The 72,089-nt window shown below is 45.2% G+C and overlaps 1 protein-coding gene and 1 pseudogene across 2 annotated transcripts in view; one reads left to right on the forward strand and one right to left on the reverse strand.

The window, feature by feature from the left end:
* Positions 1-31,695: 31,695 nt before the first annotated feature.
* Positions 31,696-41,125, reverse strand: NCR2 (natural cytotoxicity triggering receptor 2). The gene is given in 6 exon segments (XM_078001080.1): positions 31,696-33,478; positions 34,240-34,362; positions 34,472-34,596; positions 35,623-35,633; positions 40,291-40,632; positions 40,790-41,125. Coding segments are annotated over 6 exon segments (990 nt in total). The 5' UTR covers positions 40,842-41,125; the 3' UTR covers positions 31,696-33,141.
* Positions 41,126-69,234: 28,109 nt separating this feature from the next.
* Positions 69,235-72,089, forward strand: part of LOC144340357 (large ribosomal subunit protein eL32 pseudogene) — a 20,780-nt pseudogene continuing 17,925 nt past the window's right edge. Inside the window, exon 1 of the transcript XR_013416401.1 lies at positions 69,235-71,253. The product of XR_013416401.1 is annotated as a large ribosomal subunit protein eL32 pseudogene (transcript). The remainder of the gene's footprint in view (positions 71,254-72,089) is intronic.

A 72,089-nucleotide genomic window follows, 5' to 3' on the forward strand; every position in this document is an offset into this window, starting at 1 on the left:
CACCACTCCGTCCCAACTTTTCTCATCTCACACCCCCTTCCCCAGGCCTGGAGGCCCTCGCCAGGTAAATGAGACCTAGGAGCGAGATAAAAGAGGGGTTGCTTTTCTTTGCAAACTCTTCTAGCTTCCCCCCCAACCCCCACCTCGTCCCTCCCAACCAGCTGCCTTCCCGCCCCGGCTCCCGCTCCGGGCTGGGGCGCCAACTAAATCTGATCAAAATGCAATTGCCAAGTCGTTAAGGTATTTGAATTAAAAAAAAAAAAAAAAAAAAAAAACTCCCGAGAAAGAAAGTATTTGATGGCTAATAATCTCATTTCAATATAATGGGACCTTCTTCTGCAGAGAGCAAGACAGGTTAAGAGATATAATTATGACTTTGCAAACTCTCTCCCAAGCGCGTGAGACGCGCTGACAGGTCTGCGAGCGGCTGCGCCTGGCTCCGCTCGCTCCAAGGGGAGACGCTTTGTCTGCAGGGCCCGTTAAAGAGACACGGTCCCTTTTCCCCCCCTCGGCCTACACTGCAATTTAACTGTCAGCCGCATTCTCGCCCCGGGATCGGTGTCTGAGTCCCACGTGAGGGTGGGGGTTGGGGTGGAAGAGGGGGACCGGACTTGGAGGAGGGGGATAGGAGGACAGCGAGGGGCTGACCTGCCAAACACTGTCCAGGGAACCTGGAACTGGGCTTTCAAATCTGTTCCCTCGGGAACTCTTTGAGGTCCTGTCTACACAGCAGGGTCCAGGAGGAGCAGTGATGGGGAGCGAGGGGTTGGGAGTAGTGGGGAATGACTTAGGCAGCGCAGATTAATCACTCGTCTCCAAAGTGGCGCTTTTTGAAGGACCCAAGAGGAAAGGATTCCTTCCTGCCATAATTGCTGGGTTTCAGCTGGCAAAAAGGGACGGATTTAGGAAGCTGGGAAGAGATGGTGGCGGTGGTGTTCATGTTTACTTTTTTTCTACTTTTAAAGAAAACTTCTTTTTAAAAGAACTACAATGGGGAAAAAATCCCCATATGACGCCCGGGTAGGGAATCTTTGAGGAAAGTGCTTACATCTTGCCCCTTCACGAAAGTGCGATAAGGGAATCTCTAATGCGGTGTATACGTGTGTGCAGCGGGAGGAGTGGAGGTCAGTGAGCGGCTCGGCACACTGAACTGGTATTGATTGCAGCTCGGGTTGACAGACTGCGGGAAAGTCAGGGCCTGGAGCTCCAGAGATGTTGGAGCCCCGGCAGCAGAAGAGGTGCGCAGCGCCGCGGCGCAGAGGGACCGGGAAAGCGCACTGGGAAGTCTAGGCGAGTACGCACGTGTGTGAGCATCACTCCAGGAAGAGCGCTCGGCTCCCAACCCCGCGAAATAATTGGGAGCTGGAAAGCTCAGGCAGGGACGCAGGGAGACTGCACTTAAGCCGTCAGACACGCTTATCCGGCGAAAAGGAGCTGGGGATAAAGAGGGCAGGAAGCCCGCGGGGTCCGCGTCTTCGCCTGTCCCCGACTCTCTCGAAACCAATGGGAGCTTTACGCCTGGCACATCCCACCGCCTTCGGTGCGGCCCAGTGTTGCAATGCAGGAATTCGGAGGAAGCGAGTGCGCCGCCACTCCTCCCAACACTCTGGGCACCGAGGCTCTAGCACCCTCATCCCCAGTGGTGGCCTGGAGGACGCTGGCCACGTGGCCTAGAAGGGGGTGAGGCCATGGAAAATCCCGAGGCCTCTGCAACTGGCTAGGCGCCCCCTACCACCCCTCCCCCTGCCACGCGGCGTAGCTACCCCTTCTCGAGCGGTGAGGCCCCCATGCCGAGGTCCCAGGATTTCTTCGCCCTGCGCCCGGGACTGTTCCTGACTCCTTCCCGCTTTGCGCACCCACGTGCAGCCACCGCGATTCTCTCGAGTCATTCGCGCAGCCGTACAAACGAGGGTGGCGCTGTCGCGTCCTGCGTGGACAGCTCGCCGGGCTGCGTTTCCTCAAAGTGAAGTTTGGACGCGAATGGGGTCAACTGCACCCTCCGGTCGGCTCCCTCTGCTGGTCCGGGACGCAGGCTTCTCTGCCGCGGAAGATCCAGGGAAAACTAGCTCCCGCAAGGGGAGCAGGGCTCGCCTGGTCTGCCAGGTGGACACCCCCGCTCAACATAAGCTACCCCTTCACGCTCTGTGGGCCCACGGTGGCCACACCGCGCCGGGTCAGCTCAGGCCTTCCGCAGTGGCTCCCGTTGTTGCCCGGCCGCTTCCTGCAGGGTGAGCAGGGGTAGTATCTGGAAGCAGCCCCCCACACCCGATCCACTAGGGAATAGTTCGCTAAGGCAGATTTCTGTCGTTCCCAATGCATTTTTTTTTTTCTTGGTGTTGAGTGATCCCAGCGCGCCGTCGCTGCAGGGAAGCGTTGCTCGCAGGAGCCCGGCAACTGCTAGGGCGCAGGAGGGCTGGGGATCTCAGGGTGGTGGTTCGGGATAGGGCCGAGAGCGCTGTGGGGAGGGAGCAGAGAAGGGCGCCGAGGACCGCTGGCCGGGGTCCCGGCCCGGTGGGGGGCGCTGGGGGATGGCGGGCGCAGGCCCGGCGCGCCGCCGGCGGGGTCAGGGGCGAAGGGGCAGGCTGAGGGCAGCGCGCAGGGAGTCGGCGCGGCGGCTCGGGTTACCGCGGCCCGACCCTGCCACCCGCAGCTCCCGCGCGGGGGCTGGGGCGGTCTCCGGCCGTACCCCGCTGTTTGCATTTCTCTGGCAGGCGGCAGAGCTTGGGTTGAAAGGAATTGCCTTCATTTGGAACGTTGTTTATTTTTCTTAACTAGCCAGCGCCGACGGACGACCCCGCGAGCACGGCGGCCAGACCTGGCCGAGCCAGCTCTTGGAAGGGGTCAGGACTAGGGGCGGCCGAGCGAGGTGGTGCTGCGAGCGCCTGCATTGGGAATGTGCCCAGGTCCCCCCGCGGCCGGGATGGGGGAATGGTCGTGCGGGCCCGAGGACTTTCTACCACGTAGGAAAACAGACGTTCTCCTGCCGGAATTATCATACCTTAGCTTTGACCTTGCCTGAGCCGGGGCAGCGAAGTGGTTAAGCTCTTTGGGTTTGGTGTTTGGTCGCCTTTGGGTTTCAGTTTCTCCTCCTCGGTTTTTAGCTCCACTACCTTGGTCAAGTCACCTTTGTGACTCAGTTTCCTCGACTCTCAAATGGGTATAGTATGGTGCTTTGCTCCTTGGGTTGCTATCAGGATTAGATGAGACAATGCACCCTAGCGCAGGAGATGGAACTTGCAAGAGCTTAGGAGAGGTCAACTCATTTTGTGGGGGCTGTGGCGCAGGGTAGGTGGGGTGGGGGGTAGCCAGCAAGCGTGGGGACCACAGAGAAGGGGCTTGAGCTGGAAACCTATGACTCCCAAGCTCTGGGGAAGGTGCGGGCTGGGGAGAGTTCTGAGCGTTTTGACATGAAATGAATAAAATGCAAATGATATTCAAAGCAAGATGCTAATGAGGATCTATTCTTTGAGCGTCCACAGCCCCGGCAGTGCCCATAATAGTGGCGGGGCTGGTGTGAACTCGAGGGTGGGCAGGGACCTGCAGTGTCTCGAGAGTGAGTGAGAGTGTGTGTGTGTGTGTGTGTGTCAGCGCGCGCCTCCTCCGGAATGTGCGTAGCCGGCTCCGGGTGTGCTCGCGCCGACATGAAAATGAGGTCAGGGAAGGTCGTTCCACTCTGCAGCATAAATCAAGGAGGAAAGGAGAATGGATGTGAGAGACAGTCCCCGGAGACCGCCCCGAGAGAGGCAGAGCGAGGGAAGAAGGAGGAGAGAAAAGTTCTGCGTAGAATAGGCGAGAAGCGGGCCCAGGCGCTCTCCCTCCCAAGCGCTTCCCGCCCCATGGCTGAGCCGCTGCAACACTGAGTCCTTAAGCCCCATCCTCTTTCCCCATCTCCTAAACCTTTAACACTATTTTCTTTCTTTGCCCCCAAACTTAAATATTCCTCCTCTAAGCGCTCTTTGTGTGAACAGTGAAGCTCCTGCCCCCAGCCTCCCCGGGAACGTGTAAGTGCCCACGCGCACACGCCAGTCGCACGCGCAATCGCACACTTGTTACACGCGTGCTCGAGCCGGGGCTCGCGGGGGCGTCCTGCGGGGATCAGAATAAAATGTTCCAGAGGGGGCTGCTTTCCGCTGTCCCCCTGCCCGGCTACTGCGGCCCCGCCGCGTGCTTTCTCCACGCAGTCCGCATCTGTGGCCTCCCCAACACTCTGCTACCGTCGTCCCCGGGGCCCTTCCTGCTCTTCGCCCTCCGCCGGCCGCCCAGGGAACGCGCAGCTCCAAGACAGTACTTCCCTGTGCGCTGTCCTGAGACTCGGCTGGGGATATCCGGAGGCTCAGGCTGCACTAGGCCGGAACACAGGCACAAGTCCGGGGCGATCGCGCTCTGGGGAAGCAGGGCCAGCGTCCCAGAGCCCAGGGTGAGAGAGGGAGAGGGATGTCGCTCTACCTCCCCAGCATCTTCAAGACACCAGAATACTAGGACCAGAGGGAAGGATGCGGGGAGCAGGGCTGGGGAAGAGAGAGCAGTGCACAGAGGAGGCTGTCCCATCTGTGTGTGTGTGTGTGTGTGTGTGTGTGTGTGTGTGTGTGTGTGAGGAGGGAGGGGAGAGTCCTGCTGCCACTCCAAGAATTGGGGGAAAGCAATGAAGAGATGAGCTGTGCCTACGGTCGGTGCTCTGGGCCCAGATCAGACTTATCTGCTGCCTTATTCTCTTCACCACAATGAATAACAGCAACAAGATGATGCCGAATGCCACACAGTAGGCACAAAATAAGCGCACAATATATATCGAATTAAATTTACCAACAGCTGTCACTATCACGATCCTTCCAGAGCCTCCATAGTTTGTAGATTAATATAGTCATTCACTCATTCCACAAATATTTAGCAAGTGCCTATTAAATGACTGAGCAACAGGAAGACAAGATCCCATCCCTAAGGGCGCTTATACATTCCTGGGTCAGAAACACAGGAAACAGATAAACAAAGTCAGGCAACATGGTGTCAGGTAGGGCAGCCCTTTGTGCTGTGAAGGAAAGATGAAGTGGGTCAGGGAGGAACTTGGGGAGAGACAGAGACCCAGAAGAGCATGAGTCATGCAGACTTCTGAAAGGGCAGGGTCCCCGCAGAGGGAACTGCAAATGCAGTGGCCCAAGATGTGGAAAGTGCCTGGAATGGAGCTCAAAAAGGAGGAGAGACGGTGGAGGTGAAAGGGAGGGTCAATGGAAAGTCAGGAAGGTCAGATTCTGTAGTGTTTTGTAGGCCATAATGGGGGACAGAGTGTCTTGGATTATATACTAGGTGTGATGGGAAGCCAATGGATTTTTTTTTTTTTTTTTTTTTTTTTTTTTAGATGGAGTCTCACTCTATTGCCCAGGCTGGAGTGCAGTGGTGCAATCTCGGCTCACTACAGCCACCACCTCTGGAGTTCAAGCGATTATCCTGCCTCAGCCTCCTGAGTAGTTGGGATTACAGGCACCTGCCACCACACCTGGCATTTTTTTTCTTTTTTAAATTTTAGTAAAGACGGGTTTCACCATCTTGGCCAAGCTGGTTTCAAACTCCTGACCTCAAGTGATTCTCCCGTCTCAGCCTACCAAAGTGCTGGTATTACAGGCATGAGCCACCGTGCCGGGCTGGTGTATATATATATATATATTTAAAGATAATGATTTGGGGCAGGTGTGGTGGTTCATGCCTGTGAACCCAGCACTTTGGGAGGCTGAGGTGGGAGGATCAGCGGCCTGGGCAATCTAAGGAAATCTCATCTTTACAAAAACTAAAAAGTTAGCAGGCATGGTGGTGCGCATCTGTAGTACTAGCTATACTGAGGAGGCTCAGGTGGGAGGATCGCTTGAGCCCAGGAGGTCAAGGCTGCAGTGAGCTGTGATCCTACCACTGCATTCAGCCTGGGCAACGGTGAAACTCTGTCAAAAAAAATGCAATTTATGTTTTAAAAATGATAAACAAAGACTAGAGAATTTAATTTATCCATGGGTTTCAGGTTTGAGTATATATATATATATTTTTTATTTTTGAGACGGAGGCTTGCTCTGTCGCCCAGGCTGGAGTGCAGTGGCACAATCTCGGCTTCCTGCAACTTCCACCTCCTAGCTTCAAGCGCGTCTCCTGCCTCAGCCTCCCGAGTAGCTGGGACTACAGGCACCCACCACCACGCTTGACTAATTTTTGCATTTTTAGCAGAGACAGGATTTCACCATGTTGTCCAGGCTGGTCTTTAACTCCTGACCTCACGTGATCCGCCCGCCTCGGCCTCCCAAAGTGCTGGGATTACAGGCGTGAGCCACCGCGCGGCCCAGGTTTGAGTGTTTCTTAATCAATGATCTCCAAATGTTTCCCAGTCCAATGTGTTAAATATGAACGCTTAGGCAAGATTGTTCCGGAAGGCCCGGGAAATACTTGACCGGTTTATGCCCCTCCCACCCCTACTTTTGAGGAAGGTGCCCCGAATGGGATATGGATAGGGTCCCGGAATTGGCCACCTCCGGATTCGGAATCTGAGCAAGGACTCCGGGACCCCCAGCCTCAGGACCTCCGGCGTTTCCACTCCCTGGCTTCCCGCCCCACCTGTTGCCTTTGCTATGCCTACCCTGGTTCTTTTTCGGGCTGTAGAGACAGCATAGGCAACTCCAGCGCAAGAAGGCAACATCCGGTGTCTCTCCGACGCTCCAATTCCGCTGTTCCTCAGGATGAGGAATTCTCTTCTTTCACGCAGTGAGTCTAGCTGTGGGCAAAGCAGGCGCCGTGGTCCCACACCGCCTCCTGGTGGCTATGAAGGATACTGCATCCGGGGTTGATGAAGATGTAGAACTGTTCCAGAACCGAAAGGGGGCGCAGGAAAAGGCTTACGGATCGCCTGGCAGGTGCCAGGTGTTTTGCACGGCGTCGTCTCGCTTACTTTATCAGTAGAGTAACTCCAGAAGAGAGAACTGTCATTTCCCATACTATCCAGATAAGGAAACTGGGGCCAAGAGAGGCAATGCACTTCGTTGAAGAACATGCAGGTAGTAAAATTGCAGAGTCATTCTCTCACATTCACACCATCTCTTGGTGCACAGAGTGTGAGAAGAGTAAAATACTGGCCTCCATCCTAGGCCAGGAGCTCTTTCTCTCCTTGGCCCTGAAGAATCATCTAGAAAATACCTTTAGCTGATGCACTGAGCTCCCAAATTAGTCTCTGGGAATGTTCCAAGGTCCTTTTTCATTCTCCCTTTGAGCTCATTTCAGATGGATTCATGAGCCTGCAGGTGGAGACCGGTTCAGGGACAGCTGGGCAACTCTGTCATGCATGTTGCATGGACAGGGAGTTAGGGGTCTCTGTTCTTTCTCTGCGATTCAGGCTCCGTGAGCAATCTCATCCATGAAGGTGAAGAACAAGGTACTTTGTTCTGAGTGGGGCACTCCTGCGACCTCAGATACTCAGACAACACAAAAGTAAAACATGGAGTGGGTGGCCACACTGAGTCGACCTCAGTTCTTACTTATCTTTAATCCCAAGGTCAGGAGACCTCTGCTTGGCATAGGGCTCTTTCTTTTGTATTTCATTTTAATTAATTAATTAATTTAGAGAAGTACAGTGACACAATCATGGCTCATTGAAGCCTCCAACTCCTGGGCTCAAGTGATGGTCCCACTTCATCCTTCTAAGCAGGGCTACAGGTGTGCACCGCCACACCCAGCTAATATTCCAAATCTTTGTAGAGATGGACTCTCACTACGTTGCTTGGTCTGGTCTCGAATCCTAATTCCTGACCTCAAGTAATTCTCCAGTCTCAGCCTCCCAAAGTGCTAGGATTAGAGGCATGAGCCACTGAGCCCAGCCGGGCTCCCTCTTTATCAGTCATTGGAAATGCTCAAGCTGCTTTTGCACCTGCAGTGGTCAGGCTGGAGAAAGGCCTTTGGGCAGAGCCCCTCCCCTTCTCCTGCCTGAGATTTCACCTGCGCCAGTGCAGAGGTAAGAACCATTCTCCATCCTCTGCTGCTCCCTAGTGGGCTGGGATGCAGCTGTCGCTGGGCTCCTTCCCACTAGGCTGCAGCCACTTTCTGCCTTTTCTCCTTCCTTCTCCAGAGGGAGGCTCCTTCTAGAGACAAACAGGTGTCCTGGAAGAGAGATGTGAAACTTCTGAAAAGATTTGGCTGCAGAACATCCTTGAGCTGTGTCCACATAACCCCAGGGTCATTGCCCCCACCAAACCCTGAGTGCCTGTGAGGAGCTAGAGGAGCCCCCATTTAGCGAGATGGGCTCACATTTTAAAAGTGAAAAAGACGGACACAAAATGACTTCGACGATCATTTTTTAAAGCTGTTAACTTTAAATAATTATAGATTCGTAGTGTCCCAATCCATTTTGTGCTGCTGTAAAGGAATACCTGAGCCTGGATACTTTATAAAGAAAAAAGGTTTATTTGACTCACAATTCTGCTGGCTGGAAGATTGGGCATCTGGTGAAAGCCTTAGGCTGCTTCCATTCACCGCAGAAGGCAAAGGGGAGCCAGTGTTTCCAGAGATCACATGGTGAGAGGGGAAGCAAGACAGGGGGAGGCTCTGGACTCTTTTTAACAATCGGCGCTCTCAGGGACTAATAGAGTAAGTACTCACTCCTCCAAGGGCATCATGTATTCATGAAGAATCCGTGAACCAATGGACCCCCATGACCCAAACGCCTTCCAATAGGTTCCAACTCCCAACATGATCACACTGGGGATTAAATTTCAACACGAGATTTGGAGGAAACAAACATTGAAACTATAGCACATAGGAAGTTCAAGGGTAGTACAGAGAGGTCCCAGGTACCTTTCACCCACGTGTGGACTCTTGTAGCCCCCACAGTAATCAAGACACAGAACCATTCCATCACCCCAAAGATCTCTTCCCTGCCATCCCTTGGTGGTCATGCCCAGTCCTCCCTCTATCAACATTCTTAGCCCCAGGACACCATTAATGTGTTTCCCATCTCTGTGATTTTGTCATTTTGAGAATGTGATATAGATGAAATCACACAGTATGTGATTTTTTTTTTTTTTTTTTTGAGATGGAGTTTTGCTCTTGTTGCCCAGGATGGAGTGCAATGGCTTGATCTCGGCTCACTGCCACCTCTGCCTCCCGGGTTCAAGCGATTCTCCTGTCTCAGCCTCCCGAGTAACTGGGATTACAGGCACATGCCACCACACCCAGCTAAGTTTTGTATTTTTAGTAGAGATGGATTTCACCATGTTGGCCATGCTGGTTTCAATCTCTTGACCTCATGATCCGCCCCCCCTTGGACTCCTATAGTGCTGGGATTACAGGCATGAGCCGCTGCGCCCGGCCTCGTATGTCATCTTTTGAGACTTTTTCATGCAGCATGAATTCCTTAAGATCCATTCAGGTTATTGCATGTATCAATAGTTCATTCCTTTTTATTGCCGTGTAGTGGTCTATGAATGTACTGCAGTTTAACTGTTTATCTGTTGAGAGACATCTAGGTTGTTTCCAGATTTTGGCTGTTATAAATAAAGCTGCTACGAACACTCATTTACAGGTTTTTACATGTATGTAAGTTTTTATTTCTCTGGGATAAATGCCCAGGAGAGCAATTGCTGTTTCTTATGGTAAGCGTAAGTTTAGTTTGTTTTTTTAAAGTAACTGCCAAACTCACGGATGTAAAGAAAAGGAAACTCTTATACACTGTTGGTGGGAATGTAAATTGGTATAGTCATTAAGGAAAGCAGTATGGAGGTGCCTCAAAGAGTTAAAGATAGAATTACCGTGTGATCCAGCAATATCTCTTTGTGGTATATACCCACAGGAAATGAAATCAGTGTGTTGAGGAGGTATCTACATCTCGATGCTCATTACAACACTGTCATAGCCAAGATATGGAATCAATCTAAGTATCCACCGACAGATGACTGGATAAAGAAAATGTACATATACACAATGGAATCATATTTACCCTTTAAAAAGAAGGAAATCCTGTTATTTGCAACAGCATGAATAAACCTGGAGGACATTATTTTAAATGAAATAAGCCAGGCACAGAAAGACAAATACTGCATGATCTCACTTACATGTCAAATGTAAAAAAGCCAAATTCATAGAAGCAGAAGAGAATGGTGGTTATCAGGGGTGGGGAGTGGGGAGAAATGGGAAGGTGTTGGTCAAAGCATACAAAGTTTATTAGGTAGGATGAATAAATTCCAGAAATCTAATGTACAGAAGGGGAACTATAGTTAAAAATACTCTTTTATACTTGAAATTTGCCAAGAGAGTAGCTTTTAAGTGTTCTCATCACACACATATGAAAATGGTAACTATGTAAGGTAATGAAAATGTTCATTAACTAGATCATAGTAATCAATTTTACTATGTATATCAAACTAACATGTTATACACCTTTTTTATTAAAAAATTTTTATTAATAAAAGAATTTTTATTAAAAATAAATTATTAAGCTATTTTCCAGAGTGGCTTACTATGTACTCTCACATAGTGTGTGAGTGATCCAGTTGCTCTTCATCACCACCAGCATTTGGTCTCATCACTATTTTTTATTTTAGCCATTCTGACAGATATGTACTGATATCTCATCATGGTTCTACTTTGCATTTCCCTAATGGCTAGTAGTATGGAATGTCTTTCCATGTACTTATTTGCCATTGGTGAAATGTCTTTTCATGTCTTTTGCCTATTTTCTTTTTTTTTTTTTGAGACGGAGTCTCGCTCTGTCTCCCAGGCTGGAGTGCAGTGGCGCCATCTCAGCTCACTGCAAGCTCCGCCTCCCGGGTTCCCGCCATTCTCCTGCCTCAGCCTCCCGAGTAGCTGGGACAACAGGCGCCCGCCAACACGCCCGGCTAATTTTTTGTATTTTTAGTAGAGACGGGGTTTCACCGTGTTAGCCAGGATGGTGTCGATCTCCTGACCTCATGATCCGCCCGTCTCAGCCTCCCAAAGTGCTGGGATTACAGGCTTGACCCACCGCGCCCGCCTTTTTTCTATTTTCTAACTGGATTATTTTTTTTTTCACAGTTGGGTTTTGAGAGTCCTTTATATATAGGGAAGATGAGTCCTTTGTAAGATGTGCATTGTGCAAATATTTTCTCCCAGTCTATAGCTTCTCCTTTCATCCTCTTAATAGGGACTTTTGCAGAGTAAAAGTTTTTAATTTTGATTAAGTCCAATTTATTGATTTTTTTTCCTTTGATGGATCTGCCTTTGGTGTTGTGTCTAAGAGCTTGTCACTAAGCACTAGGACCCAAAGCTTTTCTCCTATGTTACCTTCTAAACTTTAATAGTTTATGTTTTACATTTAAATCTATATTCCATTTCGAGTTAATTTTAATATAAGGTGTGAGGTTTAAATCATATATATTTTTTCTTATGGATATCCAATTGCTCCAACATTGTTGAAAAGGTTATCCTTCCTCCATTGAATTGCTTTTGCATGTTTGCCAAAAATGAGTTGGTCACACTTGTGTGGGTCTATTTCTGGGTTCTCTACTCTGTTCCATTTCCCTCCATCAATACCACCCAGCTTTGATTCCTGCTGCTATGTGTTATAGGTCTAGAAACTGGGTAGATTGATACCTCTCACTCTAATTCTCCTTTTTCAGAATTGTTTTATCTTTTCTTTGATCTTTTTCCTCTGCCTTTCCGTGTAAGTTAAATAATAATCTTGTCTATGTCTGCAAACAAATCTTGCAGGGATTTGATAGGAATTTCATCAAACCTGGCCAGGCACAGTGGCTCACACCTGTAATCCCAGCACTTTGGGAGCTGAGGCGAGTGGATCACTTGAGGTCAGGAGTTCAAGACCAGCCTGACCAATGAGATGAAACCCTGTCTCTACTAAAAATACAAAAAAATTAGTCGGGCATGGTGGTGCATGCCTGTAGTCCCAGCTACTCAGAAGGCTGAGGCAGGAGAATCACTTGAATCCGGGAGGTGGAGGTTGCAATGAGTCGTGATCATGCCACTGTACTCCAGCCTGGGGCCACAGAGTGAGACTCCATCTCAAAAAAAAAAAAAAAAAAAAAAAAAAAAAAAGGGAATTGCATCAAACCTGTGTATCAATTTGGGGAGAACTGACATCTTTACTATGTTGTCTTCCAATCCATGAGTGCTCCATTTATTTAAATCTTCTTTCTTTCATTAGCATTCTGTGATTTTCACATGCTGTATGTGTTTTGTTAGATTTATACCTAAGTAGTTCATCTTTTGTGAGTGATTGTAAATAGGATTATATTGTAAATTTTGGTTTCAAGTGCTTATTGCTAGTATGTAGAAATATAATTGATTTTTGTATGCTCATCTTACAGTCTACTGCCTTGCTGAACGCACTTATTAGTTTTAGGTCTTGTTTTGTAGGTTCCTTGAGATTTTTTACATCAAACATCATGTCGCCTGCAAATAGGGACATTTAATTTCTTCTTTTCTGATGTGTATGCCTTTTATTTCCTTTTCTTGCTTAATTGCACTGGCTAGAACTTCCAGTGTTATGGTTGAATAATAGTGATAAGAATGACCAACGTTGGCCAGGTGTGGTGGGTCATGCCTGTAATCCCAGCACTGTGGGGGGCTGAGGCAGGCAGATCACTTGAGGCCAGGAGTTCAAGACCAGCCTGGCCAACATGGTGAAACCCCGTCTCTACTAAAAATACAAAAATTAGCTAGGTGTGGTGGCAGGTGCCCATAATCCTAGCTACTTGGGAGGCTGAGGCAGGAGCATTGCTTGAACCCAGGACTCAGAGGTTGCAGTGAGCTGAGATGGCACCACCGCACTCCAGCCTGGGCAACAGAGTGAGACTCCATCTAAAAAGCAAGAATGGTCAGCCTTGCCTTGTTCCTGATCTTAGTGAGAAACATTCAGTTTTTCACTAAGTATGTTAGTTGTAGGTTTTTTTTTTTTTTACGGATGTTCTATGTCAAGTTGAGGAAATTCCCCTTTATTTCTAGTTTTCTGAGGGTATCATAAATGGGTATTGAATTTGTCAAATGCTTTTTTCTGTACCAATTGATATGATCATGCGATTTTTCTTCTTTAGCCTGTTAATATGGTGGATTACACTGATAGCTCTTCAAATATTGAATCAGCTTTGAATACAGAATTAACTGTACTTGGTCATAGTATATAACTATTTTATGTATTGTCGAATTATTTTTGTTAATATTCAATTAAGAGTGCTTGCATCCATATTTAGGAATATCAGTCTGTAGTTTTCTTTTGTTATACTGTCTTTGGTCTTGGTATCAAGGCACTGCTGACTTTATTCTTCTATTTTCTGGAAAAGACTGTGGAGAATTGGCGTTATATTTATTTATTTATTTATTTATTTATTTATTTATTTATTTATTACTTTGAGACAGGGTCTCGCTCTGTCACCCAGGCTGGAGTGCAATGGAGCAATCATGGCTAACTGCAGACTTGACTTCCCAGGCTCAAGCGATCTTCCTACATCAGCTTTCTGAGTACTGGGACTACAGGCATGTGCCACCATGCTTGGCTGAGTTTTGTAATTTTTGTAGAAACAGGGTTTCGCCATGTTGCCCAGGCTGGTCTCAAACTCCTGGTCTCAAGGGATCCTCCTGCCTTGGCCTCCCAAGGTGTTGGTATTACAGGCATGAGCCACTGCATCTGGCCTGTTTTTAATTCTTTTTTAAAAGTTTGGTACAATTTTCAAGTAAAACCACCTGGAGATTTCTTTTTAATTACATATTTAATTTTTCAAATAGTTATAGGAGTATTCAAAGTATCTATTTCATATTGGGTGAGTTGTAGTTGATTATGCTTTTTGAGTGATTAATGTATTTTCTCTAAATTTTCAAATTTAGGGTTAGGTTGTTCATAGTATTCCTTTATTATCCTTTTGATGTCTGTAGGGACTGTCATGATATCCCCGCCTTTTGTTCCTGATATAATGGAAGTTGTATATTTTCTCTTTTTTTCTGTGAGAGGCTTGTCAATTTTATCATCTTTTTAAAGAACCAGCTTCTCATTTCATTTATTTTCTGTATTGTTTTTCCTATTTTCAATTTCATTGATTTCTGTTTTTATCTTTATTATTTTCTTCTTTCTGCTTGCTCTGGGTTTATTTTGCTTTTCTTTTTCTTTGTTTGACTTAGACTGGGGTACAAGCCTATATTATTGACTTGAAAATTTTATTTTTGGAAAATGAAAGCGGTGGCTTACACCTGTAATCCCAGCACTTTGGGAGGCCAAGGTGGGCGGATCACGAGGTCAGGAGATCGAGACCATCCTGGCTAACACGGTGAAACCCCATCTCTACTAAAAAGACAAAAAAATTAGCCAGGCATGGTGGTGGGCACCTGTAGTCCCAGCTACTCGGGAGGCTGAGGCAGGAGAATGGCGTGAACCCGGGAGGCGGAGCTTGCAGTGAGCCTAGAACACACCACTACACTCCAGCCTGGGCAACTGAGTGAGACTCTGTCTCAAAAAAAAAAAAAAAAAAAAAAGAAATTAAAGTATCTTGGTGCTATAAATTTCCCACACATTTTGACATGTTATGTTTTAATTTTCATTTGCTTCAGAGTATTTTTAAATTTCCCTTGGAACTTTCTCTTTCACCCATGGCTTATTTAAAGTGTGTAGTTTAGTTTCCAAGTATTTGAAGATTTTATGGTCACATTTCTGTTATTGGTTTTTAATTTAATTCCACTGTGGTCAGAAAACATACATTATATGATTGCAATTTTTAAAAATTTGTTAGAGTTTTACTTTATGGCACAGGGTATGGTCAATCTTGGTATATGTTCTGCAAATGCTTGAAAAGTTGTGTATTCTGCTGTTATTGGGTAGAGTGTTCTATAAAGATTGGTTGATGTTGTTCTTGAATTCTTCTATAGCCTTGATAGTTTTCTGTCTAGTTGTTCTATCAATTTTTTTTTTTTTTTTTTTTTTTTTTGAGACGGAGTCTCGCTCTGTCCCCCTGGCTGGAGTGCAGTGGCGGGATCTTGGCTCACTGCAAGCTCTGCCTCCCAGGTTCCTGCCATTCTCCTGCCTCAGCCTCCCAAGTAGCTGGGACTACAGGCGCCCGCCACTGCACCCGGCTAATTTTTTGTATTTTTAGTAGAGACGGGGTTCCGCCGTGGTCTCGATCTCCTGACCTTGTGATCCGCCTGCCTCGGCCTCCCAAAGTGCTGGGATTACAGGCGTGAGCCACTGCGCCCAGCTGTTCTATCAATTTTTGACAGAGAGTATTGAGGTTTCCAACTGTAATTACTGATTTATTGTTTTCTGTTGTCAGTTCTATCAATTTTTGCTTCACGTATTTTTCAGTTCTGTGTTTTTGGTGCATACACATTATGAATTGCTATATCTTCTTGGTAGACTGACCCTTTTATGATTATGTAAATGTATTAGTCCATTCTGGCACTGCTATAAAGAAATACCTGAGACCAGGTAATTTATAAAGAAAAGAGATTTAATTGGCTCACAGTTCTGTAGGCTGTACAGGAAGCATGGCAGCATCTGCTTCTGGGGAGGCTTTGGGGAGCTTTTACTCATTACAGAAGGCAAAGCAGGAGCAGGCGTCTTACATGGCAGGAGCAGGACCAAAGGAGAGCAAAGTGGGAGGTGCTGCCCACTTTTAAACAACCAGGTCTTGTGAGAACTCTATCATGAGAACAACACCAAGACAGTGGTGCTAAACCATTCATGAGAACTCCTCCCCCATGATCCAGTCACCTCCCACCAGGCCCCATCTTCAACACTAGGGATTGCAATTTGATTTAAGATTAGGTGGGGACACAGATTCAAACTATATCATTCCACCCCTGGCCGTTCCAAATTTCATGTCCTTCTCACATTGCAAAATACAATCATCCCTCTCAACAGTCCCCCAAAGTCTTAACTCATTCCAGCATTAACTCAAAAGTGCAAAGTCCAAAGTCTCATCTGAGACAAGGCAAGTCCCTTTCATTTGTAAGCCTGTAAAATAAAAAACATGTTAGTTACTCTCAAGATATAATGGAATATAGGCATTGGGTAATCATTGCCATCCCTCCTCCCGAAAAAAGAAAGAAATTGGCCAAAAGAAAGGGGCTACAGGTTCCATACAAGTCTGAAACCCAGCAGGGTAGTCATTAAATCTTAGAGCTCCAAAATAATCTCATTTGACTCCATGTCTCACATCCAGGCCACAATGATGAAAAGGGTGGGATCCAAAGGCCTTGGGCAACTCTACCTCTGTGGTTCTGCAGGGTTCAGCCCCCTTGGCTGCTCCCAAGGGCCAACATTGAGTGCCTGTGGCTTTTCCAGGTGCAAGGTGTAAGCTGTTGGTGAATCTACCATTCTGGGGTCTGGAGAACGGTGGCCCTCTTCTCACAGCTCCATAAGGCAGTGTCCTAGTGGGGACTCTGTGTAGGGGTTCCAACCCCATATTTGTCCTCCACACTGACCTGGAAGAGTTCTCCATAAGGGCTCCACTCCTGCATCAGGCTTTGTGCTTGCACATCCAGGCTTTTCCACACATCCTTTGAAATTTAGGCAGAGGCTCCCAAGCCTAAACTCTTGCACTGTGTGCACCCAGAGGATTAACACCAAGTGGAAGCCACCAAGACTTATGGCTTGCACCCTCTGAAGCAGCAGCCCAAGCTTTACAAGGGCCCCTTTGAGCCAAGGCTGGAGCTGGAGTGGCCAGGTTGCAGGGAGTAGTGTCCTGAGGCTGTGCAGGGGAGCAGGGTCCTGGGTCTGGCCCATGAAACCATTCTGTCTTTCTAGGCCTCTGGGCCTGTGATGGGAGGGACTGTGGTGAAGGTCTCTGAAATGCCTTCAAAGTCTTTTCCCCACTGTCTTGGCTATTAGCAGTTGGCTCTTATTTACTTATGTGAATTTCTGCATCCTGTTTGAATTTCTTCCCTGAAAATGAGCTTTTCTTTTCTACCACATGGCTGGGCTGCAGATTTTTCAAACTTTTACACTCCGCTTTCCCTTTAAATATAAGTTCCAGTTTTATGTCATTTATTTGCTCACGTATATGAGCATAGGTTGTTAGAAGCAGCCAGGCCACATCTTGAACACTTTGCTGCTTAGAAATTTCTCTTGCCTGATACTCTAAATTGTCACTCTCAAGTTCAAAGTTCCACAGATCCCTATGGCAGGGGCATAGTGCCTCCAACCTCTTTGGTGATGCATAAGAAATGTGACCTTTGCTCCAATGCCCAATAAGTTTTTTTAAAAAGTGGGTCTGCTGATAACAAATTAGTTTTTCTCTTCATCTGAAGATGTCTTTATTTTCCCCTCATTCCTGGAGGAATTTTAAAACTAAATTTTGGGTTGATAGTTATTTTCTTTTAGCACTTGAAAAGTGTTGTGTTTTTGATATAGCTTAAGATGGATTTTTGTTTGTTTGTTTTATCCTGTTTGGGATTCATACGCCTTCTAGAATCTGAAGGTTTGTGTCTTTCACCCAGTGTTTCTCTGAATACTTTTTCAGCTTCACCCTCTTCTCCCTTTCCTGTGTCTCTAGTGACATAAATATTGGATTTTTTGTTATAGTCTCACATGGTTCTGTTCATGATTTTTTTTCCATTTATTTTCTCTCCGTGGTTCAGGTTAGGTAACTTCTATTGCACCACATTCAAGTTTGCTGATTCTTTTCTCTGTTTTCTCCATTCTGCTGATAAACCCATCCATTGAATTCATCTCAACTATTGTGCACTTTAGAGTTTCCATCTTGTTCTGTTTTGTATCTTTTATTTCTTTTCTGAGAACTTCTCTTTTTTTTGGTTGAGACTTTCTATTTTTTAAATTTGTTTCTAATGTGTTTCTAATTATTTGTTGAAGCATTATAATATGTATTCATCCCAGCATTGGTGTCTGTTGAGTATCTTTCCTCATTCATTTTGAGACCTTTCTGGGTTTTGGTATGATGAGTAATTTTCTTATTGAAGCCTGGACATTTCAGTATTGTGTTATAACTGTGAATCTTATATAAATCGTGTGTGGTAGCAAGCCTTCTCTGGCACAGATCTTGTGGGTAAAAGTGGGATGACACCTTGTTACTGCCAGGCAGGGGTCCAGGTTGTCCTTCTGGTCTCTGTTGAGGCCTATGGGGGTGGGCGAGGGTGGGGATTGCTGAGAAGGTGCTCCTTGTAACAGCTGAATGGAAGTGGCAGTCAGGCCTTCACTGATTCCACCCTGGTTGGAAGGGGAGGGGGTGCTTCTACTGTAACTGCTGAGTGGGGTGGCCTTGTTAAAACTGAACAGTGATGAAAGTTCTGATGCTCCACCAGTCCTCCTTTGACACCACCCCAGTGGGGATGGCAAGGGGGTACCCTATGACTGCTGATGGGGGTGGAGTCCAGACTCCCTGTGTGGTCTCTGTTGACCCTGGGTGGATGAAAGTCCTGGCCTCTCACTTGGCTTTCTCTGGCTCCACCCCAGCATGGGAGTGGAAATGCCTTATTACAGCCTGGTGGGTAGAAGTCTGGGCTCTCTACTCAGACTTTGCTGGTGTAGGTGAGGTGAGGCTGCAGCTTTTTCTGTTGTGTTGGCTAGAGTAGAGCAATTGTGTCTAAAAGTTTTCTGTCTTGCCCTGCCTGCTTCTTTCCTGGTCCTTTGGCTAGAGAAAGCAGGCATTTCTTAGGGCTTTTTTTTTTTTTTTTGGTGTCAGTTGGTGTTTCTGGGTTGCAGTTTTTCCAGTATCCAGTCTAGGATATACAATATAAAAAGAAAACCCAGGGAACTCACTGCAGTGTTGTTCCTTGTTGGTTCTCTTTCTTCTCTCCACCTTTTAGAGTTGCCTCATGTTTAATATATATATAGTACATAGTAAGAAGAATAGGAAAAAGGACATCTACTCCATCTTCCCAGAAGTGGAAGCTCTCTTACAATTATTTCTTTCTAATTTAATTTTGAATAACTTTACTATTTTCAAAATAAAAACATATCCAAAAAGTGAAAATGTCTATCCCATTTTCCCCCATCTACCTTCTGCTTATCCCAGCAACCATTGTTATTAGTTTATTGTTTTCTCCAGAATTAAAAAAAATGCATCAGTATTAATCAACAATTTTCATATTTCTTAAAGCACAAAAGTTAGCATATTATAGACAGAAATTTGTATCTTACAAAATACAAGATGTCTTGCTGATCGGCCCATATTGGTACATAGGGAGCTTCTTCATCCTGTGAAAATGCAGAGTATCCCATTGAATGGATGTTCAACAGCTTGGACATTTAGGTTGTTTTCATTCTTTTGAAATTACAAACAATGCTGTAACAAACAGTGGTCTACAGATGTCATTGCACATGTGTGTTTGTATCTGTAAGATAAATTCCTAGAAGTGGAATTCCCAAACACTGAAGACACGTTCGTGCTCTGAGACAGTTGCACAAGAGGCTGAAAAGTGAACCTTATTAAGGCTGTGTCTATAGCATGGCAAAGCTGACAGTTAATCTGGAAAGACTAGTCACCTCTACTGGACACATGGCCTCATGAACCTCTTCTGGACAAGAAGGTATAAAAAAGGACACAAGGGCAGGTGTTGGAAAGGAAAGGACATATTATCCCCCAAATCTATTTCTATGTTGTTACCCCATGGCCAGACCACAGATTTAGATGACTGTAGAGTGGTCAGAATAAGCTGTTCACCATGACGGCCCCTCTTAGCCTCCCCTGGAATGGTCTCTGAAAGCAGCATGGAGGATGATTAGGAGCACAGAACATGGATGTGGACAGGGAGCCCCTTTCCTCTCAGGCCTCAATTTCTTCATCTGTTGAATGAAAGCACGGGGACAAACTTCTGTTGAAAGAGGAACCAGGCCGGGCGTGGTGGCTCAAGCCTGTAATCCCAGCACTTTGGGAGGCCGAGACGGGTGGATCATGAGGTCAGGAGATCGAGACCATCCTGGCTAACACGGTGAAACCCCATCTCTACTAAAAAATACAAAAAATTAGCTGGGCGAGGTGGCGGGTGCCTGTAGTCCCAGCTACTTGGGAGGCTGAGGCAGGAGAATGGCGTGAACCTGGGAGGCGGAGCTTGCAGTGAGCTGAGATCCGGCCACTGCACTCCAGCCTGGGCGACAGAGCGAGACTCCGTCTCAAAAGAAAAAAATAAAAAGAGGAACCTTACCCTTCTTCATCAAGGACAGTGTCACTTCAACAGGCACATCTACAAGGCATGTATAAGATTCCATTTGAAGGAGCTTTCCACTGCTGAAGAGCAAAAAGGAAGCGGAAGAGGAAAGAAGAAATAAAGACGGGAAGAACAGAAGTAAGGAAAGCACTGGCTTGAACAACCTCTGGGTCCAGATCAGATCCCACAAGTGGAGTGGACAGAGATGGTTACAGTTGTATAACGATCAACACAATCCAGACACAGAACCATCTTATCACCACCCCAGATCCCCCCAGTCCCTGAAAACCGCTGATCAGTGGTTTCTGTGCTGACAGTTTTGCCTATTCCAGAATGTCATATATATGGAATCATCCAGTGTGCAGTCTTTTGAATCTGGCTTCTTTTCTAATGCATTTGAGATTCATCAGGTTTGTGGTGTGTGTGGGTACTTTGTTTTTTGCATTGCTGAGTCACGTTCTGTTGCATGGATGTACCGCAGTCTGTTGATTCTTTCACCAGTTGAAGGTCCTGTGGGTTGTTTCCGGTTGGTGATGATTATGAGTAAGGGCACTGTAAATATTTGTGTATGGGCTTTTGTGGGGGACATAAACATATTTGCTCGGCTGGTATGGTAAGTGGGAAGCCAGGGGCAGGACATGGAGTAGGGCTTAATTGATAGTGTTAGGCTTGCTGGACTATTGAGAAGACAGAACAAGGAAGTAAAGTGTAAGGAAGCCAGACAGGACACACCACACAGAAGCTGAGTCTCCAGTGAGGACACTGCAAGTAGCCTGTCCCCAGGAGACTCAGTCAGGATGACACGTACACACCCTTCCACTGCTGTCCCAGGGGCAGGGCTGCTGTGACCTCAGACTTCCACATTCTTCACTCACTTCAACAGTCATTAAAAATGTTTACTTTTTAAAACACCCAAGTACATTTTGTTGTAAAAACGTTCAAACAATATGGTAGAATACAGGGTAAAATGCAAAAGCCCCCCTTCACACTCCCTGTTACATCCCAGTCACCCGCCCCTACCCAGACATTACCCATGGTAGCATCTTGAGGCAATTCTTGCACACATTCTTTCCTGTTATTACACACACACATTCACACACATGCATGCACACACACACATGCATGCATACATGCACACATACATTGTGTCTAGGTGTATTGGTCCATTCTTGCATTACTATAAATACCAGAGACTGGGTAATTTAAAAAGAGGTTTAATTGGCTCATGGTTCTGCAGGCTGTACAGGAAGCATAGCAACTTCTACTTCTGTGGAGGCCTCAGGAAATTTCCAATCATGGCAGAAGACAAAGGGTGACTCAAATGTTTTTTTTCTTTTTCATACTTTAAGTTCTAGGGTACATGTGCACAACGTGCAGGTTTGTTACATATGTATACATGTGTCATGTTGGTGTGCTGCACCCATTAACTCGTCATTTACATTAGATATATCTCCTAATGCTATCCCTCCTCCCTCCCCCGACCCCATGACAGGCCCTTTTGTGTAATGTTCCCCACCCTGTGTCCAAGTTCAATTGTTCAGTTCCCACCTATGAGCAAGAACAAATGGTTTTAAACAACCAGATCTCATGAGAACTCACTCACTATCTCAAGGACAGTACCAAGGGGACGGTGCTAAACTGTTGATGAGAAATCCACTCCCATGATCCACTCACCTACCACCAAGCCCCACCTCCAACATTGGGGACTACAATTAGACATGAGATTTGGTGAGGACACAGATCCAAACCATATCACTGGGGATATAGCTTTATCTTCAATTTTGCTGATAGAAATGAGGTACTATGATGTGTGTCACTCAGCAGCTTGATTTTTTGAGTTAAATTGTTTAGTTGATCTGCTCTGTGCATTTAGAACACACATATCTGCCTCTTTTCTAACCTGCTGTTTAGTGCCCTAGGCTAGAGATGTAGCCTCATTTATTTCCTTCCTTTCCTGTTTGTAGCCATTTGATTTGTTTCTAAGTTTCACTATTATATAAAATGTTGCAACAAATAACCTTTTACATATGCCTCTTTGTGCACACATGATTTATTCTCTCGTGCAGACACTAAAAATGGAATTTTCTGTGGAAAGTGGATACACATCTAATATTTTGATAAATCTGGACAAATTGATTTCCTAAAAGGATGCACTAATTTATATTCCCACCGACATCCTTTGAGATGCCAATTTTCTCACAACCTCGTCACTGCTGGGAATAACCAATCTTTTAAATTTGTATTAATTTAATAGGTGAAAAATGATCCCTCCATTGTTGTTTTAATTTGCATTTTCCCACTTACTGATAAAATTGATCTTGTCTTCCACGTATTAATTTTCCATGGTGCGTTTCTTTGGATTGCAATTTCTATCCTTTTCTGTTTCTTCTATTGAGTTGTTGCCGTTTGCTTATCGATTTCACAAGTTTCTTTTATAGTCTGGATATTAATCTTTGTATAACATATATATTATTTTTAAAATCTCCCTTTGCTTTTTTTTTTTTTTTTTTGAGATGGAGTCTCACTCTGTCACCAGGCTGGAGTGCAGTGGCATGATCTTGGCTCATTGCAACCTCTGCTCCCGGATTCAAGTGATTCTCTTGCCCCAGCCTCCCGAGTAGCTGGGATTACAGGCATACACCACCACGCCCAGCTAATTTTTGTATTTTTAGTAGGGACAGGGTTTCACTATGTTAGCCAGGCCAGTCTTGAACTCCTGACCTCGTGATCCGCGCCCCCTCAGACTCCCAAAGTGCTAGGATTACAGGCGTGAGCCACCATGCCTGGGCCCCTTTACATTTTAAAAACATTGTTTATAGTATATTTCATTATACATAACAATTATTTTTAAGCAGAAAAATCAGTCAGTCTTCCTTTCTGGCTCTGTATGGAGGAGTTGTTTATATGGAGGGCCCGTCCTTCTCTGGGGGACAGGTGATGGCATTTCTCCCAGAAGCTTGCGGAGGCCATTTCCTCAGGGGAGGAGCTCACATGGGGACACATGGGGACAACTCTGGAAATACCGACAGCTGCAGGGAACACTGTTTCCCACCACTGTGCCTGAGCTCCTTTCTTAGAGCCCAGTTTGGGGAGGGCAGCAAAGCCAGATGCAAGGGTGTTGTCCCTGGTCAAATATGAGAAGGACATAGTTAAGCTTTGTGTCTGGTCAGGTAACTGGCAGGTCACGGTGATTGGCTGAGACCTCTCCCTTCCCCACAGAGGCCCTTCCCATTTCCTTTCCTCAGTTCCTCAGGCTCAGGTTTCTCTCCCCAGGAGCCTCAGATCAGGGAGCCCTGCAGAGCTCGGGGAGGGGGAGCAGCCACATTTGTACCCACCCCTAGGATCAGCCTTCTGCTGGTCCTCTGGCCGTAAGGCGACCTCTCCCTGCCCCCCTTCCCTCTCCAGCCTTCTTTCTTGTCCTCCTCCCCAGTGCCCCATCTGAAGCCGAGGGCTCCTGCAAACCAGGTGCAGGTACCATTAGCAGCAAGAGGCAGAGAAGAGGGTCTTCCCAACCAAGCCACCTCTCCTTGACCTCTTGGGTTGGGGACCGAAGAATCCTCAGAGGGGGTGCTGGGAAGGAACAGGATTTGTTCAGGAGGAGGGGAGTCAGGAGGAGGAGAGAGGAAGCTTCAACCCTGGAAGCATGGCTGGACCACTCGCTCCTGCTGTCTTACCTACTAATGCTTGAGAAAGGTCGGTTGGAAAAAACAAAGTAGATAAAGAATCTAACATATTTCCCTTTATTGAATGTCAGGATTCTTAGAATTGGAAAAATGATGTTTGTATATAATGTATAAAGAAAAGAGAAAAACACCAGGAAAGCTGGTGTGGTGTGTGCAGTTCTAGGTGCAGCTGTTGTGGAGATCTGCTGACCAATGTCAAGTTCAGGGCTGCACTAAGATGTGGATACCTCGCTGAGACTGTGGGCTCTGCTTTGATGGTGGCTGCGTTGGCTGTTATCTGATAACCATAGGAACTCCATGGGCATTTGGGCCATCAGGGTTGGAATTCTACCAGGTATTGGCTAGGGTGCATTTTTGTAATCAGTAGGCCCGGGACTGGGAGTGGGGGTGTGTGTGCCTTTTTGTGATCTCTCCACAAGATGGGTAATTTGTCTAATTTCCATGGAGGAACAGCATGGGCCTACAGCAGGCCCTGTCGTCATCAGAGCTCAGGGGCCAGGTGCTCCACTCCACTTCTGCATTTTTAACTCACAGTATTTTTTTTTTTTCATCTGGAAGTATTTTTAAATAAATTGCAGATATCCTGACATTCTACCCTTAAATAATTTATCATACATTTCTAAAACCAGAGCTCTTGCGGCATAGCAAATTAATATGATCACAGCCAATGCAATTAAAAATAGTTTCTTAATAGACTCTACTGCTCAGTCCATATTCACATTTAGACCCAGCAAGTTCAGCACTTTAACCATGAACAGAAACTCTGGTCCGCCTGAGACCTTGGCTGTCCCCAGACTTTCTAGCCCTTGGCCAGGTATGGAGCCTGATCCCCAGAGGAGCCCAGGAAGGCAGGCAAAAACTGGAAAGAGGAAGCAGGAGACTGGAGTTTCCAAGAAAAAGACCACAGACCCTGGGAGCCTAAACTGTCCTTGGATACCAGGACGCTCCCAGAACCTCAGGGGTGAGTGGAGATGGGGCAGGGCTTCGCCTCCTTCCAGGGACTGTGTGCCCTCTTTCGGGCTCATGGAAGATCATGGCATCCTGACTAACATGACTTCACAGCAAAGTTCCTTATGCTTGTTGGGCTCCTTCCCCCACTGTCTGGTACCCACTAGTGTCCTGCTTTTCTATCCCTCTCCAGCCACCTCTTTTCAGCTTTGCTCCCCCTCCTTTGCTGTCCCTTCCCTTAGCCTGTGCTGGAGTCTTGCACAGGGGCCCCTCCACCTATGGACTCACAACTGTGTTCCCAGGCTGGCTCCTTTTGTTTGTGTCCTGTGATGCTTGGCCCTGAGCTGGGTGCAGGGAGGTCTTGAGTTCATGCTTATTGACTTACTCTCCATGGGGAAGGGGTTTCAGAATTCATCTCCATCCCCTTCATTTTCTGGAGAAAGAAACGGATGTTCAGAGAGGGGCAGTGACCTATGTGTCCAAGTTCTTGTAGAGCTGAGCTGAGAAAACAAACCCAGGTCTTGTTTCCAAGCCTTGCTCGCCCATGGCCCTTCTACTCACTGGGCTTGTGTGCAGTGCCTTTCCCTGCTTATAACAGCATCTAAGGCAGCTCCAAGACATACAGGGGACATCAGGTGAACTGAAGATAAGAAAGGGTTATGATGGAGAAAAGAGGGCAAACTAGAGAAGCTGGGCCCCTAGAAATCAAATGTGGGGATGCAGACAGAGTTTGAAGGAAACTGAGGAAACAACAGGAATAAAACATTCAGATAATTTTATTATTCACAAAGCGTGTTCATCATCATTATTGCTTATCTTAGTCCTTACAACAGTGTGGTATAATATTTCTCTCTCTACAAGTGAGGAAACTGAGGTCCAGGGAAGGTCCGTGACCTGTTGAAGGTGGCAAGTGGCTTTTTTGGTATCCAGGCTCCTGAGCTCCATCAGGGTTTTCCACCATATGTTCCCCCTGCAATCAGAGCAGGAAACCAGGAAGGGGGTCAGAGACTGCCACACAATTGCACAAGGTGCAGAGGCAACCCCTTCCCCATCCCATTACTCACAGAGTTGGTTGCCATACCCCCCTCACAAGGAGGAAATCTGCCCCCAGCCACTGCTGCCAGAAAGGTGTCAGTGGGTATGCAAGGATTTTGAGCCCAGCTTGGTCAGTTTCCTCGCCCTGATTTTTTCCTTTATTTTCCTCTGCTGTCCACCAAGAAGAGGGGCCTGTTTCCTGCAGGTCTCCAAGTTCACCCTCTGCCCACACACTATTATCTGTCTTTCCAGCTGCAGTAAGCTCCGGAAAGACAGATGGTCTCTGCTGTGTCACAGTTGAGTCCGCTTTCTTCTATACCTCACTCCCTCTAAAACTCAGCCTTTGTTCGGTGTTCCCCTTGTGTCTGGTGCTTTTCGAATATATCACCCTACTTAGAAATCCAAATAGCTTGGTAATGTGGGTGTTATCAGTTCTGTTTTTACCAATAAGGAGACTGGGGGTAGAGACCTTAAGAAACTTTTCCAGGGTCACTTAGTTGGCAAAAATGAAGGGGGTTCTTTGTTACACATTGGCAGAAAGTTTAGCAACACTGTCATCTGCAGTAATGTGGAAAGTAGAAAATGTCCCTCATGAGCTGGGTTGTGCAGCTAGGATTTCCAGGCAAAGTCTTGAAAGTGCTACCTGGTTTCTTCTTGTGGCTCATCATAAAATGAGAGAGGAGAGGTAAACTCTAGGCAGGATTATTCAACATGAGGGAGCTGGGACTTGATGACTTAAAAAATTCTCAGCCTCCAGACAGTAAATGATGCTAAAATCAAATCCAGGGCACATTCAGGAATATTGGTCTAAAGATGAAACCAAGGCTATGACTGTAAAATCCTTTGTTAAGGCCTCAGAAAGGTAGTGCGTTTAGTAGGAAAAACCAAATTGTTTTCAGGTCTGGAAGGTCTTGAGGGCAGGAGCTTCTGTTCTCCGTGGAGCTGGGGTGCATCTCTCTCTCAGAACATGAATGTGTTCACCAACTCAGAAGCTCCTGAACCTTACTTTTGTGATTTTTACAGAGACTTCATCACGTCAGCATGATTGATGAGTAATGCAATCTTCAGCCCCCTCTCCTCCCTGGGGTATGGGAGGTGGGGTGAAAGTTCCAAGCTTTCAATCATGGATTGATACTTTTGGTGCTCAGCCCCCATCCAAGAGCACACTAAGAATCACCTTAGAGGCAAAGATGCCAGGAAATTCCAAGGGAGGTAGGACTTCTGTGTTAGACATTCTTATCACTCAGGAGATTAGAAAGGTCTTAGGAGCTCTGTGTCAGGAACAGAGGTCAAAAAGACCAAATGTGAGAACAAAAGATTCTCTTAGCACTCCTGTTTATAAGGGTCTTAGGAGCTCTGTGTCAGGAACTAAGGTCAAAGATATATATATATATATGAAAATTATATATATGAAAATTATATATAAGAATATATACATAATTTATTAAAATTTATTAATTTATTAATAAAAAATAATATAAAATATATAAAACATAAAAGGTATAAAATATATATTAAAATAAAAATATAATAAAAATTATTATTATAATTTATATAAAATCATAATGATTTTAATAGTATATAATTATTATTATTTCACATAGTGTCTCAAGCAAAAGGCCCTTTCATGAATTTAAGGGTGTGTGCTTCATAGATTTTTCAGTCAAACATTAGAGCTTCTAAGAAGTACAAAGACATTATCCTCACTGTCTTGGCAGAAGCACATGGTGTGGAACAGATCTTCTCTTAGAGAAATTTGTGGGTATGGTCTTTGTCTAATGGAGTGAGTCACAGTAAGTTTTACAGGAGATCCACATATTTTGTAAGAGAATGACATTCACAAAACACTGCCAGATTGGACTGAAAGGAACAGAAATAGCATAAAATCTGGGATCTTACTTTGTATCCCCCAAATTAAACTGGCAGGAAGCAGCCTGAGGAAATTACAAAGCTGTAAATATGGGCTGCCTTTCATGGAAAGAGAAGGGTGGCTCAGAAGACACTCAAGCACAGAGGAAGGAGCCACGACCACTGAGAATTATTTCTAGGTAGGTGTTGAGCAGTGTTTGAATCAAGGAATTTCCAACATTTGCCCAGCTAAAGTTCTGATTTTCTAAGCACCAGTGACCTTTTTTTTGCCTCCCCCTTCCACTTCTTTTGAACAAGAATATCTGTAGTGATTTTCCTATGACTGTACTACATTGGACATTGGGGTTGTGTGTGTGTGTGTGTGTGTGCGTGTGTGTGTGTGTGTGGCAGATAACTTGTCTCTAGCTCACAGGTCTTCATACTGAGAATTGTACTTGAGGAACTACACCTGAGGAATTTCCTCCACACCTGGACCTGGTTTAAATGACGAGTTCCTGGACCTCATCCTGATGCCATAATGGGATGAGACTTTGGGAGACCTTTGGTGGGACTGAGTGTATTTTTGCGTGTGGGAGGAATGTAAATAATTTGTGGCCAGAGCGAGTACTGTGGTGGTTTTAAAATACATGCGCTAATTCTTTAATATACCTTCCTTCAAGGGATGGAGGTGAATCCCAGGGCTGGACCCAATGACTGGCTTCTAATGAGTAGAATATGGCAGAAACAGCAGTTTGTGATTTCAGAGACTAGGTTATTAATGGCACTATGACTTCCTCCTTCTGCACCCTCTCTTGGATCAGTCACACTGGGGAGTTATTTCCCTTGCGGTGAAGAAAGGCTCATATGGCAAAGACCTCAGGTCTGTGTGAGCAGCCACGTGAGGGTGCACCGTCTTGGGAACAGCCCTCCATCAAACTCCCCACCACTGCATTTCTTGCTGACATCCTGACTGCAATACCAGAGAGGTTCTGAGCCAGGAGCACCCAGCTAAGTTGTTCCCAAATTTCTGGCCACACCCCCAACCCCCCAAAAAACCTGTGACCTAATGAATATGTATCATTTGTTGTTTTAAGCTAGTATTTTTTGGGGCTAGTTTATTACACAGCATCAAATGAGTCAGGAGAAAGTCACAAGAGTTTTTTCCTGGAAGCCCGGGAAGAAAGCATCTCACGAAGGCAGAAGTGGAAGGCCATGCCTAGGGTGCTCTTCTTCCCAGGGTGAGGAGGTTTCAGCATTGGCTGCTGGATTTCACAGTGCAGAAGTCACTGGAGGTGTTTCAAGGAGTGGCGCAGTCAAAGGCCTGGCTGGAGTGGCTTCAAGAGAGAACAGAAGAGAACCCTGGAGGCTGATGGTGCAGCCAGTCTTTTCATGGGCCCTTGCTGCAGAGGACATTAAGATGATGGAGCAGTAGCTGGAGGGCTGTAAGTGGGGAGGGTTTAATATATTAGAGCCCATTTAGATTCTGACGGTCATGACATACAACTGGGGAAGAAGATGATGAAGGAGAGAGGGGTGGCTCCTGGATGAATATTCCTTTTTTAATTTTAGACAGGATCTTGCTCTGTCACCTAGGCTGGAGTGCAGTGGCATGATCATAGTTCACTGTAGCCTCACCCTCTTGGGCTCAAGTAATCCTCCTGCCTCAGCCTCCCGAGTAGCTGGGACCACACAAGTCCTCACCTCCATGCTCGGCTGGAATATTCTTGTGTAGACAAGAGAAGATGGGATTTGGAGCTGAAGGAAAGTGATTGGCTTGAGATGAGAGTAGGGAGAGTGAGAGGAAGAAGAGAGGCAGATGATTGGTAGGTGTGGTGGGATCAAGTGGACGTTCTTTTTCCTCCTTCCTTCCCTCCCTGCCTCTTCCTTCTTTCCTTCCTTCCCTCCTCTTTTTCTCTCCCTCTCATTCTGTCCGTCCCTCCCTCCTTCCCTCCCTCCTTCTCTTTCTCTCTTTCTCTCTTTCCCCCACTCTCTCTCTCTTTTCAGTGAGTTAGGATGTAGGCACACCAGCTGAGCATGTAGAGAGGGAAGACAGGGGACGATGTAGGTCTAGAGTGGAGCAGAGTCACTCCACTCTCAAGGTCACATGCTGACAGTGAGACACTTCGGGGTGATAGATTGTATTTTGTCAGCCATAGCCACATTCATCTTGGCTGGACACAGGCACAGAGTAAGCGGGAAGCTAGGTCCAACCAGGGTTACAGTTTTCCCAGAGGAGTTCACTAAAAGGGAAGAGGAGCCCAGAAGTGGAGGCTGTGTGCCAAAGAGTGATTTGAGGTTGGATCATGGAAACTAAGGGAAAGGAAAGCATGAGTGCAATGGGGAAAAGGGGCAGATGGCAGGATTAATGGATCATGGGTCCCTGTGGTGTTGAAGCAATACTGGGATCAGGTTAGCAGGATTGAGGTAGGGAGTGGTGGGAATGAGATTAAGAGGGGAGCTGTTGGCGCTTGCTGATCATCTGCAAGGGTGGCTGAGATAGGGAAGAGGACCAGACCATTGGAGGCCAAGGAACTGAGATGCCAAGGATTTGTAAGAATCATTCATGTAGCTCTTGAGTCTACATGGGCCCAAGATCACCAAGAATTATGGCGGGAACAGTCAGAGTGATGTTGAGCCTGGGGTTAAGACCCCCGAGGAATAAACAGCAGTGCCCCAGATCGTACAGAATCTGCAGAAATGATGGGTGGTCACCCACAGTGATATAGCCTAATGGCAGAAAGCTACTTGTGGAGTACTTTAGGGAGGATAGGAAGATAGGAAGGGGCCGTGAGGAGCACAGAGGACACTGACTCCACCCTTGGACTCAGAAGCATGAGGTCAAGGAGAAAAAACTACCCCCTCCCCCCACAAGAGAACTGTGGAGAAAGTAGCGTCCTCAGAGAACAGGCAGATGTCAGGGAGAGTACCGAGGCGACGTTCAGAGAAGCTGAGTGCACAGGGGCTTGTGCTGATGACTGCGTACTTCAGGTACGCAGGTGGAAAGGTTATGGAATTTGGGACGAATGGGAAATGGGGCTAATGTAATCTATTTATAAGGTCTTACTGAGTTGGGATTCTGGGTGATGAGGGAGGACCAGGGCATCCTGGGCGTCTTATAGCAACTGGAGTGAACAGGGATATAATAAGCCACCAAGAGGCTATACTGGAGTCTGAGTGCTTACCTTCGGGGAAGGGGAGGGGGCCAGGAGTCTTTACATGAGCAAGTGGAGACCTGGGATCTCACTTGCTCCTGCCCTTGGTGGCAGATGCTGGGGAGGGGTGTTTTGATGGAAAATCTGAGGTCCCTCCTCACTCTTGCCAAGAAGGTGAAAGCAGCAATAACTGGACAAAAATTGCATAAACCCATCCTCAAGGATGAACAGAGAGCTCCATACACATTTTGAAGGTGGGTAAAATCAGATGACTTCACAGATCATAGAGAGCTGGTGGGAGTGGGGGAATATGAGGGAAGTCGTTTTTACCTTAGAACCCCAGAAAGGTGGAGAAATGGGAGGTGCAGGTATCTCTTAAGGCAGGGTTGAAGTGGGTGCTGGAAACCAGAGACCAGGTTGGAGCTCTGCTCTAAGAATCACTTAGACTTCTAGATTCTCTGGGTTCCGTGAGACGGAGAGTAGGTTAGCTGCCCACATCCTGTCTTTCCTCTCTCTCAACAGCTGCAGAGAGCTTGAGGTAAGTCTTTGATGAGGGTGACACAGAGATGCTCCGCTCGGAGCACAGGGCGCCACAGAGAGAGAGAGTGTGCAGTGGGGGCTTGGGTGGGAACAGACATTGGGCAGCGAGACCCTTTTGCTCTGCTCCAGTTGGTGCCTAGAACCCTGGGTCTAGACTTACACCCCCAGGGAGGACAGCTAAGAGTCCTTTCTGGAGAAACCGAGCTGTGAAAGAGAAGAAATGGAGCCATGCTCCTACCCAGTCAGCCTGGAGCCCAGGGCACCCCGCGGCATGCACTGGGTTTCTGAGCTCTTCCATGCGAGTGGGTGGCTGAGAAGCGGCAAAGGTTTCCAGAACGCTCTGAAGAAAGACAGAGGTCAATGAAAGGAGAAAATAAAAAATATGACGGGCACCTTGGAGGACACAGAAAATATGGAAGGCTTCGGAAAAGTTCAAAAGTTAAAACTTTAATATTTCCAGAGAAAATATGTCTGGTCAAAATAAAACATGCTGTGCTATAAAAAGGAACATTCAGAGAACAAATGGACCATTTAGAAATGAAAAATGTGATCGTGTACATTGAAAACACTTGAATGGAATGTAACCTTGAGGAACTTTCTCAGAAAGTAGGAATAAAGAAACATAGATGACAAACAGGAGAGGAAAGATAATCACGTCAGGCTCAGATCGGTAGGTCCAACATCGGATTGTAAGTGTCAGAAAGAGAGAACAGCCCTGTGGGGGTGACAGGCCTGGGGCAAGGCGCGGAGTGATCTTGAATGTGGCAAGTTGCGAGCCTCTTGACCAGCTTGTGCAGAAAAAAGAAAGGTTCACTTCCTTGTAGAGGCTGCAGCCATGTTGGTGGCGGTAAGGACAGCACAGAGGGGCGCTGTGCTGCAAGGGCGGCTGATCTAGGCAAAGCATTGTGGGGGCCCCAGTGATGACACTGGACTTCAATTCCTGGGTGGCGGAAATGCACAGAGGTGTTGTTGGGAAGGGACTTCTCAGGGGAACAATCTAGGAGGCGGGGACTGAAGACAGGACCCCCCATTAGGTGGCTGACGCAGTGGTCCGAGTGCCAGTGTGAGGTGAAGGGGCTAGGAAATGGGGAGGAGGCACAATAGGGGAGGCCTTGGCAGAGTGTGGCTGAGCAAGGGGAGAGGGAGAGGGAAACGTTGGGGTGACCCAGGCATCTGGATTTGGGGTGTTAAATAAGAGTAATAAGAGGCCATTGGTTTAGACTGAGCTCCTGCACTAGGCCCAACAGCCCAAACCAAAATGGGGTCACTGGTGCTAAGGTTCCACGCCACCAAGCCAAAACCAAGTTGTTTATCTCACCTTCCGAGAAATTAAGAGAGAGAGGTAACAGCCAAATCCCTGCACAGGCCAGTTTTAGCTGGTATGGTAGGGAAGTCCCCTCTGCTTTAACCTTTTACAAAGAAGGTACCTTTGAAATGACCAATTTCTTTTTGTTCCTTGTTTGCACTTTCTTCTGTCTTTTTCTGTCACTCCAACTGCCCAGGTTGCAGAGCACAGTTCTCTAAACCTCTTCTGATTCTGAGGGCTGCCCAATTTGCAAATCGTTCTTTGCTCAAATAAACTCTGTTAAATTTTTTTTGTCTAAAGTGTTTCTTTTCTTCTTTTCTGTTTTAGAGACAAGGTCTCACTCTGTCGCTCAGGCTGGAGTGCATGATCATGGTTCACAGCAACCGGGAACTCTTGGCTTCAAGCAATCCTCCAGCCTTGGCCTCCCAAAGTTGTGGTATTACAGGTGTCAGCCCCCAGCGTTCCAGGCCTCAAGTTTTTCTTTTATCAGGGGCTATAGATAGGAGGAGGAGGCAGGGAAGAAGGATTCTTATCATTGACTCAGGTTTGGTAGAAAGGTGCTGCAGGTGCTGGGCTTTGCACCCACAACAGGGTGCTGGCCCCAGTGCAAACTGAGGGTGAGCAAGTAGAGGGCCTGGGCTCTGCAGCTCTGCAGGGAGGGCGTGGCCAAAGGCCTTGGATCAAGTTCTGGCCTTTTCTTTGCAGAGAATGCAGAGGTCAGAGGTCCTGGAGCTCCTGGGAGCCCAGCCTTGTCAGAGACTGGCTGCCCACCTGAGGTCCTATGGCTCAGTGGGAAGTGTCTATGGGCCTGGGGCCTGGTCTGAGCTGGGCGCAGCAGAGATCTCCCTTGATGCTGCACATGCCGATTCCTTGAGACCCCTGAGATATGGGGAGAAATACATGAAGTGACTTGAATCCATTCTCCCACCCCGTCCCTCTCCCCAAGCCTGCCCCTCCTCCAGCAAGCCGGCTCCTGGCCTGACTCAGTTGTCCCTGTACCTTTCACTCAGCCCCACCTATGGTTTTTCCCATGTATCCCCTTCTCCCTGGGTGCTGTTTCCCTCCTGTGTCTACCCTCTCTCCCTCAGGACTAGAATGAGGCGGAGTCCTGGGATGGTGGCTTTAGGGAGTCCCTGGACTTGGGCTTGCCTGGAAGGGCAGGTGGTGGGAGGGACTTTCCAGCTGTGCAGGTCTGTGTTTCTGATGGAGGGCTGGGGGAGGGGAAGGGGAGGGGAGACGGAAGGAGAAAGGTAGAGGGAAGAAGAGGAGAGGAGGGAGGGGTAGAGAGAGAGGGAGAGAGGAAGGGGGTGGAATGGGAAAGAGGGAGGGGGAGGAATGGAGAGGGAAAGGGAGGACAAGGGAGTGGGGGGAAGAAAGAGAGAGAGAAAGGGAGAGAGAGAGGAGAAAACACAGAGAAAGAGAAACATGGATGAGATTCCTGCAAGTTTGCAGCTGAAGGACAAAGGTAAGCCTGTGTGACATATCAGATGGAGGGACTCCATGAGGGCTTTAGTTTGGAGAGCTCTGCCAATTATAATTTCCACCTCTGTTCTCTGGCCGATTCCCCTCTGACCCTCCATCCTGGGCAGAAGCTGTTCCCTGTTCCATTTGCCCCAAGTCCAACCCTCACCACACTCACCACCAGATGAGCAGGGCTGACAGCACCAGGCTCTTGACTACGAGGAGTCCACAGAGCACAGGGACCAGGGCACAGGGGGCTGCAGGGCCAGGGTGGAGCGTGGAGTTCTGTGGCCTGGAAGGCGGAGGGACAGGAAGGGGAGAGGACAGGTTATGGAGACAAGTCTTCATCTGCCGGCCCCCGCCCAGGCCTGTGTGGCTACGGGCGCCCCCCCCGAACTCACTGTGAAGGGACAGTGATGGTAGCTGGAGACTCAGGGTCTTCTCTGGCTCCTCCAGTGGGAGGCACACAGCTCTGGGTCTGGGTCTGTGAAGAGACCAGGTTGCGGGGAGCCCAAGAGGTCTGGGTCTGGGTCTGGGTCTGTGAAGAGACCAGGTTGCGGGGAGCCCAGGAGGTCTGTGTGGAGGCAGAGGCTGCCAGGGAGGAGAAAGGGCTGTGGTTAGTGAGTGGAAGACCCCACCTGTGCCTGCCAGCAGGAAAGCTGGTTGGGGGAGTTGGACCAGGCTGGGAACAGAGCCCATGAGCCCAGAGAAGAAAACTGATTTGAGGGGTGGGCACTGAACTGTGAAGTCCTCTGGCTCAGAATTAGAAACACCTGTGGCCTGGGCTCTATTGGGCCCCTGCAGTCATATCCTTGAGTCCAGGAGGAGCACTGGAAGAGGACTCAGGAGGCCTGGTCCCCTCCCAGCACTCAAGTCTTTGGACGGGCACCCACCTGAACCTCCTGAGGGTGGACATGGCCATGATGCTTCGGGCCCCTCTGGCTCTCGACCCTCCATTCTCTTTCTCATGCCTCTGGGGTTTGGGAAGGGAGCCTCTTGTGAGAATTTGAAAGGTAGTTTTCAGATTTCTGCCCTTCCCAGTTCTGCTGCACAACCATGGACCCCAAGCCTCAGCAGCCTAGGGAATGCCTTTCACAGCCCCTCTTGACTCTGGGACTCTGTGAACTGGCTGTGCACCACTCCTACCATTCACCTTCCCAGGAAGACCCAGAGCCACCTGTGCTCAGAGCCCTTGGTGGAAGTGGGGAATGGCTGTCTCTGGAAGAGTGATGGGGACTGTTGAGGTCAAAAAGGCAATGCTGGTTACGGGGGCGGTGGCAGGGTGTGAAGGAAAAGAAAGTGGGGTTGGAACCAAGGCTGGGAGAGGAAGTGGGGATTCTCAGTGTCTCAACCTAGCAGACTAGGTCTACATACCTAACTGGAGTCCAGGAGGTGGGGAGAGGGGGAAAAAAGGGGAAAGGGCTAGGAGGGGCGTGAAGGAGAGGGTGCCTGAGGCTGGGTCATTCCTCATCCCAGAGACTGCCCTGGAAGGTCCTCCCTGGACTGAGTCACAGGCCTATGGACCTGTGGACACGATCCTGTCCCACAGGACACTCTCTGAGGCTGTCTAGGATGCTGTCCAGGATAACCCTGTGCTCAGCCTGGGAGAAGGCCGTGTTTGGGACACTCTGGTAAAATTCTAGGCCTGTGCTATTGAATGTGTCATCTATGGCCTGGTGCTGGTCTACAAATTGTCTGTAACCCATTCACAACAAGGTAAGTATAAAAATTGGGAGTAGGGGTTTCAAAACGTTTATATCAATTTGTTATTGCCTCAAGATCCAAGCATGTGATTAGTTAACTCGTCTCATCTCCTTGAACGGGATATAGACCAGCTTGGGTGTTGTCAAATTAGCATGGAGAGTCGAACATGGAGCGAGCTGTGTGCTAGTAACCTATGCCAGGGCCATGCTACAGTGGGTGATACTTTAAAATTAGTTGTTAGTGGCCAGGCATGGTGGCTCACGCCTGTAATTCTGGCACTTTGGGAGGCCAAGGCAGGTGGATCACTAGAGGTCAGGAGTTTCAGACCAGCCTGGCCAACATGGTGAGACCCCATCTCTACTAAAAATACAAAAAAATTATCCAGGCGTGGTAGTAGACACCTGTAATCCCAGCTACTCGGGAGGCTGAGGCATGAGAATAGGTTGAACTCAGGAGGCGGAGGTTGCAGTGAGCCGAGATCGCGTTACTACACTCCAGCCTGGGCGACAGACAGACTCTGTCTCAAAAAAAAAAAAAAAAAAAAGTAAATAAATAAATAAAATAAAATAAGTTTTTAGCTGTAACCCAAAAGTGTATAAACATCTGGAAAGATGTATAATTTTATAATTTATTATTTTTACAATCATTTTCATTTTTAATCAAACATTTTAAACAAAATGTAAAGTGTAACATGATTAGCTAATTTAGAGTAGAATAGTGATTACTTAATTAGCGTTCTAATGAACAGATAGCAAAACAAGTCACTGAAAAAACACATCTTTCCTGGATGTGGCAGTGACAGCCAAATGAAGATGGTAGAATTGATTCCAAAGAAATTTTTTCCTTCTGCAATTATTCCAAAGAGTTTGTGCTGGTCTTGTTTGAAAGTAGAATCCCTCATTGTGGTAGGCAGAATAAGGGTACCCCAAAATGTCTACTCCCTAATCCCAGGAACCTGTGAGGACATTGCCTTCCATGGCAAAGGGAAATTTGCAGGTGTGATTAAGGTTGAAGACCTTGAGTTGGAGAGAGTTGCCTGGATTATCCAGGTGGGCTCGATCTAATTATGAGTCTGTAAGAGCAGAGAACGTTTCCTAGCTGTGGTCAGAGATAGGTGCAATGTGAGAGGGACCCCCATCCGGTGTTGATGGCTTTGATGAGGGAGAAAGGTGGCCGTGGGCCAAGGAATGTGGCAGCCTCATGAAGCTGGGGACAACCTTCGGTTTACAGCAAGCAAGAAAACAAGACCTCCGTCTCTGATAGCTGCAGGAAACTGAACTCTGCCCGCAACCTGGATGAGGAGAAACAGATGATCTCCTAGAGCCCCCAGGAGGGAACACAGCCTGCTGACCCTTGGTTTCAGTTCAGTAAGACCCATACTGGACAATGTAAGATAATAAATTTGTTTTAAGCCACTAAATTTGTGGTAATTTGTTACGGCAGCAACAGGGAACTATTACACTCATATAGGCGAGTTTTGTAGTTATAATTAGTAGGGAAGTATTAAAACCTAGTGAGTTATTTGTTGAGATGTATTGGCTTATGAGGCAAATGCACCATAAAAACAAGTGACATAGTCTGGGTACGGTGGCTCACGCCTGTAATCCCAGCACTTTGGGAGGCCGAGGCGGGTGGATCACCTGAGGTCAGAAGTTTGAGACAAGGCTGACCAATATGGTGAAACCCTGTCTCTACTAAAAATACACAAATTAGCCCGGCATGGTGGCAGGTGCCTGTAGTCCCAGCTACACCAGAGGCTGAGGCAGGAGAATCGCTTGAACTCTGGAGGCGGAGGTTGCAGTGAGCCGAGATTGCGCCACCGCACTCCAGACAGAGCGAGACTCCGTCTCAAAATGAAACAAAACAAAACAAAACGAAAAACGAGTGGCATATACATATGAAACGGAAAAACACAAGTTCACAACAAACTGTTTTTAGGAAAAAAAAGAGTACTGGATTGAAAAGCTCTTGAAAGGAATCTGTATTTCACATATAAGCTCTAGACTTTGTGGCTTCTTGTAAAGTAACATTTTGTATTGCAAAGACCAACAATCCATCTACAGTTGCCGAAACATTACTGAACAACGTTTGCTTTATGACACTGGGTAATGTATAGCAAAGAAGGGAGCTTGATATCATTTTCCCTTGATGCCTTAGGTCAACATATGCAGGAATTGGATAATGAGATGGATGACCACCTCCCAGAACAAATAAAGCTAGCAAAGTATTCTTCATGGCAATTTGAAAAAAATGCACAAATATTGCTAGCATAACTATTCCTTTAGTATACGCAATTTGAACACAATGATATGAAGGAATTCTGTATCTTTTAGCTTAATTGTCACAAACACAACTAGCTCTGAACTGTATAAAACTATGAAGGTTATATTATCAAAATGTGGTTCGGGGGTTAAGTTTTATGTAAGAGTATGTTCTGATGACTGCAATTGCAATGACAGGAAAATGTCATCCAGGTTAAGAAGGCTTGGGCTAGATTGTAAATTAATGCACTCCTTCCTTCATTGAGAGAGTTTTGCTATGAAATAAAATCAGCTTAACTGAACGTTGTGCTGACCAATGTGGACAAAATTGTGAATTTTATGAGGTGAATATATGAAATTTGAAATCATTCTCTTTATTATGTGGTAATATGAAAACAGATCATAAACAGCTACTGTTGCATGCCAAATTCAAAGTTTTGTTGAGAATGTTTCATCTATAGAAAGAATTCCTCTTGTTTCTTTAAGACAAGAAGCTAGTTTAGTACAAATGTGAACTGTACCTTCAAGCTTGTTTATACTGTAGTTCTGATGTTAACATGTCCATGCAAGGAAGTAAAGCAACATGTTTTTCAGTGGCGAATAAAGTCTAAGTGCAAACATAAAAGTTAGAAGAACCATTTCTGTGAATTGTTATGACATATTCTTAATTTAATAACATTTATCAACAAAATAGGTGATGATATTGCATATCTTCACAAGTGCTCATGGGAAAACACTGATAATTTGATAGCATGTTTTGAATTTTGTTTTTTGTCAAAAGAAGATATATGCAGAGGAAATTCATAGATCTAGAATCCATATTTTCCCATCAAAAGATAATTTAAACTATAACTTTTAGGATAAACTTTTGGAACTGGCTACTGATAAAGGATTGAAGATGCATTTTGAAATTACAGCATCGCTTGCTTCCTTTTATAAAAGTTAAACATAAAACTGTTGAGCTTGTCGGAATTGCTTTAAAATTTCTTCTGTTTCTGACATTATACCTCCGTGAGACCAATTTTCTGGTCTTCTACTATGAGTATTATTTTTTAAAAAATCAGCACAATTTCTTTATACATTATCTCCTAAGCGATGTGGTGTCATAAATAGTTCTCAGATTAGGTAAGTTAACAAGTAAGAAAAGTGCTCATTTGTCACATTATAATCCTTAAACATGGACAGACAGGGTGTTTGTTTGAAGGGTGCATACTGGCATTTAATATAGAGAACTGCAATTTCCCCTCTAACTTTGTATTTAGTTTTAACTGAGGAACAACAAAACGTTTTGAGTATACCGTTAAGCCGCTACATCAATCACCTTTAGGCGCACTTTCAAATGAAATGTATACAGTTTTTATAAATTTTTCCCTATGTGATATTTGTTCTGATTATATTTATTACAATGTAATTTTATGTTTGTCAAATTTAATAAATTTTGGGCTTGTACTTTGTATGTCTTTTTCTTATTTTTCTAGTAATTTGTTTTTACCATGTTTTACCAAAAAAATTAGTCATGTGAATTGCAGATTTTTTTTTTTAAAAGGTCCTCCTCCATAGGAACTTAGAGTAGCTCTGCTTTGGGCAGGACGTTGGCACACTTTCTGTAAAGGGTCAGGGATGAGCCATGTGGTCTCTGTCACAGCTGCTCTATTTTGCTGTCACAGCATGAAAAGGGCCACAGACAATAGGTAAACGAGTGGGCATGGCTGTGTTCCAAAAAATAACTCTACTTACAGGCACTGAAATTTGAATTTCCTGTATGCCACAAAATATTGTTTTTCTTTTGATTTTTTTCACCCATTCTTAGTTATCGGGCCATCCTTTACTGACCCTGATCTGGACTATGAGGGATACCCATAGTATCTTGGTATTTCGACTACCCAGATACTACTGGCTCTACCTGGTGGGGGCAGCCAGTGGATGCACCTTTCCTGGGCACCTGCTATGTACCAAAGATGCTGGGCGGTCCTGCCCTCCTGTAGCAGGGTCATGTGGGCTGACTGCTTAGCATGCTCACCAGGTGTGTTTCAGCGTCTCTCAGGAGGCCCAGGCTGCAGGCTTGGGAGTCAGGGAGACTGTGAGATGGCTGCTCTTGTGCACATATGAGTTCCCCCCATACCTGTTCCCAACAGCCTCCCCAGGAGACTGGGGTGTGGGCATGGGTGGCTTCCATGATTAGGAAACCAGGGGTGATGGAGGCACCAAAAGGGGGTGAGGGGCACCCCCCTGAGGACCCTAGGGAAAGAGCTCACCTGGAGATACCACCAGATAGAACCTGACGGACTTAGAGACAGAGTTGTCAGAAGGGCGGTAGATTCTACACCAGTAGTGTCCTGAGTCTTCCTCTCTCAGATCAGTCATGGTGACAGTGAAGAAGCCAGCAGCAGGGTCATCCCAGATTGCGAATCGAGAGGTTGCAGCCACCGTCCTGGGCTTGGAGCTGGTGACTAACCTGATGCACACGAGTGCTGATGCCTCCTTACACCAGCCTTTCTTCTCGTAGAGCCTGCCTGTGGGCGGGTACTGGCATCTCACGGTCAGCGTCTGCCCTGCCACACTTTGAAGTACCTGAGCCTTGGATCGTGCCTGAGAGCCTGTAGAATGATGAAGTAACGCATAGGTCAAGGCCACACGCACAACCTGCCTCATAGCAGGCCTCTGCCCACAGAGCCACCTGCTACCTGACTCTGCTGTCCCGACAGTCCCCACCATCCCCATCTCCTCTGTTCCCTGGCTCCCCCTCCCCCTCACCTGGGAACAGCAGCAGCAGCAGTAGCAGTGGGTGTGGGGCTCGCCAGGCCATGTGGCCCTTTTCCTGTGTGTTCGTGGGAGGGGATACCTGGAGAAGACTGGGGAGAGGGAACTGGGAGCTGGGCCTGATTCTGCTGCTCTTCCAGCACCTCTGATAGAAAAATGAGACAGGCTGAGGCCTGGGTTGGGGAGATGGGAGACTGCAAAGGGCAGGTTCTGTGGGCACAGGGAAGCGGGGATCTCCAGCTGTAGGTGAGTCTGGGCCTGGTGGGCTGGGTGCTGTCCGGCACACAGCTTCCCAGCCCTCTGTAGAAGATGCCTGCTCTCCCCTGCACCCAGCTGCCCCTCCCCACCATGACCTACCCCTGAGGGAGGAGCTGAAAAGGCCAGGAGGAAACTGTGGGCGAGTAATGGACTGCTTCCCCCTTGCTCCCTCTCTGCGCTGCCTCTTCTTTGCAGGGCCTGGGATTTGCCGCCTTTTCCAGGGAAAGTCAGGCTGAAGGTGGATGACAAGCTCAGGGGCACTTGGCACCCTGATCATGAGTCCCAAGCCCCACTGGTCACAGGGTGGCCAGGGACGTCATGCCCAGGCCTCCGTGATGGGTCAGTGATGTGCTTCCACTCTGGGAAGTTTCGTGGGTGCGGGAGAGGAGAGGGGAGAGGAGGTGGAGATTCAAAACCAGCAAGGGAGGCTAGGGAGGGTCCTTGGCAAAGGTAGGGGAGGGGAGGGTTGGGAGAGCACACCGAGCAGGAGATGCATCAGTGGGGTGGGGTAGAGGGAGCCCAGGCACCCGGACCTGGCCTCATCTCTGCATCCTCGACCTTCACCACTTAAGGACCCTGGAAGAATATTGTTTAATTAAAACATAAACAGATGAAAGACTCTAGCATTTTTTTTTTAGTTAATATCAGCACTTTGAAGATTTAATTTTAAAATAAGATGCAATTTACAAAGAGAACGAGCTAATATATCTTAGGACCGGTAGCAACACTGTGTGTAATTGCAGTTGCACCACTGGGGGCTCTGCTGGTCTGGCGTCTGCTGCCAGGAGCTCTGTGAACAGAGGTAATGACTGAGATGGGAATTGGAACTTGTCAAGTGGACTCGATTCCAAGTCCACTGCTTTGCCTGCCCCTGGACTCCTGCTCCCTACTCCGTCTCAGTACAGTGCCCTACTCCTTACAGTAGGAGTGTGCAGAGACTGAGAACGGGAAGGGCAGAGGGGTAGGCAAAAGGAGGACACAGCAGGGCTATCAGACGTTGGTGCCCAAGGGCCCGAGGTGGGAAAGCAGGCTGGAGCTCCGGAGCCAGAAGACAGCTCAAGGAGTGATGCCCACCACTCACTCACACAAGCATTGTTTACAAAGTGTGCTCATGCACACTTTCTCAAGACCCTCAGCAGGTTCGCGGGGGAGGTATTACTTCTCTTTTTCACAGATGTGGGAACTGAGGCCCAGATATGGTCAGCCACCTGCTCAGAGTCACACAGGACCAGAACAGGCCTCCTGACTTCTGTCTGGGGCCTTCTGGCTGGCCTGGTTGAAGTATGACCCACAGACAGGACAGGAAACCAGGGGCAAGAGAGAGGCTCCCATGGAGCTGCACACACAGGCAGAGGTGAGCTTGTAGGGGGTTTTCTTGCCGACAGTGGGGCCCAGCTTCTTCCTGAACATAATTATGTACCAAATCAGGGTGGGGCACCCTCCTGAGGGGGAGGAAGGCACCCTGTCTCCAGATGGCACCGAGGCACATCACTCTGTGTGTGTGTGGTTCAGCGACTGTGTTCCCATGCTGACTTGCCCCGTCTCTGACCGCTGCTGACTCTGAGAAGTGACAGCTCCTCCTTGTAGCTTACAAGAGCACTCCTTGCTATGTGCCACTAGCTGTGTGTCTCTTCAGCCTGCGGCCAGCTCTGCATCATTCTCTGCTGTGTCAGAGTGTGTCGTCTGTCCCCGGGGACAGGAGTTCTCAAAGGGGGTAATCCGCCCCTCTCTCTGTGCTGCGGCCTCCCCACCCATGTGAGTGGGGTGGGCACCGTCCACATAGATTTGGGGCCTTGAGCACCCTAGGGAAGGACCCTGTTGGAACCATCTGCACCCTCAGCTTCCTCTGGCATCTGGGACCTGGAGGCAGGGAAGCCTGGGCTTAGGCAGCCACTCATCCAGGCTGGGGCTGGTCCTGCCCCCTGGGGACTCACAACAGCCCTTGTCACAAGTTGAATTTCTGCAGGAGGGACTGGGGCAGGGAGCTGTGGTGGGATCTGGGGCCCCTTCAGAAATCTCTTGAAGAGTTAGGGATAGTGCCTTCCCCTTGGATGATCAGAGCAGGCACGACAAAGTCCTGTCAAAGGGCCTAGGGTTCTGGGGGGTTCTGGGTTCTCTGCCCAACCTCTGAGAAGGTCCCTCAGGGAACTTGGGAGCCTCAGCAACCTCCTCTCCCAAACTCATTGTCACACACTCACAGGAACCCAGAGAAGGAGCTGGGAGAGCTGGAGACTTCATGTACTTGCTTTTCTAGCGAGGCCCACTCTAGTCTGCACCAGTGGCTCTGAGCCCAGATAGTTCTCACGGGAAGGGAGGGCTGGCCTCTGATGCAGAAACAGGGAAACCAGGGAGCCATATAAGTCTGGAGGTGATCCCCAAAACTCAGCTCAGGGCTAAGCTAGGCTGGGCAGGGGTGAAGGGGTAGCTGTAAATTCCCCCCCGATAGAACCAGAAGAAGCAGGGACAAAAGGGAATTTCTCTCAGTGCTGAATTCACAACTAAGGGAGATGAGGTCCAGAGAAGGCAAGTGGCCTGTCCAAAGTCACTCAGCTATTTCAGGGGCAAACCAAGACTAGCATCCAGGCCTCCTCTCTCCTGGCCTGGTGCTCCTTCTGGGCTCAGAGATTCTCCATGGGCACCTCCTTAGCCTTCACCCAGGCTCGCCTATTGCAGATCCAAGCAGGCTTCTCCTTGAACCCCAACGGGTCTGCTTATACCTCTGCCCCCAGTGGCTCTCTGTCCCCAGTGGCTCTCTGTTCCCAGTGGCTCTCTGTTCCCAGTGGCTCTCTGCTCCCAGTGGCTCTCTGTTCCCAGTGGCTCTCTGCCCCCAGTGGCTCTCTGCCCCCAGTGGCTCTCTGCTCCCAGTGGCTCTCTGCCCCTAGTGGCTGTCTACCCCCAGTGGCTCTCTGCTCCCAGTGGCTCTCTGCCCCTAGTGGCTGTCTACCCCCAGTGGCTCTCTGCTCCCAGTGGCTCTCTGCCCCCAGTGGCTCTCTGGCCCCCAGTGGCTCTCTGCCCCCAGTGGCTCTCTGCTCCCAGTGGCTCTCTGCCCCTAGTGGCTGTCTACCCCCAGTGGCTCTCTGCTCCCAGTGGCTCTCTGCCCCCAGTGGCTCTCTGGCCCCCAGTGGCTCTCTGCTCCCAGTGGCTCTCTGCTCCCAGTGGCTCTCTGTCCCAGCTCTAGCAGGATCCTTCAGTCACCAATTGCCCTGACAGGGTTATTCCTGCTCCCATGACAATGGTCCCATAACAATAGCCTTTCCTGTTCCCAGGATACCAGGTTTAAAGCATCTGGTCTTAAAGCAGCTTTTTTCCCTGCCAGAGTGGTCAGAGGCCTGAGCTACTGCCCACACAAGCCTGCAGTCTGGGTGCACAGCTCCTCCACAGGAAGTTCAGGGTTGGTCAGGCACAGAGCCAGGCTTCCACCCTAAGCACCCTGTGGGGAGGCCTGGGCTCGGGGAGTGCAGGAAGCAGCCATCACCACAGCTGGGTTCTCCTGCTTCTTTTCCTTCCTTACTTCATGGAACCAACCCCATTCTCCAACCCCCTCACCCCATTCAGCTGCCCCCACGGCCCTAGTCTCTGTGCTGCCTGGTGCCGTCAGCCCTGCATGTGCTCCTGAGCTGCAGGCTGGAGCGGGGGGAGTATGGCTGGGTTTGGCCTGGGGCCAGAGGGTGGGAGCGAAATGGAGCATAATGGGGACAGCTGTGCTGGGAAAGGTGGTCGTGTCAGAAGATGAGACAAAAATCAGGGGTGGGGTTTGAAAATGATGCTTAACGTCAATTTGAATATCCTTTGGTCATCATCTCTGCTTGCTCATTTGCTTGTTACAGGCCAATCAAGATCCTTGCCTTTAAACTCTCAGGCCCTCACCCAAGTGCACCCACACTCACACAGACACTTACTGCACTCTCTCCTTCAGCAGACCGCTCTGCTCCATAGAAGCCAGCCCCAAGTCAGGGGGTGACAGAGCTGGAGGAGGGCAGTCCCGGGGAGGAACAGGGCCAGGTGGTCCACACCCTTCACGAACAACATGGGGGCAGCAGCTATGGAGGTCTCTGAAGGCTTCAGCTCAGCACAAGCCGAGGAGCGATGCTCAGCTCTTGCCATTCTGGGACAGCTGAGATAATGAGTAAGGAAGGTGCCATCCAGTGACTGCAGAAGACACCCACCAGCACCTAAATCCCTGCTGTGGCAGGACCCTCCCACATTGCTGTCCCCAGCCCCTCTGGAACACTCCCTGCGCATCTGACCCAATGCCCCAAACAGGGGAGATCAAACCCAGTTCAGTCTCTTTGCCCAACCTTAGAATCTTCTTCCTCCATGATCTCCACTCTTCCTTTAATTTCCCTAAATCACTCAGTAACCACCACTGCCAGCTCTGGCTCCCCTCTGTCCTCGCTCTGTTCTCCCAAGTTCAGGCTGCCCAGCTCACACACATATCTGCACATCTGCCCTTAACTGTCTCCTCCCTTCAGCCTCCACCTTCTCAGGGGCTCCTGCGGACAGCTCCTGGTGAATTCTCCCTGTGCAGAGTCTTGACAGGGCCCCAGTCCTTATTCTCTCCAAAGCCTACTGGAGATCACTTTGCAGGGAATGCATTGCAGCTTCCTCAAGGCCTGGCCTGGTGTGGCATCCCATCTCTGACACCTCCATTTCAAATGCACCTCTGCAAGCCAAGAGAAGGCCCTACTGTCTGGAGAAGGCAGGTCGCATGTACTTCCTTCTGTGCTTAGATTCTAATGGGGAACATGGAGGGGAGAAAGGGTCAGTAGTGTGGCCCACTGGACCCCCTGGCATTCTCTCTTCCAGCCCCCTATCTTTGTAAATGGAAAAAAATAAATAATAAAAAAAAGATAAATCCAAGTTAAACAAGAAAAGTGGCCACTGATACATTTGATTTCTGAGGGTTAAAAACAAAATAAGAAAAACTAGAAAGTCAGGAGTAGAAGCCTCGACAGCTCAAAATACCAACATGAGAATATTCCCTCAATTCATCCATGCATTAATACTATTTGACAATCATGTATCTCATACATTTGAGAAAAATTAATAGCATGAAGGTAAAGCATCAATACAAGCACACAGAACACCTGAATTTAGAATTAATGTCAATAATTCATGAAATGGATGAGCAGCTTTCAATAATTGAAATAAACATTCTCAGAGATATTTGCAAGAACATCTTATGCCCTTATTCATTAGGTATTTACAGATTAAAACAAATTGCAACATTATTTTTATTCATTAATTTGACAAATATTTTAAAGCTTATCATACTCTCTTGGCGAAGGTGTGGAGAAGTGGGTATTATGTTCAAAGTGGGAATGGAAACCGTTCAGCATTTCTGAATGTAAATAATAAGGATCTAAGATGTTTAATGTGTGCATTTTTTGACTCGTCAATTCCATTTTGAGGATTCACCCATCCTTGAGAAATACACACACACAGGCACAAAAGGAGATTTACAAAGATATTCATCATGGATTGTTTATAATAATGATCTCCACAGGGGAATTAATAACATAACTTCTGGTCCACGTCTCCTATACAGCACCATGTAAAGGTTAAAAAGGAATACGGCTTGTGTGCAAACCTAGCTAGATCTCCAAACATCTTGTTAAATTTAATGATTGCTGCAGTATGGCATGTATGGTATAATCCCACTTATATACAGTTAAACTGAACTCAAAATGATTTGTCTGTGCACATAAACCTCTTATCTGTACAAACACAGAAATTTTCTGTTTGTGAAAAGCTATACATCAAACTAATAATAGCAGTCTTTTGGGGCAATGACTATGATGAATGTTGGGGAAGAAGTGGTGAAGTAAACTTTATCTGTAGTCTGTTGTAATGTCTGTTTCTTTACCCAGCTTTAGTAAGGTGTGACTGACCAATAAAAATTGTATATTTTTAGTGTATTACAAGATGCTTAGATATATGTATACACTGTGGAATGATTAAATCATGCTGATTAACATATCCATCGCCTCACATACTTATCATTTTTTTGTGGTGTAAACATTTAAGATCGACTCTCTTAGTACTTTTTTTTTTTTTTTTTGAGACGGAGTCTCGCTCTGTCTCTCAGGATGGAGTGCAGTGGCGCGATCTCGGCTCACTGCAAGCTCTGCCTCCTGGGTTCACACCATTCTCCTGCCTCAGCCTCCTGAGTAGCTGGGACTACAGGAGCCTGGCACCATGCCTGGTTAATTTTGGTTTTGTATTTTTAACAGTTTTGTTTTTGTATTTTTAGCAGTTTTGTTTTTGTATTTTTGGTAGAAACGGGGTTTCACTGTGTTAGGCAGGTGGGTCTCCATCTCCTGACCTCATGATCCTTCTGCTGGGATTATAGGCGTGAGCCACCACGCCCAGCCCTCTCTTAGTACTTTTCAAGTACACAATATATTACTATTAACTGCAGTCACCACTCTGTATAATAGATCTCCAGAACTTATTCATCTTGTCTAACTGAAACTTTGCACCCTTTGACCAACATCTGCAATGCTTGTTTTTAATAAAAAGCCTTATATATATATATATATATATATATATATATATAAGTTGATTGTGTAATGAATATAATATTTAAAATATTGTATTAAAAAGTGTTTTTTTTTTTTTTTTTTGAGATGGAATCTAGCTCTGTCACCCAGGTGGGAGTTCAGTGACATGATCTTGGTTCACTACAACCTCCGCCTCCTGGGTTCAAATGATTCTCCTGCCTCAGCCTCCCGAGTAGCTGGGATTACAGGCGCCCGCCATCACACCTGGCTAATTTTTGTATTTTTAGTAGAGAAGGGGTTTCACCATGTTCACCAGACTGGTCTTGAACTCCTGACCTCAAGTGATCTGCCCGCCTTGGCCTCCCAAACTGCTGATATCATAGGCGTGAGCCACTGGCCTGGCCAAAAAGGAAAGTGGAATGAAAAAAATGGGCAAAGCAGAGGACCCAGTGACTTTGATCCTGGGGCCAGCATTGGTGGGGCATGTGGGTGGTGGCCCCAGGACTGGTCATGAAAGATGGCTTTCCTGTGCCTAAGGCAAGGGGCTTCTCCGAAAGACTCTGAGGCAACACACTTGGAAATGAAAGTGTAAGGGAATAAGTGAGAACACAATACACAGGCGATGAGCCTGCAGAGAGGGTAATTAAACAAACTTGCCACAAGGCAATGCGGGCAGAAGAGCTGCTGAAGACTGCCGGGGGAGCTAGTAAAGGAGTGATCAATAGTCTGTTGGGTTCTGGCACAGCCAAGGTCCTGGGGCTGCAGACAGGTCTGCAGAAAGGGTCCCATGGTGGAGCAGAAGGGGCATTGCCAGGCTCTGTCCAGCCCCTGGGGACATTTCCCCAAGACCCTCTAGGGCCTCTGACCTGAGTCTGGGCTTCTCCAACTGCCTTCAAATGCATCCTGTACTTTCCGGCAGCCCTTGTCATTGCTCTTTGTGGGATCCAAGGTGGAGGCTGCCTCCAAGCACTTGTCATGGGGACTCCAGGGCAGACCAGTGCCAGTGCGGCAAGGTACATTCGTCTTAGGCCAATTCATCCAGCCCATCTCCCCAGAGCCATTAGGAGTGCACCCAGTTCGCAGGCCCGAGTGAATCTCAATCCCATCATCTGCAATACGGAGAGACAGCATCTGTCCCATGATATCCTTGTGAGCATTACGTGAGATATTGTATGTAAAAGCTCAGTGCTTAATAAACATGAATTACTATTGCTAAAAGAATTCTAGCTTATTTTTATTGTAAAAATATTTCAACACTGAATAGATCTATTAAGAGAGCTACAATATCTTTAATGTGATTTATCCTTAAAGGGGTCTCGACACTTGAAAAATAAAATCTAGGCAGCAAGTGGGACATGTCAGACTCATATTTCTTCTGGTTCCTGAAATTGTCCCCACAGCAGAAGAGGAAGGTCTGTTCTTTAGTGGAATATCAGCCCTACAGGTGCACACCCTGAGTTGTACATTTCAAAGCATCTAACTCATAAACTGGTGCTGTAAAGACCTTGGACTCTTGAGAGACACTTCCTGTTTGGGTTCCCGCTCTGCCTCTTTGGGGCTCTGACATTTTTGAGCAAACTGCTAAACCTCTAAAAGTCTCAGTTTTCTTCTTTCTTGAATGAGTATGAGTCAACCCCTAAAATAATTGTTCTGGGAATAAACGAGTAAGCCCTTCAAATCATTTATAGAAGTACCTTTTATAAGATATCTCCCCAATTAATGTCTGTTATCATTAATAATCAACACCCACAAAATCAAGTTTGCTTGATTTTGATTATACAGATGTATACATAAAATAGCAGTACACAGAAGTTCTGAAAGAAAAGTAAAATTTTTATATTGTTTTGGTGGAATAGAACTTTCTATTTATGATCCCAATGCCACAAACTATACAGGGAAAAATAATTGCTCATACTACATGCAAATTAAAACTTGGATGTTATAGAATAATACAATAAGTGAAATTTAAAAGCAAATCACAACTGTGAATGTTTTCTCCTTATTTGGCATATAAAGCGTTATTAAACTTTATATAAAGACAAGCAAGTCCTTTAAGCAATAAGAGAAAATGAACATTTCAATAGAAAAAGGAGATGAGACTAGGAACAGGCACTTTTCTATAGAAGAAATATTAATGAAAATGTTAAATTGTATTCAAAACGGATATTATTAAAATAAGTGCAAAACCACTCTTCTCATCAGATTGACAAAAGGTGAAATAAATGATGATAACCAGAGTTGGGAGATTTTAGGGAAAAGGTGATTGCGTATTCTGCTGGGTAAAAGTAATTGATACCACCTTTCTGAAGGACAGTGTGGCGAGATGAAACAACATCCATTTTAGAAAAGAAATCCACTCTGACTAAGAAATTCTAATCTAGGAATTTAAAAAGTGTACTGTGGCCATCATTGCAGTATTCTTTCAAGTTTTAACATCTCATCAAAATAATGCAGTTACACATCTTCAAAAATTGTATGCTGTAAGTGCATATTAACGAAAATGCAGCAGTTGTATGCTCCAACACTACATCCCAATTCCCTTTTCTTGGAGGCAATTTGAAGTATTTTTCATTTTTATCCTTATGTTGATATTTGTCTGTTTTACAGCTTTAGCTCTTCTCCATTAGATACATAATATGGGAGGTGAAGCTTGTACCTCTTTCATGCCACTTTCACACCTATGCCTTTTCCCCTACCTTTAGCCTCCCAATACAGTCAGATACAGTTACCAGTACAATTAACACTTAGATTTTATATTTCATGACTATGTAAATATTTTTCATAGCCTAGTCATGTGGTTTATTGTGATTACATTTTCTTTTTGGTACTACTTTTTTATTTCTGTGAAGTTATTAATTGCCTTATTTATAAAATTTGCTTCATATTTTATGTGCCATCATTTATTCCTTTCCAAACTCTACATCAACAATGTAAATTTTGTGTCAACATATTCATACATATCAGATCTTGGTTCTGTTCCTCCAGCACAGTCCCATGTGGTCTAATGTCTTCCTGCCCCAATCTGGACTAGTTTTCCTCCACACTTTCAGCACAGCTGAAATATCCCTTTCTGAGATATCCCTTCACCATCTCCTTGAGAACTCCCATTGCTTTCATTCCGTGTTGAAAGTGCTCTCTCCTGATCCCATATCTAACGCTCTCTTTGTTGATTCCCTCCTTGTAGAGCAGGGTTTGGTAAACTATAGCCCTGGAGCCAAATCCAACCTGACATCTGATTTTGTAAATACAGTTTTATTGGAATGTAGACATGCTTCTTCATTCCGTGTACTCTGTGAAAGGCGGCATGCCACAGTGGCAGAGGCGAGTAGTTGTAAGAGATCACATGGCCCACAAGCATGAGGTATTTACTGTCTTGTCTTTTACAGAAAAATTTGCTGACCTTAGACAGCTAAGATGATAAAGAATGGAGAGGCAGCCTATATGTAATGGTGTCTCTGAAGGAGTGGCCAGAAGAATGAAAACACAAGCAACAAATATAGGCTTAATGGACGGAAGATTTTCTGAAATGAAGGATGACATATGTGAAGCTCTTACTAATCTGAGATGTAAACTGTATCTTCCAGCACAGGTCATCTGAATAATAAACAATCCAATTCAGTGGGTTCACATAAAGTTTTTCCCTGATTCCTGGGAAGCCCACCACACAACCGGATGACTCTCTAGGCTAGAGGTCCTGTCCTCTGTGGGTTGGCTCAGGATTTGTGGTGCATTGCTTTTATGGACTTGCACATGAATGCTGCTTGCTTGGTTGTCACGGAAGGAGAAGAGACTGCTGGAAATTTGAGCACTGGTCCTTAAATGGTTCTTCTGGAAGTGAGACTGTCACTTCCACTGATATTTTATTAGCCAAGCAGATCATCAAGGAGCTGAAAAGCACAAGTCTTCTGTTTGTCCAGAGATAAAGGGGAAACAGATGTTCTGCGATAGCAATGCCCGCTACATTTCTCTAGGACAAATCCGACCATGTGCAAGACGAGAGAGAAAAGGAAGTTATTTCCTTTAAGTCTCATTGGCTTCAGAGCTTTCTGCTGCAACACCAAACATCAGAAGACAACAAATCAGTTTTTACAGAGAACAAGGAACAGCATCATCCAAGGCTCTTAAGTCTCACTAAATTATCCTTCCTCTGTGAAGACAACCAGATGGTGTTACACATGACAGAAACTAATGTCTTTCTTGGAAAGAAATAATTTGAATATTTACTTCAATCCACTGGTAGTTACATTTTTTTAAAGGGCCGACAAATGGTGGTAGTAAGTACTGGGAGAAGTCCAAAGTTTAAATAATTATTGCATTCTGGTTTAAAAGGTGACCAAAAGTGGTGTCTTTATCAAATCACATTTTGTAATTGCTTGCTGTTTGTTCATATACATGCAACTAATTTTTGTAAATGAATCTTATATCTGTCTGAATTAATCTTTCCTATTATTTCTAATAATTTTCATTTATGATATGTATTCAGTTGTAATATAAATTAATAAATTTATATCAATGTAATTAGCATAAATTTAAAACATGTATAAAATGTCAAATATTTTACAAAAACATATTTACATTTTAGTATGTGCACATGTAAAATATATAACATAAACAAATACTGAAGAGTAAGAATGTTCATCCAGAAAGGCAAAAAAATGTAAACCAAATGAATAAATATGCTGCTAGAAAAATATTTGTAAAAGGAATACATCTAAATATTTTTAAGAATGAGAAACTAGTGGAAATTACAACAATAAAATATATGAGAAAACCTATGAATTAATATATTTCTATAATTACATAATAATCAAAATATTAATTAGTTGGTGTATTTGTTTCCCAAGTCTATTGTGACAAATGATCACAAACTGGGTACCTTATCAGAAATTTATCCTATCACAGCCTGGAGGCCAGAAGTCTGTGATCAAGGTGTTGGCAGGGCTGCACAGTCCCTATGGTTCTAGAGGAGAATCCATGCCTTGTTTCTTCCAGCTTCTGAAAACTCAAGCATATTAGCTGAAAACCAAGTGAACAAAAGGAGAGTTTCTTCATTCATTCCTACAATTCTTTCAACAAATGCTCATTGAGAGTCTGCCATTCCAGTCACAGGGAATAGATGGAGAGCTCGTGCACGTTTCCTTCACTCATGGAGCTCATATTCAGAGAAGGTGTTTGGCAGGATGGGGAAGGCAGAAAGGAGACAAAAAATTAATAAACAGGTAAAGAAATTCTAATAAACTTATAATAAAAGTAAACTCTATGCAGAAATAGAGCATTGTGATAGTCAATTTTAAGTTAAATATTTCAAATAAATGATAATCCATTATAACATTTCAGACATAGAAATATTTGATAGAATTTACCAGTGAAGTCATCTTGGCCTCCAACTTCAAGAGAAATATAGTCTTTTTTTTTTTTTTTTTTTGAGATGGAGTCTCGCTCTGTCACCTAGGCTGGAGTGCAATGGCACGATCTCGGCTCATTGCAAACTCCGCATCCCAAGTTCACGCCATTCTCCTGCCTCAACCTCCCAAGTAGCTGGGACTACAGGTGCCCGCCACCACATCCGGCTAATTTTTTTTGTATTTTTAGTACAGATGGGGTTTCACCATGTTAGCCAGGATGGTCTCGATCTCCTGACCTCGTGATCCACCTGCCTTGGCCTTCCAAAGTGCCGGGATTACAGGCATGAGCCACCACACCTGGCCGAGAAATATAGTCTTTAGCAAGACAAAATGCCATAAATATTTAAGAAAAAACTAATATTGAACTTAAACTCTTTAAGAAAACTAGGAACATATCTCAATTCATTTTATGAGGCTCAAATTAGCCTGATACAAAAAGCAGGAAAAGGAATTAGAAGAAAGAAAAAATGATAGACCAATATCCCTTATGAACATCCTGAACACAGTATTAATGTACTGAATTTAACAGTATATAAAAAAGATAATACACATGGTCAGATGGGGCTTATCCCAGGAACTCCAGGTTGGATTAACATTTGAAAAATCAATCAGTGTAATTCATGATATTAAAAAGAAAAAAACCCCATAAGGTCATATCGAAAAATGGAGGGACACATTTGAAAAATTAGAACTATAAGCACACTAAGAAAATAAAGGAACTTCCTTTTCCTGATAAAGGGTATCTGCAAAATACCTATAGTCAGAGTTACCCTTTATGGTGAAAGACCCCATCATTTCCATCTAAGTTAGGAGAAAAGGAAGGGCTATCTCTCTCAGCACTTTTCTTTAATATTGTTCTGGAGGTTTAATTGCTTGATAAGGCAATAAAGGGAAACAAAGGGCATACATATTGTAAAGGAAGAAGGAAAACTGTCTTTATTCACAGACAACATGATTGTATATACATTAAATCCTAAGCAATCTATACAAAAAGCTATAGCAACCAACACTGAAATTTAGCAGTGCTTCAGGGTACAAGGTCAATATAGAAAACTCAAGTGGACCATCTATATATAATTGTAGTGTACCATAGACAAATGAAATTTTAAAAATGACACTTAAAACAACATCCTAAACCATTACATATTTAGGGCTGAATTTGACAAAATATGTGCAAGACCTATACATTCAAAACTACAAAATGTTGATGAGATAAATTAAAGAAAGTCTAAATAAATGGAGAGAAATAGCATGTTCCTGAACTGGGAGACTCAATATTGTTAAGATGTTAACTCTTGTCAAACTGATGTATAAACTCAATACTAGGTTGTGTCACAGACACAAACCTAGTAGGCATTTTTGTTGAAATTGATGAGAGGATTCTGAAACGTATCATATGCATAGGGCACAGAGTAGCCAAAACAATGGAAAAAAGAAGTAGAAAGCTGGATAACTCACCTCTGATTTTAGGACTTACTATAAAATTACATTAATCAAGACTGTGCTACTGCAGTAAGGACAGACAGTTAAATAAATAGAATGGATTTGATAGTCCAGAGATAGACCCACACATATACGGGCAACTGATTTTTAACAAAGCCACCAAAGCAATTCAATGGACAAAAGCAAAGTATTTTCAACAAGTGGTGCTAGGACAACTAGATATTCACACAGAAACTTAATTCTAAATGAATCATAGTCATAAATGTGAAAGTTCAAACTAGAAAACTTTTAGATAAAAACACTGGAGACGATCTTTGCCTATAATAAATTTTCATATACATGGAATCATACAGTGCAGATTATTTTATATGTGTCATCTTTTGCTCGGCCTAAGGCTTTGGAGATTCTTTCATGTTGTTGGTGTGTCATAGACCATTCCTTTTTATTGCTGAGTAATAAACCATCGTGTGATGTTCTGCTATCTGTTTATCTGTTCATGTGTTGAAAGACACTTGGGAGAAGTGTATTAATTGTAAAGGCATGTGAAAGAACTTCCTGGTGTAGTGCAAACAATCTATATCTTGATAATGATGACTGATACATGGATATATGTATTTAAGTAAATTGTAGCTCAACACATTGAGTAGAAATTTTCTCATATGTATGTGAATCGAGAGAAACAGCTCTTCTAGTCTTACCCTCAACACCCTAGACTAAATAAAGATTCTCTGGGCTGGAGGAGAAGAAAGAGAGGAGCTGAATGAAGTAAGAAGAGTGGACTTAAGGCCTGGGCTGGTGTGCACCTGTCTCCTGTCCCGCAGATCAGGCCAGGGCCCCAGTGAAATATCAGGATCTGATAATAACTGGTATCGTTTCCTTATTTCCTGAAACATGTCCTCGGGAGGTGGGGAATTTTACTCTCCCGCCCACACTGGCATGGTAAAAATTATAAAAAATAAATTCATGGGTTTCTTAAGCAAGGGATAGAGATCCCAAAGTCATAAAACTCCGGAAGTGCAAAACCTGAAAGTTTTTTCTTGTGTCTAAGAGTGAAGATGATCAGGTAGTGAGAGTCATGGCTGGCCTGGCGGGGTCTGGAGGCTGGGTGAGGGGAGACACCAGCAGGTGAAGCACAAGCTCCATGACCTGGGCCTAGAGGGGACTGCATACCTCAGCAGATGGCAGCCTGGAGAGGGAAAGGAGCATGAGAGAGGAGTGGAGAGCCTCACCCGGTTTTAAGCTAAACATGCAAGAATGATAGATCCTCATCCTATGTGTGTTGGACTGGTTTTCACAACCTCATTGCCAAGGAGCTACAAGTGTAGCACACTTGCAGAGTCAAAGTAAGGGGCAAGTTCAGCTCATTAAATGATTACCTGGCACTGGGCACAGTGGCTCACATCTGTAATCTCAGCACTTTGGGAGGCAGAGGCAGGTGGATCACCTGAGATCAGGAGTTCCAGACCAGCCTGACCAACATGGTGAAACCCCATCTCTACTAAAAATACAGAAATTAGCTGCGTATAGTGGTGCATGCCTGTAATTTCAGCTACTTGGGAGGCTGAGGCAGGAGAATCACTTGAACCCAGGAGGCGGAGGTTGCAGTGAGCTGAGATTGTACCACTGCACTCTAGCTTGGTAGACAGAGTGAGATTTTGTCTGAAAAAAAAAAAAAAAAAAAGATTGCCTGGGTTTCCCCAAACAGTGCTTTAAACCCTTATGATGATTGTAAGGAACATGGCTGAGCTGCAGCCACGTAGGCATAGGCTACATCCTGTATGACTCAGCGGGATTGTAGCACAGGCACACAGTCCTGTGTATAATGTAAACACAGCTATGTAGCCATAACATGGAGAGGCTCATCGCCTGGCTTGGAGCCACTATTGTTTGTGAGGTGCATAAATGCAGCACCGACAGTGTGAGTGAGCTGCTGAAGAAAGCCATGTCTCATCTATCTGCTGTCTCTTGAGTATTCTTCCATCTCCCTGCCCCCTGTCCACCTGCTCCTCTTGGACCTCAGCTGGGGCTCAAACCTAAAAATGATCAAAATGGAAAAAAATAGAAAGAAAAATTCTAAACTTAAAGATGCAAGGTAATTGCATTTGCCTCTTGTAGAATATTGTAAAATTTTGACAGATATGAAATTTGAGACAATGGTTCTAGAATCATATGTCTGTCCCAAATTTGTGTAGAACTTGAAAGTGACAAACAGCTTTCAAATCCATTGTCACAGACCCTTTAGATCTTTTCCTTTGTCACCAAACCCTCCAGATCTTTTTCTGCCTCCTCTGCCTGATCTTCATCTCCTTCCACTTAGATGACAGCAAGAGCCCCCACCAGGCTCCTCCACCCACAGTTTCACCTGCAATGTGGGTTGCACCTGCTGCACCTGGCCCTGACCCCGGAGGACCCTGGAGGACACAGAATTAGTGCTACACTGTAGAGAGCGTGTGGAGGGCAAAGAGCTCTGACTCAATCAAGGCCCCACTCTGATTAGCTTGATGCACACATATGTGTGCATGTATGTGCAAGTGTGTGTGTCCAGGGAGTGGTAGGAGGTATTGGGAAAGGAACTCAGGCCCATTGAGCTCTGAGACACCCACTCTTAAGTGTTTTCCTGAGCTGGTGGGAACCTCTGCAGGAGACCCAGGGCAGAGGGCCCCAGGCAGGAAGACCTAAGGGGGAAACAAACAAACAAACAAACAAACAAACAAACAAAATCTAAAAGAAGGTCACTGACTTATCCAGAGCTATTCACCTCAGAGATTTCGTGGGAGAGAATCCGCATTTTACAGACACGGAATCTGAGTTCCCTCGAGCGTGTAGCATGCTGAGACGGTCAGTGGGCAGGCAGAATGCCCTCCTGGGACCCTTGTGGGCTCAGCTTCTTCCAGATTCTTCTTATGTCCTAAGTCTTGGGTCCAAGGAAAGAAGGTACAGGTATTCCCCGGAAGAGTAAACAGAATAGATTCTGGAAGCAATTGGGACTTCCCAGGGCTGTTTCCTCTAACCGGGCCACAGACTACTCCATTCCCTGACAGCGACTTCCGGTTTCACATTTCCTGGACTCCTCCCAGAGCCCTGTTCCCGCATAGCAATGAGCACCAGGCTCCACCTGGAAGAGGCAACCCTTCTCAGGATTGGGGACCACGGACTGATTGAGGACCTTCCTCTGGAGTTTCTATTCCTGGGGATTCAACCTGGGCTCCCCACAGGACTGAAGGCCCACTTACACAGTACTGCCTGCAGCCTTGCGGGGTCTGAGACTGGCTATTCGTGGAGGCCGAGAAACGTGGACTCCACCTTCATCGTCTGCTGGTAAGGGAGGACTCCCCTGTCACACAGCAAAGAGTAAGTCAGGAGGGCAAGAGAATAGAGTGTGGGAAGGTGTTCTGGCGACACTGCAGAGAAGAGGCAGGGAAGAATCAGAAACAACAGGTGGCTGAAGATGAGTGCACGCGTGTGCACGCTGGCGGCAATAGCAGCCTTTGGCCAGCAGGGGGCAGGGGCAGCCTGTCCATCACCCCGGAGCGTAATTAGACGGCTCAACTTGGCGGTGCACCCTTAGAGCCCCTCTGAAGTGCTACGCACGCAGCACCCTGGTTCTGCTTCCTGTCCTCCAGGACAGCGGCACGTGCAGTAGAAGGAGCGCTGGGCTGGTCGACCTGGGCTCCTGATGCCACAAATTCACTGGGGAGAACCTTAAGGGAATCAAAGGGGATAGTGGCAACCGCTTCACAAGCATATTGTGAAAATTAGATTAGTCATTCTCAGACTCCTCTGCACGCTGGGATCATCTAGGGAGCTTCAGAAATGCAGATGCCTGATGCCACCTCAGTGTGCCTAATTTAATTGATCCGGGTGTGGCCTGGGCTTTGGCATTTTAAAAAATATTCCTCAGGTAATTCTAAGGTGCAGAGAAGTTTGGGAATTCCAGGGTCAGATACTCCTGTGGCCAGCTACTGTAAACTCTTAAGTCACAAACGTGCTTTTACTCTTTTGCCTGAGGTCCCTTCTTTTCTACCTTATTTCCATATAATTGAAATTCGATCCCATCTCTCTATCTGATAGCTCATGTATAACCTCTTTAAAATGGAAAATGCAGATTTGTCTCACAGTCTGAACTCAAACCATTCAAACATTTATTCCCACGAACTGTAGAAAGTTTGCCCAAAATTCACGATCTGATTAAAAAAATCCACTATGACAAACGTTTGCAAACACCAAAGAAGACGGTCAAGGTGCAGTGAGTGCAAGAGAGAGTGGAGGGTCCCTGGCTGTGGCGCCTCTGCCGTTCCCCATTGGAAAGAGTTCTGGATTTCTCACTGTGTAGTTCTGTCAGGCACCTGGGGGCACGACAAACTCAGGTCTAATTTAGATAAAATTTTAGCTTTAACTCAGTATTCCATGGTTATTTACATCACACTCCATGGTTGTTACACTGTAGAAGGGAAATGTAATTTGTGTGCAATACCACGTGTGCTGCACACGAACTCATGAACTAACAAGACTGTTCAACGTTAAATAATGTGGTATTTGGTATTTGGGGGATTACTGTTGTGTGTACTTTTTGGAGCATGTTATAGAAGTGTGTAAGAGGTTGCAGTAATAAGTGGGGACGTTGGTTGGGGGTAGATGGCCTGGGAACACTTTACTGTGGTTCCTATGTGTGGTAATTAATTCAGGCTCACGCTAGCTGAACATCACCATATGCCACACACTGGCATAGACACAACCTTACCCCTAGAGGGTATATAGGTCTTTTTGACCTCAAACCAACTTTGGGAGTGTCCAAAAGGGTCCCTGGAATATCTCAAAAGAATTTATCTTCTCTTCTTATAAAAAGAGACATGTTAAACTAATGAGGCTTATTTGATATGTTAAATTGCATGAGAAGCAATGCCAAATAATGGGTTATTGGGAGAACCCACCCCCAATATTTCATCATAGGCTTTTTCTATTTTACATAAGTGTTGACCGGCTGAGAAATAAAGAGGAAGAGCACAAAGAGAGGAATTTTACAGCTGGGTGGCTGGGAGTGATGTAACATATTGGTAGGACCATGATGCCCACCTGACCTGCAAAACCACAAGTTTTTATTAAGGATTTCAAAAGGGGAGGGGCTGTAAAATCAGAGAATAGGTCACAAAGATCACATGCTTCAAAAGGCAAAAAGGAGAACAAAGATCACATGCTTCTGAGGAAACAGGACAAGGGCAAAATCAGAAACTCCTGATAAGGGTCCAACAAAGATCACAAGGCAAAGGGCAAAGCAAAGATCACAAGGCAAAGGGCAAAAGCAGAATTACTGACAAGGGTCTACGTTCAGCAGTGCACATGTTGTCTTGATAAACATCTTAAACAACAGAAAACAGGGTTTGAGAGCAGAGAACCGGTCTGACCTCAAATTTACTAGGGTGGGGTTTTTCCCACCCTAGTAAGCCTGAGGGTACTGCAGGAGACCAGGGCATATCTCAGTCCTTATCTCAACCACATAGAACAGACATTCCCAGAGCGACTGTTTATAGACCTCCCCTCAGGAATGAATTCCTTTCCCAGGGTCTTAATATTAATATTCCTTGCTAGGAAAAGAATTTAGCAATATCTCTCCTACTTGCATGTCCGTTTATAGGCTCTCTGCAAGCAGGAAAATATGGCTCTATTTTGCCGGACCCCGCAAGCAGTCAGACCTTATGGTTGTTTTCCCTTGTTCCCTGAAAATCGCTGTTATTCTGTTCTTTTTCAAGGTGCACTGATTTCATATTGTTCAAACACACATGTTTTACAATCAATTTGTACAGTTAACACAATTATAGTGGTCCTGAGGTAATGTACATCCTAGCTTACAAAGATAACAGGATTAAGAGATTAAAGTAAGACAGGTGTAAGAAATTATAAGAGTATTATTTGGGAACTGATAAATGTCCATGAAATCTTCACAATTTATGTTCCTCTGCCATGGCTCCAGCTGGTCCCTCCATTCAGAGTCCCTGACTTCCTGCAACAATGGGTGATGCTAAACCTTCTTTAAGTTATGTTTGTTATTGATGAGTGTTCCAGAAATTCTGTAAAATTCTTAGAAATCTGATATGTACTAGTATAATGTTATCATCCATAATTTTAATTATTATGTTAAAATGTTGTATGTTACCAAAGCAACGAAATTCCCTTGTCAGTTGCATGACACAGAATTGTGAGATTCATGACAAAGGCTGATGAGTACAGGTTTCTGATAACTTTAAGATCATACTATAAGGGTAGGTAAGAATTTCCAGACCTCTAATGGAAAAGCAATGTATTATAAATCTGCTAACCCAAGATCAAGCAAAACAAAAATTAATTATGTGAGACTAAATTAACTGATGAGAATAATTATAATTGTTATAACTTTTCATTTGAAACTTTACTGGTTCTTTAATGTCTTGCTTTCTAGATTTAGGAAAACTTTTTTCTATAACTTAAAACAATTTGGTAAAATATACTTTTGTAAATGAAAACATTTTTTTCTCCCTACCTGATCACCCCATAGTTTGGAAGCATTTATTGAATATTCTTATTTTCATGGCAATATACATGTTTGCATAGGTTCAATAAGAATCTTTTCTTATAACAAGACACAATTGGGTAAGTCCTTGACTTAGCCTCTTAGCCTAGAGAGGTTTTTAAAGGTCTAATCTGAGACTCCTTGTTACCAAATAATAAAAACAAATAATAAAATGAACAAATAACTAAAACTGACTTATACAAAGTCAATAAAGCCCCTTGGATATTACCAAAACTTTGACTAAAATGATGTATTTTAAAAATATGCATACATAGAATCACTTTTCTTGTTACACTTATGTAAATAATGAGATCAAGTTTAATAAGACTACTGATTTTGCACAAAAAGAAGAGTTAACCATGATTATTTTTGGAAAAATTTGGAATGACCATAAAAAAGATTGTATTTCAGTAGAAAACTATAGCACCCATCATCAATTCTGGTCTTTGTTATGTCCTTGTGAATTGGACTGAATCCTAAAATTTTCTAGAGTCATTAGAAACTAAAACTGCCTGTTTCCAAAGTCCTGCCAGCTGAAATTGGATGACTTCAAATTCAGAAAAATTACTACAGCAGCCTATGTATGGAAAATTTTCATGCCTGCTGCTATGTAGGTCACTTGGAGAATTCACTGGAACACCTGATGACATTACCAGAGACATTCAAACTGCAAGCCAGGAAAATCCATCAGGTTGCAATTGCCATCCTCATTCCACCACCAAAAATGCTTCACACTCAAATTTAGAAATCTTGACTGGCTGCTTTCTGGACTTAAAGACTAAGATCGTAATTTGTTCCTCATATTAACCTTTTTCTTTCTTTTGTCTTCATGGAATTCTACCTTGAATTCCCTTCAAGCAATACAATCTGAAATAAACAATTTAACCTCAGTAGTACTCCAAAATAGAAGTCCTTGATATCTTAGCAACTTAACAAGGAGGCTCTTATTTGTAAAAAAAAAATATTGTTTCTATTAATAATTTGAAATTGTTGAGCCCAATTTAAAGGATCTTAAGGAACAAATATGTCTTTTATCAGACAGATGTCGCCTCCTCCACTGATTTATTTTATTGGTGAAATATTGGCTCCTGGGAATCTCTGTTCCAGGGAATTTAAAAATCCTTGGCTATTATTCTCTTTATAGGCATTTTGTTTACCGTCCTAGTATATCTTATCCTGTCAAGGATTTCACTGCTTTCTGGAAGGCACTCACACATCAAATGACTGCCATCATCATTAATTAACTTGAAGAACTCAACAACCCTACCACTGAAGCCCATGATGCGGGTAATCATGCCATGTAACCTTATATCTCAATACAACTGTTGAGGATAACAGTCACTGGAACTATTTCACTAGTGGTAACCGACAGGAATGCTATCACCTTCTTAGCTTGCTGAGAGGGTGACCAAAAGCGGGGGGATTGTTAAGGTAAATTAAAATGGAGACCAGACCTGAAGAATCCCAGAGAGGACAAAAGCAGTTATGATTTGTAAGTGACCTAAACCTTGCTTGATTTGCAAACATAAACAAACTTAACTTGAGCTATTTCTTGTGAATGCCTATATTTTAAGAAAAAAAAGCACAACTTAAGCTCAACCAATCAGAAGTTACTACTTATACAAACTTAGATAACAAGGGAGCTTTCAACTTGATAGACCAAAAAAGGCAATTGTGTAACTGTAACCAATTAAATACTTTGCTTTACTTCTGTGTCTGTCTTATAAAAGTCTCCTCTTTGTGTTCTTCACTGGAGCTCCCAAACTATTTCTGGTTTGGAGCTGCTCAGTTCATAAACTGTTGATGCTTGAAAAAACAAAAAACCCACCAAAACTCTTTAAAATTTTACTGTGCCTCAGTTTATCTTTTTTAACAGTTCAAAAAAGATTAAAATAAATGATAATTATATTCTGTCCTGGAGAAGCAGGGAAAAGGTCATTCTTATGCATTGTTGGAGGGGAATAATTGATAGCCTTTTCTCGGAGAGCAGTGATGTAATGAATTAAAAGTCAGAACAAGAAAAACAAACAAGCAAAAGCACATGTTTTGGAACCAGCAGTTCTAAGTTTTGTTTTGTTTTTTTTCTCAGCAAGTGTTTTGTTGAGCATCTTTCTAAAACGTCATGCCTGTGGCCTTTTGTTGCCCTGTATGGATGCACTGCCTCCACCAGTTGGTGCACAGCTGTCTCTTCCCCATGATTCTGGGGCTTCTCTTTGTCTCTCCTACACCATTTTCCTGGTTCTTGGGTCTTTGTTTACTCCTTTATACTGGTGGAACCCATCCTTGAGTAACTACAGGAGAAAGGGGGAATGGAAAATACATTTGGACAATTTTTATATTTAAAAATGAGTGTTTTACCATGACAGTTTGACTGACATAAAATTCTGAGTTGGAAACAATTTGTCCTCAGGATTTCAAAGGCATTGCTCTGTTACCTTCTTGATCTCATTGTTGTTGAAAAGTCAGGAGCAATTATGATAACTATGGTAGTATGTGATCTGTTGTCTTCACTTTATCAGCATTTTCTTTTTGTTCCCCGTGTCCTGGAATGTCTCAGGGATGAGCCTTGGAGTTTGTCTATTTCCATCCATTTGCTCCTCACAGTGAGTGGCATTTTCAATCTAGAAATTCACAGGAAAATTTATTGAATTAGTTCATGCATGATTTTCCCCTCTCTGTTTTCTATGTTCTCTCTTTCTAAAACTCCTTTTATTCAAGCATTCACCTCCTGGACAGTTGTCTTTTTCTTTTTTTCTTTTTCTCTCCCATTTCTCTGTTGTTCTCATTCTCTCTCTGCCTCCCTCTCCCCCTCCCTCTGCATCTCTCCTTCTCTTTTACTTTATTTTCTGGGGAGATTTCCTCAATTTTATATTTCAATCATTTCATTGAAGTTTTAATTCCTGCTATCATATGTATTTTTAAGTTTCCAAGGGTTGTTTTGGAAACAGCCCTTGGAAAAAAAGTTTTCTCTTTTTATTTATGGTTCATTGGGTGGTCTCTGTTTCTTCCCGGTTGCCTTCACTATTCTCTGTTTAGTTTCTTCTTTCTCTCTTTCACTTGAGAACTTTTTCTCAGGCCTGGTAACAAAATTCTAAAGATAATTGGATATGCTGTGAGCCCACAGTGGGGCTGGTGCCCTGGGAGCTTCACAGGAGGATGACTCCTTGGCCATTTGCTTAAGGAAGTGCCTTGTCAATATCATTCAGCCTTCTCTCTTGGGTTGCTCAGGATCCCCAGGAAAGACTCACCCCATCTCTTGTCTGGAGGAAGAAGATCTGGCTGCCAACTTTCTGGAATCCAAATAGGAGAAGAGGGCTGGGGTGTTTCTCAGCTTCTGGTACATGTTCTTCTAATAATCCCTTGGTTTTCAGGACGTTGTCACCATCCTCACCTATACCTATTGCCCACCCCTTCCCTACCACACCCAGAAGCCCACCCTTCTTTGCAACCTCTCTAAGGCATTCATTCCCAGTTGTCTGCCAAGGTCGGTCAAGGTCGCTCATCTGCAGAAAGTGGCAAGGGGATCTGGGTTCCTTGTTTATTCTTAAACAACTTTATAGTATTTCTTCTTAATTGGACTGCCCTAAACCACCCCCACTTTCTCAGCCATCTTGGCGATACTGTTGTGTAAATAAGATTTAACTTCTGCCTTCCTCAACTCTGATGAAAGGTTCTGTTTTCTCACTTCTAAGTCATTGCCCACTTACTTATATTTTTTTTTCAGCTCCCCAAATTTTCTTGCTATTTTACCTTCTAGTTTCCATCATTCCTATGTTTCCTGCATTTCTTTATGCTCATTTTTGTGGATTTTAGGAGGGAATAGAAATAAAGGTATATGTTCCATCTGCCATCTTTACCTGAGAATCTGAATGTTGATCTTAGATTACAGAATCTATGATCATAAATAAAATGGGCTGATCACCCATTATTCTCATTTGGTCCTCATGTGGTTTTGGTATCAATATTGTTCTAGCCACAGAAATTATATGAGCAGCTTTCCCCCTCTTTTCTATTTCCTGGAATATATTGTATGAATTAAGAAATATCTATACCTTGAAAATTCTTCTGTGCCTGAAGTTGCCCTCCCCTCACCTCTCTAGTGCCTGAGATGGTTATATGATTGGATATTGATTTTTGAATTGTTGTTGCTTTAATCAAGCTTTTAATCTCAACACCAATTTTAATATTTTATATCTTCCCAGAAATGTATCCATTTTAAGTTATTCAATATATTAGTGTATGATTATTCACAATATTATTATTGTGAAAATCTCTTTTGGATGTCCGGGTATTTCTCATTTGTTCTCTTTTCTTTTTTTCTTTTGAGACAGAGTCTTGCTCTGTCACCCAGGCTGGAGTGCAGTGGCGCGATCTTGGCTCACTGCAACCTCCTCCGTCTCCTGGGTTCAAGCGATTCTCCCACTTCAGCCTCTGAGTAGCTGGGATTGCAGGCGTGTGTCACCACACCTGCCTGATTTTTTGTGTTTTTAGTAGATACAGGGTTTCACCATGTTGGCCAGGCTGATCTCAAATTTCTGACCTCAAGTGATCCACCCGCCTCGTCCTCCCAAAGTGCTGGGATTACAGGCGTGAGCCAATGTGCCTGACCTGTTCTCTTTGTTTTCTCTTTGCACTTTTAAACTTCTCTCTCGATTAGTCTTGCTACAGGTTTGTATATCTTGTTCTTTTTTTTTTTTTTTCCAAGAGCAGTATTTTATTTTGTTTCTTCTTCACTCCCTCTTCTCTCTTTCACACATATATTTCTCTATTTATTTGATTTCTACCTATCTTAACTAGGATAATCTTAGCTCCTTTAACAGTATAGTTCCAAATCTCAGACAGTAAACGTTGATTTCTTACTCATCTAATGAGTGGTGACTCCGCAGGACCATTCAGGGGCTCAGGCTTTCTGTCCTGTGGCTCTGCTGTCCTCCAGGTCTTCAGAGTTCTTTGCCTCCAGGAGTGGATGAGAAAAGAGGAAGTATGGCACATGGGAGTGTTTATAGGCCAGGTCTGGAACAGGTGCCCATCACTTCTGCCTTCACTGCATGGGCTAAGATGGGGTCTACCTGAATGTCTAGGAAGAGAAGAAAATAGGTATTTGTGAGCACCTTGTGGCTCTGCCTCTCTGCCTTCATTTCTGTCTTTTTTGATTCTTGGCTGCAAAGCTGCACATGTGCTGCGCAGGACTCAGGGAGGCTGAGTAGGAGGAGCTACAGGCAGGTGCTGCCCATGTCAGCAAGGTAAGTTGAGCAACAATGCGCCTGACAGACCCTTGCACCTACACCAACCTTCAGAACATCACACCTGCCGCTTCACCTCTGCCTTCCAAATCTCATGCAAGTTTCTCTTGCAAACCCAATACAGAGCCATAGAGGGAAGTGGGTCCTCAGAAATGCAGTACCAGCTTATCTAAGTTGCTGTAGCACAAACCCTGTGCACCTTCTCTTTCTCCACCACCCTTTCCCTCTGTAGCAGTTGTCCCCATGTGATGTATGGCTCACTTTTTTGTCTCCATCCCTCCATGAGAATGGAAGCTTTATGAGGACAGGGACTTTGTTTACCTTGTATTCTCATATCCCCAGTCCTAGAACAGTGCTTGATGTATAGCAGTAGGTAATAAGTATTTCCTAAACTGGAATTAATTGAGTATTTATTTAGTGTGTACCAGGCTCTGCTGTAAGTGCTTTGAAAGGGTTAGTTCATTTAATCTTCAAAACACCCGATGAGGGAGCCACTAAACATTTACAGCTGAGAAACGGAGACTTAGAGAAGCTTTGTAAATCACTCAACTCAGGGAGCTCATAAGAGGCTGAGTTGGATTATAAATGCAAGTGAGGGACACCACAGCAATAGCACTGTGATTTAGGTGTCATGAATACTATGGTAGAAGTGTAAATGAATCTATATATTTCTTTCCTCATTTTATTCATTTATTTTTAATACAGCCATGTCATACAGAAAATAATATATTTTTTTGAGACAGGGTCTTGCTTTGTTGCCCAGGCTGGAGTGCAGTGGCACAATCACAACTTGCTGCAGCCTTGACTTTCTGGGTTCAGCTGATCCTCCCACCTCAGCCTCCTGAGTAGCTGGGACTACAGGCATGTGTCACCATGCTTGACTAATTTTAATTTTTTTTTTTTTTTTTTTTTTTTTTTTTGTAGATGGAGTCTCCTTATGTTGCCCAGGCTGGCCTCAAATTCCTGAGCTCAAGTGATCCTCCAGCCTCGGCCTCCCAAAGTGCTGGGATACAGGTATGAGTCACTGTACCTGGCCCAGAAAATAATTGTTTTAACCCAAAAAAAGGCTAGACCACTCAACAAGGGTTAATTAAGTCTGATAACTTGCATATGTTATACTAAAAGTTGGATAAGTACTTAGTGTAAGTAGAAAAATAAGTATAAACTAGTTCAAAATTTATCTGTGGGCACTCCTTAAAATTATATCCAACAGAAAAAGATACCCAAGGATTTGAAAAAATCTTTAGAAGAGCTATACCCATAGTATTTTGTATGAAACCATTCCACTTGGCAAATACGTTTCCCAGAAACATTTCTCAATAGGCAAACTGATCCTGAAGGGAATGGGAAGCTGACTTTGGCTAAACTGCTCTGCTCTGGTGAGCCCTCTAGACGCCATGTGACTCCCAGGCCAGAATACTGGGTTCTGCTGCTTCCCCCCACCCCTCCTGGGACTGGAGGTGCCTGAGAAAAGGAGAGTCCAAGGGTCTTGGAAGTTGGCCTGGAGAGCTCATATTCTATCCTGCGAAGGTGGCTTGACTTTGTGGGACACTCACCGAGGCGGAGCTGAGCCTCTAGGATGGCTGTGACCTTCATAAGGGTCCGTCTTCCCAGTGACCAGAGAGCACAGCCTGTCAGAGGCACTGCCTGCAGGTCCTGGAGACCACTGACAGATCTTTTATTGGCTTCCCTGGTCTGTTGTTGTCAAGAACCCTGGAGATTACCAACCTGCTGCCCCAGGACCTCCAGCATGTTCTCGGGGAGCTCACATACATCCCTCTCTCGTTGAGAATGGTTTTATTCCTTCTGTTTCACAGAGGACCCAACAAACTCAGCCCACTCACTGTGGACTTTAATCAATATTATGTTTGGAGCATTGAGGGTAAGAATATTCAGACACACATATACACACACACGCTCACCCCCACACACACGCACACATAGGTACACAAATGCACATGCACACCTGTGAGCTATACACGAAGGCACATTCGTGCACACACACAAAAAACTCAGCTTCATTTAGGAACATATAATACTGCTTATGTCCTTTGGTTTTTCTCCTGTCATATTTTCTTCCATTTCCATTTCTACATGTAGAGTTGAATCACACAACAGAACAAACATGTGTGACCGACCTTTGCATGTTTGAGGCTGCAAGGCTGGAATGGATAGAGCATTCTCCAAAATCTTGACAGTTTTTTACTGTTTTGTAGGTCCCATGCTATTTTCTTAGAAGAGCATAAGAAGTCATAAGGTTGAGTGCTGGGTGGGTCAGTCCATGGAGAAAGAACGCCATGCTGAGATAGAAACTTATTTTGGAGTCAGTGAGGTGTTATGGTAACTTGATTAAAGTTAAATGCATGTAAAAAAATAGGATTTCCAGCTCCCAGTCTGGCATGTAAGGAGCTTGAAAATTGTCACTGCATCCTAACAAGTAAAAGTTGACCAAGCTGAAAAATCAATAACTCCAGAGGCCCCAAAGCCTGCCCCTTCCCATCAAGCCTGCAGTTTTCCTCTGACTCTGTTCCTGCTTCCTGATCTTCCTCTTTCCTGCTCTGTCTCTGTCCTTTTCTTTCAGCCCAGGGGTCCGTGAACAAGGACAATAAGAGGAAATTTGTCTTTCTATGGCCAGTGATCAATACTCTGGTCACTCTCTTCTGTGTCCTCAGGGTGCCTGGTGACAATTCAGAGATCTCTCTGAGAAGGCCAATCACAACAATGTCTCAGAGTATTCCTAACCCTTAACTCAGAATGGATTTGGTGGTGGGGGCTCTGGAAAGTCCTGGGTAGTCAGTCCTCAGTCCTGGGAGCAGTAGAAGCTTCTGAAATCAAATGGTCTCTGAGCATGACTTGCTTGGACAGCTGTGAAACACGGAGCAAAACAATTAGGAGCATATTGAGGGGAATTCTTAGTGCACGCTCTAGAAGGATGGAAGTAACTGATGATGAGTGAAGCAGTGTCTCCAAGCCTGGGAAGACCAGTAGACAACTGCTTTGATATTCTTTCAGGTGTCCTACCGTCTAAAGGAAAAAAGAGAGAAGAGGCCCTGGTCCTACTCCCACCACCACTGGATGTAAATTTAAGGCTTGGTCATTCTTCTAGACTTTGAGGCATGGCTTCCTGAGATGTGGATTCCTCAGATGAACAGCATTTCATAAAACATGTCACATTGCTGACATAGGCCAAATTTTTATTTTACCAAGAAAGAATTACTTTCATCTTCTATGACTACTGTTTTTCCTAAAAGAAAAGGCATATTTAAATTGTGAACATTGCCTTGGATCATTAGTGGAAGAACCACATCTTGCCCCTCTCGCTTCCTCAATGCTGCCTATGGAGGTGGCAACCATCTCTTCCTCGGCATCATGGCCGCCCTCAGGCCCCTTGTGAAGACCAAGATCATCAAAAAGAGAAGCAAGAGGTTCATATGGCACCAGTCTGACTGATATGTCAAAATTAAGCATAACTGGTGGAAACCCGGAGGTACTGACAATAGGGTTCGTAGAAGGTTCAAGGGCCAGACCTTGATGCCCAACATTGGTTACGGGAGCAACAAAAAAACAAAGCACATGCTGCCCAGTGGCTTCCGGAAGTTCCTGGTGCACAACGTCAAGGAGCTGGAAGTGCTGCTGATGTGCAACAAATCTTTCTGTGCTGAGATTGCTCACAGTGTTTCCTCCAAGAACCGCAAAGCCATCGTGCAAAGAGCTGCCCAGATGGCCATCAGAGTCACCAACCCCAATGCCAAGCTGTGCAGCGAAGACAATGAGTAAACAGTTCATGTGCACGTTTTGTATTTAAATAAAGCTGTAAAAACTGGGGTGGCGGGGGGGAAGAACCACATCTTGAGCTGGAGGAAACCTGAGGCCCTGAGAACTTCATGGAGCATGGACCCCATTCATTCCTAAACAACACACCTCTGGATTTTTACTTGAAGCAGTTCTAAGCCCTGTTATTTGGAGTTTTTCTGTTCTTTATAGATGAACCTAACCCTAATACAACTCTCACTATTCAGAGTTTTGCCAAGTATACAATTTTAGTTTAACAGTGATTTTTCCTAAGCATTTTGGTGATATGATATCATCACCTTCTGGCTTGTGTTGTTTCAGTTGACAAGTCTGCTATTTAAATTTCTTCATAAATGATTGGCTGCTTCCTTTTTGGTTTGTATTCTACAATTTCTCCACAATATGCCACCATGAGGATTTTTGTTTTATGCTTATATTGCTTGGTTTATGATGATCTATATTTGTGGCTTAATGACTTTTCAAACCTCTGGAAAATTCTCAGCCACTACATCATCACATACTACCTCTGAAGTTCAGTTTATGTCCCAGATGTAGGAAGCTCAAATGATTGCAGCTCCCATTCGCACAGGAAGACAAAGCCAGGTAAACTGCAAAGCCATAGCTTTTCCTGACCCTATTAGAGAGCTGCAGTTGCAAGGCACCCAAATCATCTAGAATCCAAGGCCACTCCAAAGAGAGTTGGGATGTGAGCACCAGCTCACCTGTCTCACAGAAAAGTGGAAGAGATGTGGAATACCAAACGAGTGGGTAAGAACAATTCAGCTAAGGCTTTAACAAATTGTTAAAGGTCAGGTGCAGGCTAGCATGACTGTATAGTACTTCTGGGATCCTAGGACACAAAAGGAGTGATCACAGTCACTTTTAATCTCTTTCCTGGGGACCTCCACCAGGTGCTCATGAGAAAGACTGAAGGTGGAGTGAGCAACGAGAGATGGTCCCTCAGTGGTGAAAACATGGAGAAAGAGAGTGGAAAAATAGGCTCTTATCCTCTATTAAACAAAAGCATCAAACCACTAAGGTAGGGGAAACAAGCCCTGTCACTTCCAGAGAGGAGGTGAAGACCCACTGAAGCTAAGGAAGCGGCGAGGAGAAAACTTTCTTGTTGCTGGAATGCAAATGTGATGACTGGAGCGCCAGCAGTCATTTTGGAAGTCATGAACTGAGACGGTGGAACAAACAGAAGGAGCCAAAGTCCCTGATGGTGCGATGCCAGCCCTGAGGAGCCTATCACTGAACTTTTAAGTGAGAGGTAACAAACTACTCTTTTGCTTAAACCACTTTTACTGCAGTTTCCTGTTATACCAGCCCGCTAATTCTAACGGAATCAGAACAAGTCCTACTACCCATTTACAGAGGAATCTCACATCCTTGGGGCTTCCCCAGATCATAAACCCTGTATGTCCACCAAGATTCAGGTGGGCAGGAATGCAACCTTGGGTTTCTGTGGGAAGAGCTCCTTGCAAACTCCAACTGCTATTTAAAAAAGAAGAAAAAGGAAATTCTTTTAGGCTTAAATTATTTTGGTGTGGAAGGTATTCCAAGGGTAAAATTTTTGAATATTGAGATCTGAGCGTAAGGTGTCTAAAAACTACTGTCCCCTAGGCCTTACTTAAGAAATTATAGGCGCGAAATCAGAGATAAACCAGGTGAATTGCTCCCTCTGGTGGTGACTTTGGATTTATAAAAGGTTAGCGACTGAGCGTTTTGCTGGTTAGTTTTGTTTTAGGACCAAAAAAAAAAAAAATCTGAGTTCGGAAATTTTAAAACTAATTTTTTGTTTACTTTTGTCTTTAAAAAGTAACCTTGTGTAGGCCGGGCGTGGTGGCTCACACCTGTAATCCCAGCACTTTGGAATGCTGAGGCGGGTGGAACGCTTGAGGTCAGGAGTTCGAAGACCAGCCTGACCTCATGATGAAACCCCGTCTCTACTAAAAACACACAAAAAATTAGCCGGGTGTGATGGCGAGAGCCTGTAATCCCAGCTACTCACAGGAGGCTGAGGTACGAGAATCACTTGAGCCAAAAAGGCAGAGGTTGCCGGGAGCTGAGACCTTGCCACTGCACTCCAGCCTGGGCGACAGAGCG

The sequence above is a fragment of the Macaca mulatta genome, chromosome 4 (genome assembly GCF_049350105.2).
Source record: "Macaca mulatta isolate MMU2019108-1 chromosome 4, T2T-MMU8v2.0, whole genome shotgun sequence".
NCBI lineage: Eukaryota > Metazoa > Chordata > Mammalia > Primates > Cercopithecidae > Macaca > Macaca mulatta.